At 38.1% G+C, this 72089-nt stretch overlaps 3 protein-coding genes and 1 long non-coding RNA gene across 9 annotated transcripts; 2 read left to right on the forward strand and 2 right to left on the reverse strand.

Moving 5' to 3' along the window:
* Positions 1-18359: 18359 nt before the first annotated feature.
* On the forward strand, positions 18360-18998 carry LOC121982896 (dCTP pyrophosphatase 1-like). Its single transcript, XM_042535912.1, has 2 exons — positions 18360-18503; positions 18583-18998. Exons 1-2 carry the CDS (start codon positions 18390-18392, stop codon positions 18856-18858), a joined length of 390 nt encoding a protein of 129 aa, XP_042391846.1. The 5' UTR covers positions 18360-18389; the 3' UTR covers positions 18859-18998.
* An 11098-nt stretch (positions 18999-30096) lies between these two features.
* LOC121980577 lies at positions 30097-35219 on the forward strand. 3 transcript variants are annotated; one of them, XM_042532672.1, is made up of 3 exons: positions 30097-30309; positions 30836-33193; positions 34735-35219. In XM_042532672.1, the coding sequence occupies exons 2-3, from the start codon at positions 30955-30957 to the stop codon at positions 34749-34751; spliced, it is 2256 nt and encodes a 751-aa protein (XP_042388606.1). In that variant the 5' UTR covers positions 30097-30309; positions 30836-30954; the 3' UTR covers positions 34752-35219. The 3 variants fall into 3 exon arrangements, with proteins under 3 accessions (XP_042388606.1, XP_042388605.1, XP_042388607.1); XM_042532671.1 differs by having other exon boundaries at positions 30097-30283; XM_042532673.1 differs by having other exon boundaries at positions 30097-30283; positions 30937-33193.
* LOC121980578 lies at positions 33845-39583 on the reverse strand. Of its 4 annotated transcripts, none has more exons than XR_006111597.1 (7): positions 39454-39583; positions 39094-39376; positions 38913-39001; positions 37910-37965; positions 37744-37829; positions 36534-36741; positions 33845-36385 (listed from the first exon to the last, which is right to left on the reverse strand). It is a non-coding gene; the product is annotated as an uncharacterized LOC121980578 (long non-coding RNA). The 4 variants fall into 4 exon arrangements; XR_006111598.1 differs by having other exon boundaries at positions 33845-36228; positions 36323-36385; positions 37910-39001; XR_006111596.1 differs by having other exon boundaries at positions 37910-39001.
* Positions 39584-40562: 979 nt separating this feature from the next.
* Positions 40563-43529, reverse strand: LOC121980579 (membrane-anchored ubiquitin-fold protein 4-like). The gene is made up of 4 exons (XM_042532675.1): positions 43309-43529; positions 43067-43210; positions 41627-41797; positions 40563-41054 (listed from the first exon to the last, which is right to left on the reverse strand). The coding sequence occupies exons 2-4, from the start codon at positions 43194-43196 to the stop codon at positions 40996-40998; spliced, it is 360 nt and encodes a 119-aa protein (XP_042388609.1). The 5' UTR covers positions 43197-43210; positions 43309-43529; the 3' UTR covers positions 40563-40995.
* Positions 43530-72089: the final 28560 nt, after the last annotated feature.

Consider the following 72089-nt stretch of genomic DNA (forward strand, 5'->3'; position numbering starts at 1 on the left):
GTGTTTGTGGGTTATCCTAGAGGAACGAAAGGTGGTTTATTTTATAGTCCTAAAGACCAGAAGGTCATTGTTAGCACCAATGCCCAGTTTTTAGAAGAAGACTATATAATGGACCATAAGCCCAAAAGTAAAATTGTTCTAGAAGAAATGAGAGAGGACACATCTACTTCAGTACCAACAGTACAAGATGAAGTACCACAAGAGACTACAACACGTGTCACACATGATACACAACCATAGACAGTACCTCGTCGTAGTGGGAGGGTTGTGAGACAACCTGAGAGATTCATGTTTTTAGGAGAGTCTTCGAACTTGATCCCGGGTAAACATGAACCTGATCCTCGGACATATGATGAAGCACTCCAAGATATAGATGCAGTATCTTGGCAAAAGACAATGAATTCTGAAATAGAGTCTATGTATTCTAATAAGGTCTGGGAGCTTGTAGAACCACCTGATGGTGTAAAAGTCGTTGGATGCAAGTGGATCTATAAAAGGAAAAGAGGGATAGACGGAAAGGTAGAAACCTTCAAGGCAAGGCTTGTTGCGAAAGGGTATACTCAGAAAGAGGGAATCGATTATGAGGAGATTTTTTCGCCGGTAGCTATGTTAAAGTCTATCCGGATACTCTTATCCATTGCTGCTCATATGGATTATGAGATTTGGCAAATGGATGTCAAGACAGCTTTCCTTAACGGAAGTCTTGAAGAAAACATCCATATGAAGCAACCAGAAGGGTTCATTGAAAAAGGCAAAGAGCATCTAGTGTGCAAGCTCAATCGGTTAATTTATGGACTGAAGCAAGTTTCAAGATCTTGGAACATCCGGTTTAATGAAGTAATTTAGTCATATGGATTTATTCAGTGTCCGGATGAGTCTTGGGTATACAAGAAGTGTAACGAAAATGTGGTGGTATTTCTTGTACTATACGTAGATGATATTTTGCTAATTGGCAATAATGTCAAGGTATTATCAGACGTAAGGGTATGGTTGTCCAAACAATTTGATATGAAGGACTTAGGAGAATATGCACACATTCTTGGGATCAAAGTTATAAGGGATCGCAAGAAAAGAATGTTGTGCCTATCTCAAGCTTTATATATAGATACAATCCTTGTTCGTTTTAGTATGCAGAACTCCAAGAAAGGTTTCTTACCTTTTAGGCATGGAGTAGCCTTATCTAAAGAGATGTCTTCGAATACATCAAAGGAGATAGAGGATATGAAGGCAGTTCCTTATGCTTCGGTTGTAGGAAGCCTTATGTATGCAATGCTGTGTATGAGACCTGATATCTGTTTTGCCATGGGCATGGTTAGAAGATATCAGAGTAACCCTGGACAAGGACATTGGACTGCTGTAAAACATATATTGAAGTACCTGAGAAGGACTAGAGATTATATGCTAGTTTACCAAGCAGACGATTTGCTACCAGCGGGTTACACGGATTCGGATTTCCAATCAGATAGGGACAACAATAAGTCTACATCAGGCTATGTGTTTACTTTAGGAGGTGGAGCTATTGCATGGAGAAGTGTTAAGTAGAAATGCTTTTCAGACTCAACCATGGAAGCTGAGTATGTGGCAACCTCTAAGGCAGCCAAAGGAGCTGTATGGCTCAGGAACTTTTTAATGGACTTAGATGTGATTCCTGGTTTGCCCAAAATCATCACAATTTATTGTGATAATAGTGGTGCAGTTGCAAACTCGAAGGAACCACGAGCCCATAAGGCGAGTAAACATATAGAGCGCAAGTACCACCTGATATGAGACTCGTCAAGCGAGGAGAAGTTATCGTCGCCAAGATTGCATCAGCAGATAACCTGGCAGATCCTTTCACTAAGGCCCTTCTGGCGAAAGCTTTTGATCGGCATGTGGAGGGGATGAGAATCAGATGTATGGCAGCAGATATGCCAGCTTAGTCTTTTAGTATAAGTGGGAGATTGTTAGAGTGTATACTAAAAGCCTAGCTTTTGTAAACATTTTTTTTTAATAAAAGAATCACATTGGTCAAATGTCTATATTTATTTGTTGAATATAGTTGTTCAATTAATTTATAAAGTAGATAACATGGTGTGTGGTGTCACACACAGAAGATCATGTTATCAGCTCTTTATAAATTATAAATAGACTCACGACTAAGATGGAAAGGAATAAACCATTAGTATAGTCGTAGTGTAATTAGGTATTAGTTTATCTTGACTAATAAATTACACTAGTACACTCTAAGTGTATTGAGTAGGACCATTTTAGGTAAGTTTTTTTTATACTGACTTAATAAAAGAACTAGACCTTAGTTATTATGGAAATGTGTACTCTTAATCCTAATATAATAACAAGCATATATATTTAGTATATATTTCTTTAACTTATCAAAAGGTGAGATTTAGCTTGATAAATCAATAGCCCCGATAAGTTGGGATATGATATTACTTATAGTGTGTATTGTTGATTATAGAAGGAAACTGTGTCCTAGTAATCTAGGTTGAGAATGTCCCCAAGAGGATCTCATAAGGATTGCCATGTTAAACCCTGCAGGTGGACTTAGTCCGACATGACAATGAAGTTGAGTGGTACTACTCTTGAAGCTAGATATTAATTAAGTGAGTTGCCAGTAACTTACTTAATTAGTGGGCATTCGTTATCTTAAACACAGGGAGACTAACACACTCATGATAAATCCCATAAATGTAATTTGGGATTGGTGCGGTAGTGCAACAATAACTCTCTAGTGGAATGAGTTATTGTTGATGAACTTGAGTTGTGTGTTCGGGGCGAACACGAGATACTCAAGCTCATCAGAAGGCCAAAACCAATTTCTCCTCTAGGTCCCTATTGTAGCCTCATTAGTACCTTATAAACCACTCATTAAAAGCCCTTCTTGGTGTCCAAGAAATGAGACTGACCCATTGCTTGGTGACCAAGCAATGGTCGACCACCATCTCATTAAGAGGGCCGACCCTCTTGCTTGGTGACCGAGCAAGTAGGGGACGGCCAAAATAAAATCAAATAAGAGGGGTGTTTTGAATTTTTAAAATCTTCTCTTTGTAAAAAACTATAAGTTTTAAAAGAGAGATTTTAATTTTTAAAACTTTCCTTATTTGAATTAGGCCGCATGGTTTAATAGAGAGTTTTAAAAGTTTTAAAACTTTCCTTTTTTTAACCATCCTCATGGTTTTAGAAAAAAAGAAGAGAAGTTTTAAAAATTAAAATTTTCTATTCATGTTTAAAAAGGAAATTTTTGAAGAGAAGTTTTAAATTTTAAAACATGGTTCTAATTTTTTAAAACTTTCCTTTTTAACATCCACTTTAGGAAAGAGAGCTTGTAAAATTTTATAAGAGGATTTCTTCTTGTAAAATTTTCTAAAAAAAAAATTTCCTTACTCTTTAAGGGGGCCGACCACCCTTGCTTGGTGCCCAAGCAAGGGGGTCGGCCAAATAAAAATAAAAAAAAAAAATCATCATCCAATGATTTGGTGATTGATTCAATCAAGAGGAAAGAAAAGGAAAAATAAAAAGGGAAAAGGAAAAACAAGAGGAAGATTTTAATTTTTGTAAAAATTCTTCCCTTATTTGCCTTGGACAAGTAATATAAAAGAAGGGGTGAGGAGGCCTCATGAGATACAACTCTTATTCTCTTGCTTTGTGGTTCTCTTGGTGTGGCCGACCTCTCTCTTCTCCCTTTCCCTTTGCTCTCTTTTCTTTTGTGGTGGTGGTGTCCAAAAATTAGAAGAAGAAGAAGAAGGCTTTGGGTGGTGTTCATCTTGGAGGATCGTCGCCCACACGACGTCCAAGGCGAGGCGAGGAATACGGAAGAAGATCTCGAGGTCATTAGCTTGCAAGAATAGGTATAATTAGCAATTATTTTCCGTATCATGCTAGTTATTTTTCTTTGTATGAATTCCAAACATAAGAGGCATTAGATCTAGTTTTTCGAAATAGTAATTCGTGTTTGTGTTTTTCTTTATTTTCCGAATTTGTGATTCGATTGTTCCTTTTAGTTAGACCTAGAGTTATATAAGAAAATTAAATATTAGCTTTCCTTAAAAGGCTTTGTCTAAACGGTGGTGGAAGCTCCCATACCCAAGAAGGCCATGTGCCTCGTCATGCAATCCTAGAAGTCAATTTTGGAAATTAATATTTAATTGAATTTATAATATAGGTGGATTTGGATCAATAGTGTTAAGTTCCGCTTGCGATCCGAATCTAAATCATTAAGAACAGATAAGTTAAATTTGGAATCAATGATGTTAAGTTCCGTCTGCGATTCCTAATTTAACTTCTAAAGAACACAATAGGTTGTTTAGGAAAGGTTCAACACTTGTACAAAATTTTTGTACAGTGGAACCGGTACGATCTTCCTAGAACCAACCAACAAGTGTCAGACCAGTTAAGTCCTACACACTTGGTAGAAAGGTTAGATCACAACACCTTTAGCTTTAATCCATTTGTCATTCATCAAAATTTAGGTTTGATCATTAGTGCCAACTGCACAAACAATATTCACCACCATAGTCTGATCTTACAGCCTTAATCTTCTTGTCAAATTGATTTGCAACTTCAATTTTAAAGGTTTTGAACATGTCTAGGGATTGTGACTTCTCATGAATAAGGTACAAGTATCCGTATCGGGAATAGTCATCTATAAAGTTTATTAAGTATTCTTTTTTGTTCTAAGAAGTTTTAGGGAATTATCCACATCTATTCATATGTATGAGTTCTAAGACATCATTATTCTGTCTTGAACCTTTATTACTTTTGTTAGTCATTTTTTCCTTGGTACACTCAATGTAGATTCCAAAATTTGACATATCAAGGGAAGTGAGAATTCTTAGTGACATTAATCTTTCTAGACATTATTTAGATATGTGCCCTAAATGCTTATCATCCTATGCCATAACACGGATGAATTCTCATTCATCACACTACGCTTCACACCTATATTAAGCATCATAATATTATTTATATGAGTTTTGGTGTCCAATATGTATAGTTTGTCAATTAAGGAATCAATATCACACAAAATAGAATTTTAAAAAATATTAAACTTTCCATTTCCAAATGAATAAGTGTGTCCAAATTTGTTGAAACATAAAATAGAAATTAAGTTTCGTCTAAATGATGACACTACAAATGTATTTTTTAAATTCAAAAATACATTATTTCCTAAATAAACTGTTGGCTAACTCCTTAATGAAGGTTTTAGCATCTTCTTTCTCAATAATCCAACCTTTAAGTGATTTCAGAATGAACATCTTCATGATCATTAGAGTCATGTGATTTGATTGCTCTTACTTGTCATAGATCATCTTTTGATCCACAGTGGAATCACTAATTAAAGGTATAGGACGATCAAACCTAAATGCAAAGTCTAGATCCATATAACCTAAAAGTACTATTATATTCTCTTTTCATTGTCTAAAGTTCATGCTAGTAAGAATGTAGATATTGTTCATTTGCTACATAACTCACCTTCCTTTGGGCCGACAATTATGTGCATAATACTTTATTCATGGGTTTCCTTAGTTAGCTTATATTTTTTTAACACCACTTACAACACTTCTAATCATCCATATATTGTCTCTTTCTTTGGGTTAACATACTATGTGCATAACTTAAAAGCTAAACTTGACTTGTGAGCTTCCTTTAATATATATCCAGCATAAGAATGATTTTCCTTTAGGTCAATCCACCTTAGCATGGATATACATCCCTCTATCTAATACTCCTAGCCTCCTCAATAGTTTTCACTTTAGCGATGTATAGTTTTGACTAAGTAGTAAAAGAAAGAAGAATACAACAAAGAATGACTATTGAAAACTGAGCTAAATTTAGTTATCAATCTATTGATGATTAACACATTGCTCAATCGATTGCTAACAAGCCGCAATCAATTGATACACCTTATGTCCCATTTCCAGGGCATGTCAATCAATTGACCACTAATGGAAATCGATTGGTACACAATATTTGAGTTCCCTGATCGATTTTGAAGATTACTATTCGTAAGTTCGATTGACCCAATCCATTGGTGAACACCAATTGATCCACCAATTGATTTAGAAACCTTCTGTGGACAAACAAATAAATCATAATTGGTCAATGATTTTTGGCAATTGATTGCTATTATATAATCGATCAACCCAATCGATTCTATAACTTTCTGTATCTGACCTAGGGTTCTCCAATTGATTGGCTCCTCATGGTAGTTGATTGGTGAACACCAATCGATCACCCAATCTATTCCAGACCCTTCTATGCATAACCCAGGTTTTGCAATTGATTAGTTCTTGTGACAATTGATTGGTGAACACCAATTGATCGCCCAATCGACTTTGGAACATTCTATACCAAAATTCGCACTTAATCACCAATCGATTGATATTAGAAAACTTGATTTTTTTTTTTATATGTGATTTTTCAACTCAAAAATCCTAAAATCACATTGTTAATTGTGTTCATCATAGATAATGAGAAAACTTGATTCATAGGTTAAATCCTAACCTATCTATACTACATTCAACAGATATACATTAATTTCTCTCATACATATGGAATTGAATATAAAAAATGATATATATTTCTAAATCATTAAAAATAATCCTTGTCTTAAAAATTGATAATATGCTAATCCTAAGCTCTGATACCAATTGAAAGGAATAGCGATACATCGAAAACAAACCATATGATGTATCTACAACATGATCTAGCTATCATCAAGCTTTAAGGCAATATTGAAAACTGAAATAATGGCTAATAATTGGCAAACCTGAATCTATCACAAGAGCCATTGATTTCACTTATCACCAGAGATCCTACAAGCATGGAGTGGTCTTCTACATGAATGGACGACAATCTGTATTCCTTCTCAATGGGGAAGAGAGGAGGAAGATGAAGAAGCTCTATTTAATCTCAAATTCAAAGATCATGCCCTAATCAATGAGCTTCTTCCCTTATATATCAATCTCACCCTATAGGGACCATCCACATAAAGCTTATACATCATTAACAACCCATTAATATTAATAAATTGGGTTAATAGATCTATACATTAAATCCACATACAATATCATAAACCCCCTTCATGTAGAAAGCATTAGATCACTTAATTAGGGTTTAGTTTAATTAATGATAATTAGTTGTATGTGTGTTAATCAAGTGTAAGCTCACACTATGCAGATTTAAGCCCACTAATGTGGACTTAATCCTTCATTTTTGGTTTTCCATTCTATAAATTCCTAGTGGCATAGTGGGCAAGATATACTCCATTTATAGATCATTTATTTAGATGTCGAAACAACCTCCTATCTCATGGGCCACTATGTGTCTTACGAAAAAAGAAGGGGGATATGATTTGTGTTCTTTGAACTCAGCATTATTTACTTGGATCTTGTGGAACATCCAACAGAAGAATGACACCCTTTAGGTACAATGGATCCACCACACATATTTGGGCCAAGTTGGCCTATGGACATGAAACATGAAGACATTAAACTCTCCCCTTGTCAAGCATCTACTCTAGGTTTGGGACACCATCTTGAGTAGATCAAATTTGTTGGATCCCGTGGGTGTTTTGATGTGATCAACCAAGTTAGGTTAGGTCCTGCTTGTTATTTGATCCCTGTGTCTAAGTGTACAGGAACTTAGGAGCGCAGGAAGTCGAGCGGAAGACGCAACTAGCGAGAAGGACGACATGGGAAGGGAGCCGACGGGCTCAGTGCGTCCGAAGGACGAAAGAGCTGTGGAAGAGTACACCGATGGATGAGAAGAATGAGCACAGTGTTCGAGGGGCGAGAACTGGGTCGGAAGTCTGCTCGAGGAGAAAGCCAGAAATTGGGGTCGGGTGAGCCCTATTTCAGTTGGCCGAAATCACCCAAGCGATCGGAGCTTCGAAAGAAGAGGAAAAAGAGAAGTTGAAAGCTATTTATACCATGCAGGTTGAAGGCAGTATTTATACCATGCAGGTTGAAGGCACCCTCAACATCATTGAGGGTGCCCTCAACATTGAAGGCGCCTCCATCACCTTGAAGGAGCCTCAGACTAGTCTGAGGCACCTTCAAGGGCATTAGAGGCGCCTCAGACCCAATCTTCGTGACCGTTTGCAACCGGATAGAGCTTTATCCGGTCAAGCTGCTTGGAGGCGCCTTCAACACTCGGGATAAGATTTCCAGGAACTATATAAAGGCCCCTGGAGCTAGGAAATTAATCAATCAACTCTGTAACAACTTCCTAGCAACTTGTAAAAGCTTTTAGTGTGTAAAAGGCTTCTCCACATTCAGAGAAGGAGACTTTTCTAGTGCGCTTTCCAACCGCCTTGGATTAACAACCTTTTTAGTTGTAACCAAGTCAAAATCGCCGAGTCTTCTTTCTTTTCTATTATTCTGCTTTACTTTATTTTCTTATTATTGTTGCTATAATTTTAGAGTTGAAAGTTTGAGGAGGGTATTCTTATTTTGCAGGCAATTCACCCCTCCCCTCTTGTCGACCCCGCTGCACCAACAAAATATAGTAGAGCAGCTGGTTACTTATCTATTTTGACACATGGTATATGGAGGACAAGCGAGGCACTTTGTGGGAGTATGATTTCTTCAAACCACGAGCACAACAAACATGGGTTTCTATAGTTTAGCATCTACGCATAATGTTAAACACAACTGCGTGCTCTAGTTGCTAACTCATGAGCAACTATAGACTAAAGATCTGTTGGACAATCTATTGCCGAAGATAGAGGGAAAGTTTAGTTGAATTGAAATTACATAAAATTAATTTTAATTTATCTGTTGAGAAGACTTGAGCAGATAATTTCAAGTTGTCGGCCTTGAAAGTTAGGCCAAGCTACTAGGTTGTATGGAAGATGGTTGCATACTACATAGTTTGAATGCAGAGTGGAAGCTTCTGAGTGCAGATTGTCAAGTGTAGACTCTCGAGGGGATGCCGAGTTAGGAGATGCCAAGAGGAGTTAGGAAGTTGAGTCATCGAGTTGGGAGATGACGAGAGGATTCAGGAAGCTGAGTCGCTGAGTCAGAAGATAGAGTTGCTGATCCGAAGATGTTGAGGCCTACTTTCAAGCAGTTTCCATGAAATAGATTTGCCCCACCTCCGATTGTACTTCGAGGGTTCTCTCGGGACGTCTGTTTCCCAAGATACAATGATAGAACCACACATACAACCAAGCACTGATTTTTCATGGTAAACTGAGAATGCACCTAAGTACTATCACGAGTAATTCAGGCGAGTAAATGCACGACTAAGAGGAAAGAATTAGGAAACAAAGGTGGAGGAATTCTTTTGTTATTACTTTCGCTTCTTTTTTTTGTTTAAGATCTAGCCTCCTTGTATAAGAGGGCTCACCCTGGCTGTAATGAATGACCGAGTTATGACCATTCAATGTTGGATTTAATGTCGGTCATTATTGTTGAGATGTAACAAAATCACCATTAATGGATTAATGGCAGTTATTATTGCCAAGACGTTAAATAATTATCATTAGTTAGTTTAATATTTTAGTTACATTGTTGAGGAGGTAGCAAAAAGAGATTCAGGTGACAAACTATTGATTCATTCACTTGCGCAAATTTACCTCGATCAGTCCAACATTCGACACGTGCAGATCGTGCTCACCCACGTATTAACTTGGTTCAGTGCAAATTCAGGCCTTGAATTTACACCCCCCCCCCCTCTGCACTCACACATAAGAGAGAGTATCTCCCCATGCATATGTTCACAACATCAATGCATGTGCCATAATCTAAACTAAAAATAAAGCTAAGAGACTCCTAATGTAGGACTAAAAACCTATGCACAATATAGTCTTTTCTTCTCCACCTCTTTATTCCATTCACATTTTCAATAATCCCTCACATAAATGGAAAACATGGTATGTGATAGTATTAAGTAGTTGAGACCAGTATATGATAAGTAGGTTTTACCTTTTGAACCTTTTCTTGTGATGATCTTGTTTGCTTACTAGCTAACAATAGATACAATATCCTTGAATTATTTTGCTGTCTGTATAAGCATTGACATATCTTACCCATGACTCTCCCTGATACAACTCAATTCTCATGAGTGTATCTGTTCTTATCCATGAACACGCCACGCTTGTTCTGTGAGAAACTCTAAGAATTGTACATCCAATTCTCTTTGAAGTGACCCCACTCCACTTCTTTTTCACATAAATAATCTTTTAAGAGTATTTCACATTACTTTACTTGATCATTAAAAGTCGTGTGCTTAACCTCCATCCTTTACTGATCTATTAGGTCGCTCCCCTATAATGAGTAACTTTGTCGATGCAATTAGGTCGTCCCTTTGAACCTAGTTCTTGATCTGCATAGGTTGGATTTCCTTTACACCAACATTTATCTTCGACATCAAGCTCAATCCTCATAATGAACTTACAACTAACTCTCTGTTTAACCCTTTAGTTAACGGATATGATAAGTTATCCTTTGACTTCACATAGTCAATAGTGATAACTCTCGTTGAGAGTAGTTATTGAATGGTATTATGTCTACGACGTATATGTGCAGACTTACCATTATACAGATCACTTTGTATCCGACTAATTGCTGATTGACTATTGCATTATATACAAATTGTTGGCACTTATTCGGCTATCCAGGAACATCTTTTAAGAATTATTATATTCATTCAGCCTCTTCACCATATTTGTCAAAAGTTACAAACTATGATTCCACCATGGATCTAGTTATCATGGTTTACTTAGAAGATTTTCATGAAATGCACTTTCCAGAGTCAACACATATTCACTTATAGACTTAGAATCTTTTATGTCCAATATCCAACTCGCATAGCTGTATCCTTCGATTATAGCAGAATATCTCATATAATACAATCCATAATCATGAGTATACTTTAAGTACCTTAGTACTCTTGTTATTCCTTTCTAGTGCTCAACACCGGGATTACTTGTATATCTACTCAGTTTACTTACTATGTAAACTAAATTTGGTTGTGCATAATTAATTAGATATATCAAACTTCCAATTAATCCAGAGTACTCTATCTGAGATATACTTTTTCCTCAATTCTTCGATAGATATTAACTCGTATCTATCATTATTTGTGTTAATGCAATATCACCCTTGGTGAATTTCTCAAGAATCTTATTCACGTAATGAGACTGACTAAGAATAAGTCCTTTTATTATTCTAAAAATTTTAATTCTTAGAATCACATCAGCTAGGTTCATGTCTTTCATGTCAAATCTTGAGTTTAACATATTCTTAGTGGATTTGATTATCTTATCATTACTTCCAATAATAAGTATGTCATCTACATGTAGGCACAAGATGACATAGTTATTCTATGTGGCTTTCATTAGACATATTTATCACAATTATTGATTTTCAATCCATATTCCTTCATGACATTGTCAAATTTCTTATGCCACTACTTTGGTGCTTATATCAAGTCATATAATGATTTCACCAATTTATAAACCTTATTTTTTTATCCTGCACAGAAAATGCTTCATGTTATTCTATATAGATTTTCTCTTCTAAATTCCCATATAGAAAGGGTGTATTTACATCCATTTGATGTATTTCTAATTGTTATAGAGCGACAATAGCCAACAAAACTCTAATAGAAGTTATTCTCGACACCGGAGAATATGTATCAAATTAATCAAGATCTTCTCATTGTCAATATCCATTAATTACTAATATGGACTTGTACTTATTAATTTTGCCATCTGATTTCATTTTCTTCTTGAAGATCCACTTGCAACCTACTTGTTTACTTTTCAGAGGATGATCCATAAGTTCCCAAGTATGATTTTGCAAGATAGAGTCTGTCTTAGATATAATTACCTCTTTCAAGTGAGGTCCATCAGATGAACTTATTGCTTTTGATAACTTTGGGGCTCACTTTCCAATATGAAAGTGATAAAATATGTTCTGTAGGATTTTTCAACCCGAGGTCTTTTACTTTGTCTGAGCTCAACCTCAACTGGTTCATCAACTTCTTATTACTCTTGTGTTTCTAATACCCATTTTGAGGGACTTGCTTCCTTTTGGGTTTTATACGGAAATACATTCTTAAAGAATGATACATTTCTCGATTCTATTATTGAATTTTTATGGACAACCGACATTTGTGACTCAAACACCAAAAATTGATATGCACTGCTGTTACGTACATATCAAATACATATGCAATCAATAGTTTTTAGTCCTATCTTAATACTTTTCAGATTTGACACTAAAACTTTGGCAAGACACCCCTATATTCATAAATATTTATAAGACGATTGCCTTTCATTCCATAACTTATAAAGACTCTTATCTATTTTCTTTCACAACACCTTATTTAAAAGGTAAGTAACTATTAACACAACTTTCCCCACATGCACTCTGACAGTCTAAAGCTCAGTAGAAGAGTATTCATCATATCTTTAAAAATGCAATTCGTGTTGGTCCAATTTTCCTAGGTCATGATTGACCACGTTGACTAAGCTTGAATTGTCTTAAATTTGAGTTTTGATGTTTGAGTTTTGATATTTGACAATGTATGGAGATTACAGGTGCAATCATATATTTGAGGAAATTGTTGGAGCAATTTGTCTGGTCAATGTTTGACCAGTTTGGTGTGAAAAAGAGTCAAGTAGGTCAAGGTTGATCGGATACTTGACTGGGAAGTCTTAGTGAGTGAAGCTAGGCAGTTGAAAAGTCCTAGTGAGTGAAGCCAGGCAGATGAGAAGTCCTAATGAGTGAAGCTAGGCAAATGGAAAGTCCTAGTAAATGAAGCTAGGCGGTTAGAAAGTCCTGGTGAGTAAAGCCAGGCAGATGGAAAGTCCTTATGAGTGAAGCCAGACAATTTGAAAGTCCTGGTGAGTGAAGCTAGGTAGTTTGAAAGTCTTAGTGAGTGAAGCTAGACAGTAAGAAAATCTTGGTGAGTGAAGCCAGACATATGGAAATTCAGGTGGGTCTAGGGTGACCAAAAACCTAGTATTTGGAAGTCGAAGTGGGTCATGGAGGACTAGACACTTGGCATGAGACGGTAAGTCCAAGTAGCTCAAGGTTGACCAGACACTTGGCACGGCTAGAAAGGTCCAAATAGGTCAAAGGATTGACCAGATGCTTGGTAACAAAGTCCCAACAGGTAAAGGTTGACCAGATGCTAGGCATGAGTGAGTCCCAACAGGTCATGATTGACCAAATGTTGGGTTTGGGATCCTAGAATTGAGTTAGTCAAGTTAGGGTTGGCCAATTGATCAGCCGATCGATTGAATCAGAGCATGATCGATCAGTTGATCGATTGGGACAGCTTCACAAGCAAGGATATCCCAATCAATCAGCCAATTGATTGGGGCTAGGCCAATCGATCAGGCGATCGATTGGAAGTTACTCACGAAGATCACAGTGTGCTCCCCAATTGATCAGCCGATTGATTGGAATACTCTAATCGATCAGTCAATCGATTGGGGCTTATTTTCTTGCAAGTTCGCTAGGCAGATGGAATCGATCGGTCAATCAATTCCAAATTTATCTACGAGAGCACAGAGGCACTCTAAATCGATCGGTAGATCGATCAAAGTATCCCCAATCAATTGACCAATCGATTGGGATATGACCGTTGCGCAGGTTATGAGCTTTGGATGACTAGGATCACTAGGATCTGACATGACAATCGATTGGGAGCATGCCTAATCGATTGAGAGCTCTTGATCGTGAAGTATAAAGGCGACAGCGAGGTTCAAACTCCATAGTGCATACACAAGTTCTTCTCCGCTTCTTCTCCAATTCTTGCTGCCGGTTCTTGAAGATTCTTGGAGTAAAGTGTTGCTGCCTTTCTAAGTATCAAGAGACATTTCCAAATAAGAAGAGAGTATCTATGTTGTAAATCTTGTAAGGTTTTTCTTGTATTTCTTCTTGTTTATATTGAGAGTCTTGTACGAGGTTTCTCCACCTCTGGTTGTTTCAAGAAGGAGTTATTTTCTTAGTGGAGAGTACACTCAGTGTATGAATCCTTGGATTAGTCGCCTCTTCTTGAGGTGGATACCAATTAAATCTACGTGTTAGCATTAGAGAGCTTGGCTTTGATTATATCTGTTGCAAATCAATATCTACAAAGCAAGCGAACGAGCGCGAGAAGCTATTCACCCCCTAGCTCTGAAGTGACCCAACAATTCTTTTACTCAACAATTTCATTTTGTTGAGGTTTATAAGAAACTGTTATTTCATGTCTGATCTCATATTCAATACACAACTCAACGAACAATGATACATATTCACCGGCTCGGTCACTTCAAACCACTTTAATCTTCTTATTAAGTTGATTTTCTATCTCATTCTTATATAAAACAAATTTCTCTATTGCTTCATCCTTACTTTTGAGAAGATACACATAACAGTATTTTATGTTATCATCTACAAAAGTGATGAATTACTTATTCTCACCACGTGTCAGTTTATCTTTTAGGTCACACACATCAGTGTGATTAAGCCGAGTGATTTGCTGCTTCTTTCAACATGTTGAAAGGATGACTTTGTCATTTTGCTTCAACACAAATTTAACATTTGTATTTCGAATCAAGGTGGAATGTTGGTTTGCTTTGTATGTTAATTAATCTACGTAACACATCGTAGTTAACATGTCCTAATCTACCATGCCACAAATACAAAGGCTCATTCATATAAATTGATGACTTTGTAGTTTTATTAACCTTAGGTATAATTATCAATACACTGAGCTTAAACAGCCTATTAGTTACATAATTCTTTCCTAAAAATATTTCATTTTTGGATAGAACAACTTTGTCTGACTCAAAAATAATACAGAAGTCATGCTTACTTAACAATAATCTAGATACTAGATTCTTTCAAATTTTCAGAACATACAACACACTGTTGAGAGTTAATTTCTTGCTCGAGATTAGCTTCAGCACCACTTTTCCTTGGCCCATAATGTCCAAGGTTGCTTAATTTCCCATGAACAGTTTCACTCCATGTTTGATTAAATTATGGAGCAACTCCTTGTTGCAGTTTGATATCGATATCAATCCATCATTGCCATGTGTTTGAACTCACTAGGTTCAGTTCAGAGACCACAACACAGAGGCCATCAATTTCTGGTCTCTCGTTTAGGTTGGCCTGTTTCTTCTTCTTCAGCTTTCTGCATTTCAAAGATTTATGACTACCTCTATCACCATTGAAGCACTTCCTAGAGAATTTTTTCTTGTTTATCCCTCCTCTAGGTCCCATCTTGGAAGACTTGAAATTCTTCCACTTAGAGTTTTGACCATACTCGACCACGTTGACTTTTACAGTAGTATGAGAGAATAGATTCTCCCGGAACTCTTGTTGTCTTCCTCAATTCGAAGTCTAACAATGAGTTCTTCCAAGTTTATCTCCTTTCGTTTGTGCTTCAGGTAGTTCTTGAAGTCCTTCTAGCTAAGAGGCAGATTCTCAATGATTGCTACCACCTAGAAGGTTTTACTTAGCACCATGCCTTCTGAGTGATTCTCATGCAGAATCACCAGAAGCTCCTAAACTCGGCTGATCATCATCTTTGAGTCAACCATCTTGTAGTTTAGGAATCAACCCACAATGAATTTCTTAGCCCCTGCATCCTCTGTCTTGTACTTCTTGTCCAAGGACCTCCACAGCTCCTTAGCCATTTTCTTCATACTATACACAATGTATAGCGAGTCGGTATAGCTGTTGAGGATGTAGTTTCGACATAGGTATTCAGAATGAGTCTATGCCTCTACTGCATTAATTGTCTAAATATCAGCATCCTTAGGAAGCTTGGGTGTGTCCTCGATCAAGTACCTAGTCAAATTGAGTCTGGTCAAGTAGAAGAGCATTTTCTGCTGTCATCTCTTGAAGTTCAACCTAGTGAACTTTGCTGGCCTTTCCTCGTGGTTGATTGAAACATTTTCAATCGGGGCGGAGAAGACCTTCACATGTTAAGCCTATTGCATCTCAACTATTTTCATGGTTATCTCAACAGAATAGAGTTTGTTTCAAGATTATTAGATAATCTGTAGTCGAAGATAGAGGAGAAGTTAGCAGAATTGAAATTTACACAAGATCAATTCCAATTTATATATTGAGATTATCTGAGTAGATAATCTCAAGCTGTAGGCCTTGAAAGTCAAACTGAGCTAGTAAGTTGTCTGAAAAATGTATGTCTACTGCCCAGTCTGAGTGCAGAGTGGAGACTCCCTAGTGTAAACTATTAACTGCAGACTCCCAAGTGGACGCCGAGTCGAGAGATGTCAAATGGAGTTGAGAAGTCAAGTTGCTAAGTTGGGAGATACCGAGAGAACTCGAGAAGCTGAGTCGCTAAGTCGGAAGATGGAGTTGCCGATCAAAAGATGCTGAGACATGCTTTTATGAAGTTTCCTTAAAACAGATTCACCCTACCTCCGGATGTACTTTAAGATTCTCTCGGGTCACCACACACACAACCAAACACTGGTTGTTTATAGCGAACTGAGAATGCACCAGAGTGTTATCACAAATAGTTCAGCTGAGCAGATGTATGACTGAGAGGAAAGAATTAGGGAATGAAGGTAAAGGAATTCTTTTGTTATTGCTTTTGCTTTTTTCTTTTCTCAAGATCTAGCCTCTTTATATAGGAGAGTTCACCTCTGGTTGCAATGAATAACCGAATTATAACAATTCAATACTAGATTTAATGTTGATCAGTATTGTTGAGACATTACAGAATTAGCATTAATGAATTTAATGTCAAACTTACGGAATTATCATTAATGGATTTAATATGAGTCATTATTGTCGAGTCATTACTGAATCGTCATTAATGGGTTTAATGTTTTTATTACACTTGAACAGGTAGTAAAAAGAGATTTAAGTGATAAAACGTTGGTTCATTCACTTAGGCAAATTTTACCTACATTGGTTCATTATTCGACGAGTGCAGATCATGCTTGTCCAGAAATCAACTTAGTTTACTATAAATCCAGATCCTAGATTTACATCACTGCATATCCACTTATACAAAAGAGTCTCTCCCAATATATATATATTCATAACATTAATGTACACATCATAATCTAAACTAATAATAAAACTAAAAAACTCATAATATAAAACTAAAAATTTATATATACTAGAGTGTTTTTTTTCCGGTTCCTTATTTGATTCACATTTTCAACCAGATTGCCTCCAGCCTGTCCGGTGTAACACATATCCGTCGCGTCACACGAGAGACGAGAGACGAGAGACGAGAGACGAGAGACGAGAGACGAGAGACGAGAGACGAGAGCATATTTTTGTTTTTTTTTTTCCAATGTATTATCAACAAGGGGATTATAGGCCACACACTTGAATAGACATGCGACACGAGATGAGTATGACGAGGAGAATGTTGACCGTCTTCATAGGAGAGGGTGTTGACTGTCTATCTCATATGGCAATAGCATATAGCATTGGATATGCTCATATAGGTCCAAATGTATTTAGATTTAAGACATCCTAATTCCTAATTAGTACATTTCTCTCGGGGCATTAATATAATTTACTAATTATAAAAAGCTACGTGGTCCAATATAATCAAGTATTAAAAAAAATTAATGAAATTTTATAAATATTTAACTATTCGGAACAATTCATAATAAAGAAAATACTATTATTAAATTATTTTTTCGATTTATAATTTAATTTATAATTAATTTGAAATTATATTAAAATTTTATTTCGATTTGCCCATGAGTAAAAAACTGAAATTAAAATTTTAATTTAGTTCTTCTTTTTGAATATAATAATGAACTCTTACATGGAATTTGATTTTTTTTTTCTCCTTATATTTTTGTTTGTAATAAAGTTCCTCGTATTTGCAGTTTAGATTTGTTATTATTTAAATATGTTAAATATATAAAATTTTATCATGAATCAATCGACCTTACTTAAATCTAATACATCTGATAAAAAAAAAAATCCAATTAAGCCATTTTTTTAAAAATTCTAGTCTAAATTAATAGTGATGTATTTATGTGTACAATAAAAATAAGACATATTTTAAATTCAATTACGTTTTTTATAATAATAATAATAATAATAATAATAATAATAATAATAATTTCCTATATTAGGTCATTTTTATTTAAATGCAAAGAAATCATTTCTTAAAATTTTTACATACCATAATTCGCTTGCATGTTTCCATTTTATTTTTAAATCCATTAATCAACCTTCTTAATTTTCATTTATTTCTTGGCATCATTTAATTACATAAACTAAGAGTTGTTTAAAATAACAATATTACTTAAAATTTATAAAATTATTATAATTAAAGACTTTCCTATTATCAACATTCATCCATCCCTATAAAACTTGCAAAGCGAAACCACTCCTGAACTTAACCACAGCCAGCCAAAGGAATTCTGTCCCTCAGCCATGGCGGAAGGGGGAAGTGTAACCCTGGAGGAGTTAAGGAAGAAATTGGAAGATTTTGGGAGGGTGAGAAACTGGGAACAGCACCACACACCGAGAAATCTCGTCCTCGCTTTGGTAACCTACCATTAATATAATGCTCGTATCATTTTAATTAGCTAGCTAGCTTCTCTGTTTAATTATGATCTTTTTGTAGGTTGGGGAGGTTGGAGAGCTGGCAGAGATCTTTCAATGGAAAGGTGAGGTGGCGAGGGGAATCCCAGACTGGGAGGAAGAGGAGAAGCAGCACCTGGGGGAGGAGCTCTCCGATGTGCTGCTCTACCTCGTGAGGTTATCAGACATGTGTGGAGTGGACCTGGGCAAAGCTGCCCTCAGGAAGATCAAACTCAATGGCATCAAGTACCCTGCTCCCGTTAGCGATGTCGAAAGCCATGAGGGTTCCAACAGCGGAGTGAAGGAGGAGCAGGTCTGAAATTGATGGAGTCTTTTGATTATGAATCTGTTGTATGAGTAGCTAGCCATGCATGAGTATCTGAAGAATAAGATGTATGATGGAACAACGTCTGTGTTCTGTTTCAGAAATGTCTTAGCTACTTTATATAAGGTTCAAGATTGGGCTACATTGTGTGAATTCACATCAAACAGTAAGTCACCTCTCTCTACCTTCAACTTCGAGTGGCATCCTTCTCCTTCCTTGTTATAGATGAAGCTCTCACCATTAGATTTGTGAGTGGATTCTAGTGACTATTGTGGTGATCACTAGAAAAAAAGAGTAATTATTCTCATTATTAATTAAAATAATCTATAGTAATTAAGTTACATTAAAAACATTCCTAATCTTTTTTTTGTTATTTTATCTTGCAAATGCAAGTTGTTTCACTGTCATATATATTTTTTTTATAGCCTAAAGGGTAAAGCACAATGATCACACAAGATTCCACAGGCTCCTTTTCATCTCAATCACCTTTTCTTTTTCTTATTAATGTTATCTTCATAAATGTTCTCTTTTTATCGAATAAATCCCGGATATTTGTTATGAGAACTCAAAATATATGTGTTTCGATGGATTCTTCTTGGTCCGCCCTACTGTTCTCCACGTAGATTTTGTCTGATAGAGCTAGTTACCTTGCTATATATCCTTTTCATATATACGGTGAGTCATAGTAGAAGGTGCCGATGGTGGCTGACAAACTCCTTTGATACTTAAGTTAGCATATATTGAAGAAGCGGAAGCATAGATGATTTAGAGCATCCACGTCAATTTTTTTAAATATAAAATTTATCTTAAATTTTATATTTTAGATAAAAAAAATTTTTACATCAGCTATCCTACCTATCTATTTCTAAATTTAGATTTCATAAATAGTACTTCTCTAGAGAATGAAATTCATTTCTTAAATATTAAAATATCATAAAATATCATAATAAAAGGACTGGATTGGATTGGATAATGAAAAATAGATATTACACAAGAAGAGAGAGAAAATAATATAAAAAATAGAAAATAATTAAAAAAATAAAGATGATAGAAATTTTAGGATAGTTGATATAATGTGTAATAAAAATGATTATTTAAATTTAATAAAGTGAATAGTTTATCGTAATTTTTAGAGATATTATAGAAAAATTGATGTTGATGCTCATAGAATACGTTACAATGAGTACTTCCTTATCTCCCGTCCCTATTTATACTAGAATTCTAGCTCACCCATTACAATCACCCACTTCGTCCCCTACCTCCATTGACTACCCATGTAATTACTCATGTCCTCCTTCCATTAACTACCCACGTCGTCCTTCCATTAATTGCCCATGTTGCCATGCTTCCATTAATTGTCAATGCGACCAAAACTATCCTTCCATGGCTCCATAACCATTCGCCCATTAAGACAACTATTACCACTTACGAGTGAAACTGTTTAGGCATCCACCCAGCAAGGAGGGATGTGTTAGGGATACTTATAAAGGGCACATGACAGGGATGTGCAGCGGGAATATTTCCAGATAGGGATGTGTAAGTACCCCGTGTTCGTTTTGATGTAATCATCCAAGTTAAGTTAGCTTTATAAAAATGTAGATCCGCTACATTAACAACCCCCCTAGTGTCGGCCCCACGGATATGGAGGGAGGTATATGCAGGTACACCGGCATCAAGCGTATGGTGGGGTAAACCCCAGGTCGTCAATTCTTGAGAATCGACCCCTGGCCATTACGCTAGAGATGTCATGCGCCCACCGTCTGTGCTACGCCCTAGGGCTTAAGTTAGGCTTTATAGATGTGATGTCTTGTATCTAAGCGTACAAGAACTTAGGAACACAAGAAGTCAAGTGGAAGACACAGCGAGCGAGAAGAATGACATGGGAAAGGAGTCGATAGGTTCAGTGCATTTGAGAGACAAGAAGTTGCGGAAGAGTACACTAGTGGATGAGAAGAACGCGCACGACGCATCCGAGTGACGCGAAGTCAGGAGGAAGTTTGCTCAAGGAGAAGACCGAAATTGAGTTTGGGTGAGAGCTCTGGACGTCCGGAGTATTACCCAAGCGACTGGATGAGAAAACAATCAATTATAAGTTGGTCGTTTCCAAGCACTCGGATCGAGTAGGATCAGCATGGAGTCCACTTTAGCAAACTCTAGGTACTCGGATTGGGTCCAGACACCCGGGAAGTCTAAAACCATTAGAGAAGGCCATTGCATAGTGAATCAACTCGACTGAGTCCAAGCGCTCAGACAGAGTCCAAGTGCCCGGGAAGTGCCATATTAGTAAACAGCTAGATTCGAATAGTAGGCTATAAATAAAGCCCTATTACTCGAAGTTCAGTACAACACACTGTATTTCATTTTCTGTAGTTCATTATGACCTTTTAACATTTGTAAGAGGATACTCCACATTCTTCAAAGAAAATCTTAGTGGAGCTTTCATTATCTTGGATTAGCAACCTCCCTGATTTAAACCAAGTAAATTCAGAGTCCTTTCTTACTTTTTTTTATGTTAATTACTTTTTATTTAATTAACATGTGTTTGTTCTTGCTAAGTTAGAAGCAAGAGAAGTTCTAATTTTGATTGTAGGCTATTCACCCCTCTAGCAGGCTAACCTAGACTTACAATTGGTATCAGAACAAGGTTTGCCTTAGAAGGACTAACCACCTACTAAAGCAACAAGACGATGGTCGAACATTCATACACTAAAGTTTAAAAGAGATTTTGATATTTTATTTACAATGAAATATAGTTTTGTAGCACCCAGAGATCAGCATGGAGAAGAAAAAGAAGAACATCTCTGGGGCAAAAAGGAGCAGGTTGACTTTGTCACCAACGATAATGCAAAGTTTTATTTGTTGAGCGTTTTATTGGCCCAAGAAGTAAATCAAATTGACACCAACAACTTAGCTAAAGAACTCTGGGAGATATTCCTGGAGCTGCACGAAGGGACCTCGGAGGATAAACTAGCAAGATGGGATTTGCTCCGAAATTGACTAACCAACCTCCAGATGGAAGAAGGAGAAAAGGTGGCTCAACTGTACATAAAGATCAAGGAACTAATCACTAATTCAACAACCTTGAAGAAATGATAACAAATCGGGATTCATTGAGGGATGCCTTAAATGCATTTCCGAGAACATCGACATGGACATTTATAGTAGATCTCTACTATATCTCCAAGGACCTCAAGGAAAGTACATTAGAAAATTTATTTTCAACTTTCAAACTTCATGAGTCTCGATGTGCAAGTCTTAAAGATATAGAAAAGTCAAACAACAACAACACCCTAAAATAAAAAAACATCAAGCCAAATTCAGAATCATCGCTCGACAAAAAATAAGAAGTGTATATGATAGGGAAATTTAAAAAGTTGTTTAAATCTAATAGTTTTGATAAGTCACAGGCTAAGAAGATTCTGCAGAACAAAAGAAAAGTATGATGCTACAACTATGATGATGAAGGATACATCAAAGATAACTGTTCAAAACTGAAGAGCAAAGAAAAAGATAAAGACAAATGATCGAAAAAGTCCAAACATAGGAATCTCAAAGCAATGTGGGACGAGTCATCATCAGAAGAGTTCTAGCTTGAGGAGTATGTTGGACTAGCACAAATGTCGATTCACCAAGAAGAGAACATCGATGAAGGAGAAGCTACTTCAGAAGAAAACAACAATGAAGGAGGAAAGTCAAACTATGAGTCCGACATGGTAAGTAAGATATGTTTTTTACCTCCTAACCAAATGTATGATGCAATAAAGATGTTATCTAGATTTTTATGCAAATTACAAACCAAGTATGTGAATTAAAAAAAGGATAACATTGACTTAAAAATTAACTTAAGCTAATGTATACCCATTAGCACACTTTAATAAAATTCCAACTAAAAATGTAAAATTAAAAGATTAAATAGAATTATTAGAAAAGAATTTTGGATGTTTAAATTTATTTTTTTTTTTACGAATTTCAAATTTTACAAATTATGGAACACTTAGTTGATATTTACAAAATCATAGAGGTCAAATTGTAAAGTGTCTAGAAATTATATTCCTAAAAATATTTAATTAATCTAGTAAACAATAATTTATTTTGGATCCTAAAATATGTTCTAATCTATTGAGTTAATTTTTATATGCATGTTTGAATTTTTTTTTATAGTTGAATTTTTTTCATTGGCTAAATTAATTGCTTCATATACTTTATCTTCGAATTAAATTATTGTTTAATTTTTTTGTAAAAATTAAATTTTTTATGTATCATTAGAAAAAATTTAAGAAATTTTTGACGGTTCAATAATTTTCTATAAATTTTTTAATGAAAATTGTATTTTTAAAATTTAAAATTTTCAAGGATTGATTTGTCTAAAAACTTAATTTTTCTATATATAAACATCATATTTTCATAGTTAGAAAAATTATTAAGATTTTTTGTAGTTAAAATCTATTTTTAAGTATTTAAATTTGAAAATGACTATTTCTATTCGAAGATATTTATCTGGTTAAAATAAAAATAATTTTTTTCATGATAAGAATACTTTTGTTTAACATTGACAAATAAATTCAGGATTTTTTCAAAAATTAAAAATAAGTTTTCAAATTATTTTTTACAAAAATGAGGATTAATTGTTAAAAATTAATATCTTTGAAAAATAATTTTAGTAAAAATACATATTCTTTAATATTCTATTTACAACCCTAGAATTTTTTTTTTCATTTTTTCTAAAACTTTTTTTCTTAATTTTTTTAATATGATCAAAGGGGGAGAAAATTAGAGAGGATAAGTTGAGGAGGAGTTTGCAACTTTGTTTTTTTTTGCAAACATGTATTTTATTGTAAAATTTAATGTTATAATTTTTTCAATTTAACTATCATTTTTTGTTTGTTGACCCTAACTTAACTTGGGTTGATACACATTAAAAAGGGAAAGATTGTAAGTACCCCGGGCTAGTTTTGATGTGATCAACTGAGTTAAGTTAGGCTTTGTAGATTTGATACCTTGTGTCTAAGTATGTAGAGACTTAGGAACATAAGAAGTCGAGTGGAAGATGTAGCGAGCGATAAGGATGACATAAGAAGGGAGTTGACTGGCTCGGTATTCCGAGGGACGATGAACTGTAAAAGAGTACACTTGTAGATAAGAAGAATGCACGCGACACATCTGATGGACGAGAAGCTAGGAGGAAGTTTGCTCGAGGAGAAAGTCGGAGTTGGATTCAGGTGAGATCAACACTGAACGATCTGAGTATTAGCCAAGTGACGAGATAAGAAAATGGTTAACTGCGAGTATGACCTATGTTAAGTTAGAGTTAATCAAAATATAAAATATTATTGCAATCAAGTACAAGTAAAATATTGCAAGTAAGTATAAGTAAAATATTTAAATTATCTCCCTCTTAAAACTCTAAATTTTTCTCCTCCTTTGATCACATAAAAAAAATAGAGCCAAGTGAAAAAATCTAAAAATTTTACCAAGAGTGATTGAAACAGCGATCAAGGTAAAAAAAAAAATTACAATAATTAGTTTTCAAATATTCAAATTTCTAAAATTTAAAAACAGGATTTGTCAAAAATAATAAGAAAAGTATTTTTGATTTTAAAAAAAAATAATTTTTTTTATCAACATTAACAAGAAATATTCATATTATGATAAAAAATAAAAAACATAATTTATTTTAAAAGAAATAATTCATTTTATACACAAACATGTATTTTTCTAGAATAAATATTAAAATATATTTTGATATTGAAAAATCTTACTATTTTTTATGAGTATGTAAAATTGAATGTATATTTGAAAAAAATTAAAATTTTTCAAAATTAAAATTTTAAGAATTTTAATATTAAAAATTAATGTTTTGGTAAAAAATTCATAGGAAATTTTGAAAATATTTATTCTAATAGAATATCTACTGCCTTATTATTATAAAAATTTTGAATAAAAAACTCTAAGAAAAAGTTTGCACGAAAAAATATTTTTCTGTGTAAAGAAATTTTAACCTAGCAATTCAATTAAATTAGAGAAAATTTAATGTTGACACAATTTTGGAACCCAATATAGGTTCCTACATACTAGATTAATAAGATATTTTTTAGGAATATATTTTTATGATACTTTTGCAATTTAACCTTTGTGATATCTAAAATACTAGTTAAACCTTTCAAAAGTTCTAAAATTTTGAATATTTGAACATGAATGATCCTCTTTCAATTTTTCTATTTGATCCTTCACCTTTCATTTTCAACCTTCAATTTATCAAAATTTTCTAATAAGCATGATTTTGCTAAGGTAACTCTTAATTTTAAATTCTCCATTTTTAATTGTGCATTTTTTGTTTCTAGTTTACATAAACTTCTAGAAAGCATCTTGATAAATTTATACAATTTATCGAAAGATAGAGAATGTACTTCACTTATCGAGTCGGTCCCGAGTTAGTCTCATTATTCAACACTTCCCCTTTATCGCTGCTTTCTTCTGAAGTATCTCCTCCTTCGTTGATGCTTATCTCTGAGGTACTATCGTCGTCTTTCTAGTGATCCGCTATTAGTGTTAGTCTGGGATACGCTTCCAGTTCGAACTCTGATGATGACTCATCCCACGTTGCTCTGAGGTTCTTGTGTTTGGTTTTATTTGGCCCTTTATTCTTCTCTTTTGTCTTGTTCTTTAGTTTTGAGCAATTGTCTTTTACGTGATCTTCTTCATTATAATTGTAGCATCTGATTTTCCTTTTTCCTCGACGAAGCTTCATTGCTTATTTCTTACCAAAGTTATTATACTTTAAAATTTTTAAAAACTTCCTTACCATTAAAGCTGCTTCGTCTAGTGATGTGTTAGAATCCAGTTCATTTTTATGGTTAGTTTTCAGGGCCAAGTTTTGAGCTATCTTTCCTTCTTTATTTCTTAAACCTGTACATCTCGACTCGTGAAGTTCAAAAGTTGAAAATAAATTCTTTAAACTACTTACCTTGAAGTCCTTGGAGATGTAGAAAGAGTCTCCACTATGGATGTCCACTCGGGTGTTCTTGAGAAAGAATTTAATGCATATCTTAGCGAGTCTCGGTTTATTACCATTTCTCCGAGATTCGTGAGTCCAGTGATCAACTCCTTGATTCTTACTTGTAGATGAGCTACCTATTATTCCTTTTCCATTAAAAGGTTACTGATTTGATTCTATAGTAGTTTTTGTCTTGCAATTTAACTCTAAGAATTTCTCCCAGAGTTCTTTTACTGATCCGTAGACATCGATTCTGTTCACTTCTTGAGACAGTAACACACTTAGTAGGTAGAATTCTAATTTGCTATTGGCTACAAAGTCATTTTGCTCTTTCTTGGTCCAAAGATATCCTTCTTTTTCTTCTCCTTGTTGATCTTTGAGTACTACAAAATCGTATTTTATTATCAAAAGAATTTTGAAATTGATTTTGAAAAATACCTCCATTCGACATTTCCAGAGTGCAAACTACCCTTCGAACTTTGGCAGGTAGATGCTTGGTTCGGCCAGTGTCTCCTTGCTTTAGCAGGCGGTTAGTCCTTCTAGAGAGGTTCGAGCTCTGATACCATTTATTGGTCCCGGTACAACCAGTAAAAGGGGGAATTGCCCTGAAATGAGAGTTAAAACTTTCGTTTGCTTCTCGAAGTTAGCAAAGACAACATAGGTTAGTTGAACAAAAATTAATTAACATAAAAGAAAAAGAAGAGACAAGATTTACTTGGTTACAACCAGAAAGATTGCTAGTCCAAGATTTTGAAAGTTCCACTAAAAATCTCTTTCTGGCGGAGTAGTTTCTTACAATAATTATGTACAAAAAATAGAAAGAAGTAAACAATAGAAGTAAATGTTGATAGGACCTTTGTGTACGGCTAGAGGGGAGGTGAATAGCCTTTCTTCAATTTTGACCTACAATTTGTTAGCGGAAGCACAAAAGAAGTAATGAAATAGAAAAGCAATAAGAAGGCAAAGCTAACTCCTCAGTTTACTTGGTCTCCACCTCCTTGAGGTGACTAATCTAAGGCGCACACACACCCAATCAAGCTTCACTATGATCTTCTCCTTTTCGATCCAAGAACGAAGGTGGAGAAACCTTTACAAGATGATCTCTTCCTCTCACAAGATTAAAGATGAGCTTAGGAAGAAGAGATTGAAAGTTTGGAGGCTTGAGGATCACTTAGAGAGCTTAACAGTATTTTTGTATCAGAAGATGTTTTCTCTGCAAGCTCTCATGCCTTATATACATGTTGCTGAAAACCCCGATACCAGTCGACTGATGAATCCATCAGTCGACTGGTAGCACCTAACGGCTACTGTTTCCACCAAATCTGTTGGGATTCTATGCGTCATCAGCCTAACGGTATTATACCAATCTACTGGTAAAAGTACCAATCGACTGGTATCTGCAGGCTGGGGGAACAGAATGTCTCTATTCACTCCCATTAACTAATCAGTTGACTAGACCAGTTGGCTGTCATAACCATCAGTCGACTGGTCCTAATTACACACCCCCACTCATCCTTTCTAGAGTTGTCCTTGAAGCCTTCTTCCTCAACTTTCGTCCCTCAGATGCACTCAAGCTCACAGTTCTTCTTCATGCCATCTTTCACGTTGCCTTGAAGTCTGCTTCCCTCAGCTTCACTCCGTTGCTCCTTGTTCGCGGTCCCTCGGATGCACTATCCTTCACCAATCTTCAAGGACCTGAACGATAAGATGATACTTTCCAAGCTTGTGTGTTTCACCAAGTCCTGCATGACTTAAGTACATATTAAAACCAATATGAAACCTAATTTAAACTCTTTGACACACACATCAAAATAATGATCGTACCAATCAATCCTAGGTTGATTGCACCAACAAATGTTTCATTTTCAAGTGTTGTATTGAACTTCTAAGACTAGAGCTTTATTTATAGTCCACTGTCGAAATAGACGTTTTGATGACGGGGCACTTCCGGTTCCCTAGACCCGATCCGAGGCCCCTTGTGGTGCAAATTTATTCGCTTCACAACGGCTTGGAGATAAAACTTTATCCTTGCCTGAGCGCTTCGATTGGTTCGGGCGCTTGGAGTGTTGCTGACGTAGATCCAAGACCTATCCAAGCTACAATGGCTCGAAGAGGCACCCTACGCTAACCCAGGGGTGGTCCTGGCGCTCTGACAGGTCTGGGCACTTGGAGTCCAAATGCTTGGATAAGTCAACTTCAAGTTGATTTGTTCGGCTTCTTCTTCGGTCACTTGGGTGATTCTCCGACCATCTAGAGTTGAGCTCACCCGAACTCAACTTTGACGTTCTCTCCTCCCGCAGTCTTCCACTCCAGCTTCTCGTCCCTCGGAAGTGTCGCGTCAGTCCTTCTCATCTGTCGGTGTACTCTTCTGCAGCTTCTCGTCCTTCGGATGCACTAAGCCGGTCGACTTACTTCCCATGCTATCATTTTTCATCTGTTGCGTCTTCCACTTGACTTCTTATATTTCTAAGTCCTTACATACTTAGACACAAGATATGAAAACATAATATACCTAATTTGACCTGATTCACCACATCAAAACCAGCTCGAGATACTTACATTGAGTTCAAAGAAGAAAACAATTGCAACTTTATTGAGTATATATATAGTGAGTGAGCATGATCAATTGATGATTGAAAAAGTACCTTTGGATATATTTTTTTACCTAGGATCAAATGTAATATTTTGGAGTTAAAATCTATGACATTATCTTCAGCAGAAGTAGAATATATAGCTACAATAGATATAATTTGTGAGCGAATTTAGATGAGAAGAATTTTTAAAGATTTAAAATTCAAGTTAGATAAGCCAACAATAATTCATTGTGACAATATGTATGTAATTGAATGACAAAGAATTCAGTCTTTCGAGCACAATCCAAGCATATTAAAATATGACATCACTTCATTAGAGATTTATTTAATCAAGAAAAAATATACATGGAATTTATTAAGACAGTTGATCAGCCGACAAACATTGACAAAAGCCGTTACAATTGATAAGTTAAACAAATTCAAGAAGCAACTCAAGATAACAAATTAAGAGGAAATATTGAATAAGATTAATTGATCATATTTGGAAATCTAGAACTGCATGGTCAAAGTATGGAAAAAAAGTACTGCATTGGAAACTTAGCAAGAGTTATTAAAGATCTGTTTGGAAACTTACCATGAACATGTCAAGCAGTTGAGAGGGAAGTGAGCAAGTAAAAGAAATATTGAGAGAGATCGTCAAAGAGTGTGCCGTAGTAACTTCTATTCCAATCAAAAATCTCTTTTCTTCAAATTTCTAGCTAGGCTTCCGCACCCAACAATTACAGCTTCCTTCCAATGGAAACCAAAGGGTTATGCAGTAATTAGGAGATGGATTAACAAGTAGCAGAAACATGACTATTCAGTTTCAATTTAGTGAAGTCGTTGCTTAGTCTTGCTTTGCATGCGTACTTTGGACTGCTTTAAATTTCTCGAACAGTATCATTCAGAGATGGTGCTAGAATTCATATATATCTATGCAGATCTAGTGTTCAGCATCAGCTGCATTACTTTCAGCAGCTTTCCCTCTGAAACACTCAACAAAAATAGGCGTTAGACACTATCATATTGGTCGATGTTTGTGTTGTTATCTTAGTATATAGTAAACACAGCACTTAGCCATGCACAAGGTCACATGGCATGCACTGCTATTTCACCAGCAAAATTATGAACTCGGCATCGCCGTGCCAACCTACTTTCCAAAAGGATGACAACTCTCAGCTATCATCAATAATAATAATAAAAATAATAATAAATCAATAAATATAATTTCTCTTATGATAGAAAATGATGTTTAGGGTGAGAAAGAGTGAGCAAGCAGTGATGTGGATCCACTGAGAAGCCTCCAACTTGAGGAAATGGATCCAAATGCCTTTGAGGGGTTCTTGTGAGTATAGAAGATTAAGTTTTAGTCATTTTAATTATTAAAAGGTTTAGCAAATGGATTAAGTGATTCTTGAAGCTTGATTTCATCTTTTTTAATTCACGTCCATGTATATACATGATAGTATATAATATGTACATGAAATACAGCTGCTACACAAGGCTAATATAATAAGTGTATTGTGTGTGTGAAGTTTTGCGTAATTATTATGTGTTTTTTTAATAATTAACTAAAAGAATAAATCACACTGTGGTAAATGTTTAACCCTGGTTAGGGTTAGAAGAATAGAATAAATAATAAAGTTAGGTTAGAGTTATGCAGGGCTTGTGAACTTTTTTCCTTTTTCTGTATTTTTCCTGCATTAAGTATTTTGGTATTTAGGAAATATTGTTTTGACTAAAGGAGCTCAAACTTCCCCTTAATTTTTTTGAAGAATTTGGGAGGAAATTTTGGCGTCCGCTCGGATCTATCTATCAATTCCTTCAATTACGTGGATCTTCTCTCAAATTGGTGATCTCTCCTTCCTTTAATTTCGGGTCTCGTCTTCGGCTTGATCCTCTGTTTTATTTTCCGTTTTTTTTTTGACTAGCAAATTTGCTCTGTAATGGCGATCAGGACACCTAGGGTTTCTAGGTTCGAAACTGGATGGAAATTCGTTTCCACTGTTTGCTAATTCGTGCTCGAGAAGCACTGCTAATCTTTGAATCTTCACTTGTTAGTGTTTCGGCTGCTCATCTATTTCTTTCGAGGAAGCCTCAGGATCTGGGAAATTTTTAGTTTTTAACCAGACACTCAGTAAAAAGAGTTTTTTTTTTTTTTAAACTTCAGTTTGCTTGTTTAATCAGTAATAATGCTAGTTCGTTTTAGCTTTGATGTGCTTAGCTGAAATGTGCTTGAGCTGTCTTCCTGAGGTTTCTGTTACTGGATCTAGTGTTCTATGGTTCGGAATATGTGCTACCTATTCTTTTTTGTTTGTTTGTTGTTGTTTGTACAGTTTGTTTTAGAAATCTCTCTCTCTCTTTTTTTTTTCTTTTTCATTGATAATGTTCGATCGTTTTGCAGGAGAAGATGATTTTTCATGTTGGCGTTGGTACATGTGTACTAAGAATTTTACATTGTGTTTTGAATTTTTCTTTTTTTAATCAAGATCATTCGTAGAGTAGGTGTAGAAAGATCGTGGTATGGATTGTAATAGAGAGGAGGCCCTTAAGGCAAAAGAAATTGCAGAAAAGAAATTCAGTGCTAATGACATCAACGGTGCAAAAAAGTCAGCTTTGAAGGCGCAAAGCCTCTTTCCATCACTTGAAGGCATACACCAACTGATTTCCACTATGGATGTTTATCTTGCAGCAGAAAAGAAGATTCATGGAGAGAACGACTGGTATGCAATTCTATCTGCAAATGCCTCAACAGACGAAGAGACACTGAAGAAACATTACAAGAATTTGTCACTACAGCTCCACCCTGACAAAAACAAGTCTATAGGGGCTGAAGGTGCTTTCAAACTAATTTCACAAGCTTGGAGTGTGTTGTCTGATAAGGACAAGAAAATGACATTTGATCAGATGAGAAATGACAATGGCTTTTGTAACAAATCTTCTCGACTGCATGGTGGTAATTCTGTCAAAAATACAGCAAATGGTTTGTACTCATTTTCCAACACCACAACATCTAGCAAAAGGGCTCGCAAGAGCAAAACTGCTGCCCCTCAAGCTCATCCTGTTAATCTGAACACATTTTGGACATCATGCAGTAGATGCAGGATGCAGTATGAATACCTCAGGATATACCTTAATCACAATCTCCTCTGTCCAAATTGTCACCAAGCCTTCATGGCGATTGAAATTGGAATTCCTGGTAATGCAGCAGATTCTTCTCTTCATTGGCCAACCAAGCAGCACCAGCAAAACTCAAACCATAACTACACTGGTAAGAATGGATATAGTTCTGAATCCAGTACCTCCACATTTCACAGGACAGGAACATTGGAATTCCAGCATGCTGCAAATTTTGAGTCTTATAATCATCAAAACTTTCATTGGAGCACTTTCACAGGATCAAGTGTGACTACTGGTACAACAGATTCTTCATTTCACACTGCTTACGGAAACCACAAGAAATATGAAAAGATGAGAAGAAAGTATGAGAAGGCACAAGCAGCAGCTCGAAGGGAAGAGTCTGTCCGGACAGATGTACATGTCCACAAGAGCTCAGCTAATGGTTCTGGAAGTTATGCTACTGGCCAAGAGCAGCCTATTTTTAATGTTGGCCGACCAGAAAAGAAGAGAAACAAGCCTGATGAAAGCATTAATTATCATCCAAGAGGTGCAACAGAAAATTTTCCCGCTTGTATTGATCAAAAAATTAGTTCTGCTTTTAACCTTCCTAGATCTAAAATCGTTGCTAGACATGATTCTTTCAGGGAGTTCCCAGTAGTTAATATCCGGGATATATTGATAGAGAAGACTAAGATGGCAGTTTGTATCAAGTTAAAAGAATGGAAGTTATCTAAAACAAAAACGTTGAAAGGAAAGAACCAATTAAAGCAGAAAACTGGTCAAGAAACAGCCGAAGCACACAAAAATAAAGGTGGGCAAACACTTCTATATAATTCTGGTATGAAGGAAACAACCAACGACCATGATGCAAACTTATGTGAGAAAATCCCTAGACCTGTATCAATTGATGTACCTGATCCTGATTTCTATGACTTTGATAAGGATCGCTTGGAAAGGACTTTTGAAGGAGACCAGGTGTGGGCTACATATGACAGTGAAGATGGCATGCCTCGGCTATATGCCATGGTTCAGAAAGTTCTGTCTCGTAGACCATTCAGAATTCGCATGAGTTTTCTTACTTCTAAGTCCAACCATGAACTAGGGCCAATTAGATGGGTAGCCTCTGGATATGCAAAGACATGCGGAGATTTCAGGGTAGGTAGATATCGTATAAGTGACACAGTTAATATATTCTCCCATAGAGTTAGATGGGAGAAGGGGCCCAGAGGAGTAATTAGAATTCTTCCCTGTAAAGGTGAAATCTGGGCCTTATACAAAAATTGGTCTGTAGATTGGAATGAGCTCACACCGGATGATGTAATATACAAATATGACATGGTGGAAGTACTTGATGAGTATCAAGAAGAATATGGTGTTACTGTCATGCCTTTGGTGAAAGTTGCTGGTTTCAAAGCAGTGTTCCATAGACATATGGATCCAATCAAGGTTAAGCGGATAGCAAGAGAAGAAATGTTCCGTTTCTCACATCAGGTTCCTTCTTATTTGCTAACAGGTGAAGAAGCTCATAATGCTTTGAAGGGCTGCCTTGAATTGGACCCTGCAGCAACACCTGTTGAACTTCTTCAGGTTATTACTGAAGTAATGGAAGATGTGAGTATGGAATTGAATGAACAACAATCAGGTAAGTGATTCTGAATCTGTGACGATCAACCTTCAGAATCAAAACTTTTCTGCTTGTCGTGGAAAGAATAGAAAAAAATGTGTGACTCAAACATAGTGGTTGTTTTCTAAAGACTGAAGCCTCATTGATCTTTTAAGCTCCTCATTATCTCTTTTTTATGATTGCTTGGACTAGGAATGTCAGGGTAGATGAGTTGCTCACAAATCTTGCTTGACAATGGCTATTGGTATATCTAATCATTAACTTTTTCTCCATTTGGAGTTTTCTTGTGATAGCTCTTGATTTCAGGCTGACAGTGTTCTAATGTTAAAACTTAATTTCACCATTGAAAGGCAAGCATATTATTTGCTGCTTTAACATAACAATATCAGCTAATTGATTGCTTGTGAAAATCCTAGGAGACCTTCTCCGTCTGTCTCTAATGTTAAAATTTAATTTCACCCTTGAAGGCCAAGCATATTATTTCTTCAAAATTTGATTGATGTTTAACATAACAGTATCAGCTAATTGATTGCTTGTGACAATCTTAAGATACCTGCTCCATCTGGTTCCTTATATCTTCACACATTCCATATTTCCATGCATTTCTTTCAGACGCACTTTAATTTTTCACCTTAGCCAGCAATTTTTAACATTAACTTTATTTACTCATTGTGAAGGATGAAACACTGAGCTGTATTTTTTTTTTTCTTTCAGTAACATCTGCACATAAACAAATCCGAATTCAACATAACATCTAAAAACAGTTCATGGTTGATGCATGTGGAAAGCATTCTTAAAGTAATCCAAGTGCAAATTCTTTGTTTTTTCTTAATGCCCAATCATAGTTGGTTGTACTAATTTTTCTCAATGATTGACAACGAATATACTTCACCTTGTAATGATCCACTATGAAAAGTTAGACTTGGATCATCCTGCCATTTCCATGTGATCTGTTTTATTTTCAAATAGAAGGTGTCCTTCCTCAAGGTGCAATGACCTCCTTTAATCTCATAGCTATTAGAACAATAGTTTGTATTTCTTTTGTTTTGTTATAGATGGCCATTGTTCTGATTTCCTAGTTAAGAAAGTAAGTGGGCATTGTTCTCAGAAAAGTATTCTTTTTCACTGTGTATTACTATGTTCGAATAGCAGTCATATCTTCAGCACTTAGGCTACTAGTCTCTGCACTCTTTCAAGATCAATAATCTACTCTTAGTTCATGAAAGATTGCTGTACTATCCATAGACATAGTGCAGAAATTACACACTTCCTAATTTATTAATGATATACATTGGCACCATAATAACTTGCCACACTTGCATCTTTTCAAGCTAAAAGTAGTAGCTACACTCTCAAAAGCATGGAGTAGAAAGCATATTAATACCATCCAACATCTTAAGCATATACTAGTGAAACTGCATCTTCCACACAAAGCTAGCTTCTAGCACTCTGCTGCTGCAAACAAAGCTGAAATAACTACTAACATCATCACTGATGCTTTTCTTGCTGACTTCATCGCCTTGCGCCTGATGGCGGCTCATGCAGTTTCTCTGCTGCAGTATCACCAAGAGGCTGAACCTGTGCAACTCCATGGACAGGCTCCATTTGGTTTGGCCCTGAAGGAACAGACCTCTCCATTGGAATCACATACTGGTTGTCACCATGCTGCTGTGCAACTAGAGTAGCAGAAGCAATCTGCACACGCTTATAGGCACTCTTCAGTGCAGTGCTTGTTTGGCTGCCCTTCTCAACTCTGATTCCCATTCCATTGCCTGCAGAGACGGCCAGAATAACTGCTACGGTGCAAAGTAGTAGACTCTTCGCCATTTCTCAAGTTTCCGATGCTCTGGAGTGGGTGAGTCTCTGAGCTTTTTGTAGGCTCTTGATGTGGGAGGAAATGATAGCATAATCGACACATGAGTGCTTCCGAGAAATATAAAAAATAAAAATTAGCAAGTCATGTGTTTGTTTAGCTTATTTAAACTTAGCTACATTGTTCGTCATCTACTTTAATTAGGTACAGACCACTATTCTAGTTTGTGAAGCTCTGTTGCTTCTTCTAATTAATTAGGTTTGGTGGCACTTTGCCTGTCACTTGGTTTAGTTTTCGTCTAATTATTGATCATTGCTGTTCTCAGTCTGTAGATGTCAGAACAAGCAATTAGTCCTGGTGTAAACAATTTATACTGTGGTCGAACAGCTTAGAACATATTACCACTCACTTCGTGTCATGTTCAGAGGACTTTAAAATGTTAATGGCTGCAATTCTTTTTGACCAAGAAAAGCATGCTAAATGTTGGCGTTGAGTTTGATTAATACGTTACGCAATTTAGTGAGGTGACACATGATCATCCTTTTTTTCCTTTTTCCCAGGTTTGTTAATTGTACTAAATACATTGTAATGAGAATGAGTTGAGTTGGCTCAGAAGCTATAATTCAATCAATTTGCCTCCTCGATTTAGCTGACTCAATACCCACTTATAGTCCAAGTTACACAAATTCTTAGACGCAAACTTTGGATGAGAATTGGTGCTTGAAAATTCACCATTTATATAATCTATCTGCTTTCTACCCAATCATCCACACCCCTTAAAGGTTGCAACCAGTTAAACAAAGGTGAAATGCTCCAACAACCATCAAATCTAGCAGTCAAGAATCAATAAAGAATTGTTCACTAATTATCACTGGAAGGATGAATGAGCTTTATTGAGACAGTGCTCAACGTACCATTATCATCCTTAGAAAAGTGAGGACACGCATTCTTAAAGCTCAAATCCAATTGGGTACCTGCATAGCGTTTCTTATAATTGAATGTAATGTGGAGCACCCACTCGAGAACAAATCAAATTAAAGATTGAATAAGAAATCTTTGAACTCGGCAAGTGCCCGGAAAATCACTAAACTTAGCAGGATCATTAGCTTTGATTTAAAATTACATCCCCCATGATGAGTTGTCTCCTTACATGAAGCTTCCTTTCACTCTCTTAGTGGAACACATGGAGAAGCCCCTCGCTTGGTCCCGCGAAAGCTAGGCTTCACCTTAGCAATAATATCTACAGAAGCGAAAAAGACATGTAGTGGTGAAAGATTTGGTGTCTTCGCCCTCTCAACTCGTTGGGCAGATGTGCCAATAAAATCTTAGATTACCTATTTGGCCCGGAATGCCAGTTTAATGGAAATGTTTCTCTTCTTATTTCTGCAAACTAAAACCTGGAATCGAGGCAGCAAGCAATCGATTCAGTATTCAGATGTTCATCGGGACAGAATGAAAACTAGAAAATTGGAGAGACTAATGGCAGATGATCCTTCTAGTCAGACCAAAAAAAAAAAAATCTTGTTTAGACCACTGGAAGCTCACCACTGTCACTGATGGCAACCCTCTTCTTTGGCCGATCTCCACAGTCGTCTCTTGAGACTCAATCAACTTCACCATGTCCATACCATCAAGAACTTCACCACGGTCTGTCGAAGTTTGTTTTCTTTTCCCCAGAATAGCAATGATGTTGAACGTTCAAATACTTAGCTCAGTGGTGCATTAAGTCTTCTAGAGTAATCACATTTAAAAACTGAATTTTCAGGGCGGACAAAAATAACAGTCAGAAATCTAGTTCAGGGAAATAGTTTTATGAAACTGTAATACATCAAGGAAAAAATGTTTTAAAGAATCCATTGATATTATATATGCTAAAGGGGCTAATTCCAAGATAAGCAGAAGGTCAAAAAAACAATGCACCAGAACAAGAAAGACTACTAACACGAAGGTTAAAACTTATTGGCTTTTATCAGCAAGGAATAGGCTGCATTGAATGCTCTTGCGTATAAGATGTCGCAGTGGGTTCTTACAGTAAGACAGTCATGTTATAATTTTGGGGCAATCAGTAAACAAATCTAGAGTGACTGTATCTAGGAGAACAATGACACTGTGTGACAAATGGTACAGCAATCTATTGCATCATACTAAGAGGCATTGTTTCTTGTGAGTTGATGAAGGTTAACCATGATAATTACACTATTACCACGCCAACAGGATAAATAAAACACAGGCCGGTGAGGATTCTCCTCTAGACAGATTGATGTATAAGAGGTTAGGAAAATTAAACTACCTTACCTCTATTTCAAGAAGCCTCACTCATCCAAAGAACCAAACCCCTAATGTATTGTAATGATATTGAAGGCAGAAAAAACTTAAAAGAGGGGAAAACAACATTTTGTCGTCAATCTATTGGCTCCCCTCTCAATAACTTTATCCCAAGCTAATGCTCCAACATCCAGCAGACAAGTAACGATATTTTCCTAGGACAATAGGTAAGTTATAAAATCCATATTAAATTCAATTCAGAATAAGATAAAACACAGTATAACTTAACAAACATCTCAGTGGAATTATTAATATTTTTTTCAGTTAATGAGATATCATCACATAAATAAATCAGTATGATATTGCCAGATACCTTTCAAAGTGTCCAGAAGGGGGAAAAAACACCATTCTAACTGAAATAGTTTATTGCATGGAAAATTTGCAAAATACTAGAAGCAAATTTCAGAAATCAATACAAGCATAACTTTACCTTCACAGTGCAAATGAAGAACTGACTTCCGTTAGTGTTAGGTTCTGCATTTGCCATACTAACCACTCCTGGTCACACATGAACCACTGGCAACTCAGAGTAAATATAAGCATCTTTTTATCCATATAATACAGTTATAATAAATGCCTCATAATGTTCAGCTTACACTTTGACGTTTTCATCTTTAAATGTGCGGCCATAAATACTTTTACCACCAGTCCCCTGAAATTCAACAATAAAATTTTCTAATAAACAATTTACCTTGTGTACATCGACATAAAAATTAACATGCAAAAGTGACTCTTTACGGCTAACCCATTTTTTTCAAGAAGACTTGTAATAGATCTCTATCAGAAAGTTGTGATAAAGAAATGGTTCAGTCTGCTAAATGATTTCCATGTAAAATTGATCTTTCTTTCATCGGAATTGATATTGCTCTGCAAACTTAAAAATGCCCACACAGTATTTAACAATAAAGACATCGATAACCAACTAAATAGAAAATACTAGCTTCATTATTGAGGAACTTGTTAGGTACTTCCTAAGTAAATCATATACCAAAGTGCTATCATTTAAGTATATAAGAAGACTCCAAGATTATGTGCTACTGAGCATTAACACCACAGTTGAACAGGATGATACATGAGCCAGGAGGTATACATGATGACTTTTCTGCTGTATAAATTCATTGAACCAATTTATTCACTAACTTCAGTTAATGTAGTATTTAACATCCCTATGAGTTTCTCAAGAGAGACGTTATAAAAAAGACATCATATATTACTGTAGTTATACCATCTACTATCAATGACTTAATCTAAGTTCACTTATGTAAACATGTCGGATCATGTAACTTGTACAAGACTGGCAAACATATTATTATTTATCCTTGAGATTGTTCTTACAAGTTCCTGGATATTTATTATATATCCTTACATAAGCTTTGTATGCTCGGTATGACTTGTTGAAGTTCTTTCAATAATATGATATGAACAAATATTATTTAATACTGCTGCACCGTTTTTTGGTCAAGAAAGTTTTCCATTTCAAATTTTCAATCCGTTTGTGTGATATATTCTTTCTTTATAACCGACCTTAAAGTATTAAACTCATGAGACTACTTTCACTATTTACACATCCACTCTCAAATCAGCAGCAGCAGCACCTACATTTCCTTCGTCGAAGTCTCCTCCTTGAATCATGAAACCCTTGATCACGTGATGAAACGAAGATCCCTTGTACCCGAAGCCCTTCTCACCTGATCAATGCGCAACAGCAAAATGCATTCACTGCCAAACGAAGCAAATAAAAAGGAAAAAAAGAAAAGATATTTCAGAGGATGAAGGCAACCTGTGCAAAGAGCACGAAAGTTTGGCTTCAAAAATTCAAAATGTTAAGAACCAGAGCAGGGAAATCTCTTTATCCATCGAAATCGTCAAACCCTCAGCTCCGCGCGAGGCGAAATCGTGCAGCGGGCTTTTCATGGGAAACCGGGCGCTGATCGGAGACCGAAGGAAGACGAAAATTCCGGTCTCGGACAGGATTTCAGGCCCACGAAGACGTTGGAAGGACTCAGAAGTGGATGCCGGGAAGAGATGCATTGAACACCAGCAACTTTTGGGCGTACGCCCGCCTGGCACAGAGAGAGAGAGAGATTGTAACGAGCGGAGGGTAAGGAAGAAGCAGAGGGAAAGGGATAGATTCGATTACGATGGAGGTCAACGAAGCCGCCATCGGCGAGGAACTAGGGAAGATGGCGAAGGTGCCGTGGGTTTCAAGCAGCTCGAACCAGCGCCTGAAGAGATGACAAGGAAGGCGGCAGAAGAGCAGCTAAAAGATTGGGCTTTCCCGATGCTATATATATATATATATATATGTGCCAATAATGGGCCTATAATGGGCTCAATTACTAAGTTTATTAGAATATGGATTGGATTAATTTGCAAACGAAGAAAAAGGAGCAATGTTCCTTTTTTATATAAAAATTTAAAATTTTATATCAATACTATTAGGAGAGGCGATTTAATCTTATTATTTGGGAACAATATTGGGCAAATGGATCAAACAAAAAATATTTAATTTGTATTTTAAATTATCAAATACAAGCCGAACTCAAACATATTTAATAATTTTTTTCAAATTAAATTTAAACCCATAATATTTTATTTGATTGTTCATGAATAATCAAATTCTAATTATTTGTATATAATTTTAATTTAAATATATTCAAATTAAAATTCAAATAATTCAAGTTGAATTCGAATTTAAATCATTTTAAATTATAATTCAAATATACTCAAATCAAGTTCAAACCATTCAAATCGAACTTAAATTTTATTTTGAATTAAGCACGAGTCAAAATTATTTATATCTTCAAACTTTGAATATCATATATATTTATCAGACACAAACTCAAATATTAATATATTTTATATTATTCAACTTAATATTTTTTGAACTCGAACTCAAATATCAATATTTTTATATTATTTGACTTAATTTAATTCATTTACACTCCTACGTGTAGCAATGCAAGAATACAATGGAGATTGTTTTTTTTTAAACCTAAAAATTAGGAAAAATAATGAAGGGTCTATTGCATGAAAAAAAAATAATTAATGAAAAAAGTAAAATATAATTATTTTATTTGCATTTAGGTTGATTATTTAACTAATGTTTATGGCATGAAAATTATCAAAACATTGATTATTACTCTCTTGACATTTTTTATTTTAAGTTTAGAATTTTCTTAGCATTGATTAAATCAAGAAGGGTATTTTGCAGTTACCGACTGTACTAACCTGCAGGGGGCTGTTTGGTTCTGTTTTAGATATTTAGATAGATAGACAGTACAACTGAGACAGCATCAATATTATCATATTAATTTACAATTAACATAAACAAATTATGCAGACTAAAAGAGTGAGACTATTTCTGACTCAAACTCATGACCTCTAAATTATAAGACAATAACTTTACTGTTAATTATACAAGACGTTTAAAAAAATTGTAGTGCATAAGTGAAGGTATTCTCTGCTACTAGGCATTCTCTTCCCATACCAGGAACCAGATTCAATACTATCAACAAAGGATATCACCAACTCAGCACACGAATTTCGGTAAAACCACAAACAGGAAGACGTCTCTGGTAATGAAACAACTCAATATGTCAGCCGATTTTCACTTACTGCCATCAAACAACATGGCAGATCCCACTCGCTGACGGAGAGAACAATCGCCTAGTCAATCACTCTACAATATAGAGCAAGAGCAAGAGCAAGTCATCTTTGGCAACTCTTCGACCTTCTTTTCTGGGGGTGTTACAAAAAGTGAATAAGAGGAAACATTTTTGAAAATAAGAAGAAAAATAGTGAGAAAGTTATATTTAAAGATTGCTAGCAAGTAATTAGGAGGAAATATATCATTACTCTACCAATACACGCTGTAATTAAACATCATACTACTAGCTCGCGGGCATTCATTTTTCCTTAATGTTTACCAGTGATTTTTCGTGATGGTATCTATCAACATATTGTTGGCTAAGGTTAATAGAAGTAAGCCTACCAATTCTTTTCTGTTAATATAATACAATTTTGTTCTGCAAGTAGATGGTCCTATATTATTGCAACTTAACCAAAGTAGTGTCGCATGCTCACTATCAATTGAGATCAGGATGTAAACAAGAGCACATGCATTGGAATTTAGGTAACCAACCGACTAACAATGACAAATCGAGATAAGACGCAGTAGTAAGATTTTCAGATCACAGTAGACTAGATTCAGCCCACTTTTTCTCAGTTTAAAGATACTAAATGCATCAAAAGAATTGGACTGCCCATAGTGTGCAACAGATATAAGGCCCACATTAACATTTCCAGATTACCTGTTTTTGTTTTAGTCAATGTAGGTTGCACAATGACATGCATCGTAATAACTCCTTCTGAGAACTCACCAAAAGGTGATCGACACTGGCCAATCGTTGTTCCATTCTCTAATACTTTGCCAGCATTTATCAGTTTGACATCATTTGCAACTTTTGGTACCATTTTCTTGTCTACAAAAAACAACGCAAGGCTAACTTATACAATCGTGCTATGCAACAAGAAGAGGCTAACATGTAAAACCAACAAAAGAAGGAAAACAACATGTAGATGAAGAAACATAATTTGGTGAGCATGTATAAGGAACAAAAATGGACACATGGTTTAAAAATAAAGAAAGAAAGAAAGAAATACACTCCCTCCCAGTGATCATCTGAAATAAACCACTACAAAATTTTCAAATACTTGCATGTAAGTCATACAGTGCCACTTTTGTTTTGATTATATTTAGGTTAAAGCATCTTATATGATGTGTTTGCTTCTTTGGTAACACCAAAAAAGCTCACTTTATAAGATACGGTCATTTCCGTTAAGGAGAAAATCTTTCTTAGTAAATGACTTAATAACAAAGTAAAACAACCAGTAGTAGCAGGAGATTTCTTCTGCCTAGCAAGGAAAGATCAACACCAATGACTACAATGTCAAAAGAACAAATGGGCATCCAACAAACTGTACGACGATAATCTGCAGCAAGGTTCTATCATGAGACATCTGGAATGACATCCCACTATATTCCTTACCCACAATCGACACTAACTAATATCTAGAAGAGAAAAGTCATTATCAAGAATATCCATTACGGTCCTAGATTCAACACCATTTGCTGCCATTTGAAGGGGCAAGCTTCGAGGTATACTGCTTAAAAAGCTTCAAACTAGGTGATACAGAGCCGTGCAAAAAACTAACAAGGGAATAAGATGCAATAACAAGTAAAATTAGCAAAGTTAACTAGGACCTAGTCTTAGTCATTTGTGTTGAGATTTCACAACTTCATGGTGTTTGAAACAACGTTCTAATGCCTGAATTCCAAGATCATATGAGTTCTGTGGCAGGGTTCAGGGTTGATCGCTCATACAAATTTGAGAAACCAATTGAAATTTTACTAATAAGAAAGGTCATTCTTATGGCTTACAACTAGTTGCCTGGTAGACAAGTAACAATGTTAAACAAAGTTATAGTCCACTTTGATCCACAACGTTATATGGAGCACTATGAATCAAAAAAAAAAAAAAAAAAAAAAAAATAGTTGTCAAAGCTGAAATTTTGTAGAGAGAGCGAGCACCGAATCTACCAAAATAAGGATTTTGACATCCAAAGATTTAAGAACTAAGAACGAAAATGGAAACAAAAGGCTTCCTCTCATCGTAAATTATAAAGAAAGAAGAAGAAAACGCACATATTAATTTGATAAGAATGGAAGACAAGGAAAGCGAGACTCGTACCTCGCGGCCACTCGGAGATTATCCTTTCTTTGAGCATGGCGACAGTCGAAGAAGAAGAGTAGCGAACAGGGCCGATGTCTGACCCATCATATAGCCGGAACTTGAGCTCGACCAGATCTTCTTCCGGCATTTACTCTCTCCGATCTAACACCCACAAGAAGAAACCGTCCAAGACATCGACTATAAAAACCCATCGACCAAAGACGAACTCCACAAAATCAAGCGACGAGGAGAAAACAAACCTTTCGCGGCGGAATCGAGCAAGGACAGTGAGAGACCGTTGAGCCAAAGCAAATGGACGGGGACAAATCCGACTTTGTAAGAGAGATCTCGCAAGGAGGCAAGGAGCTCGATCGCTAGGGTTAGGGTTCCAACTGAAGCATTCGATCCGAAGATTAGGCAAAGGAAAAGATACAACAGGAGAAGACGATGGAATCATTTCAACTTTCCAAAATAATAAATTCGAATATTTATTGTTCCAACCATGATGATGATATCCGATAATTGCTGGTTATAATATTTTTTTTAATAGATATTTTGTCATTTATTCAAAAACAAGTGGACCGAGAATCAGTTAATAACAATTTTTTTTTTGGAATCTTTAACGTTGAAGTTATAATAAAATTTATAATTGATTTCGATGGATAAAGATTTATTGTATAATTCTAAAATTGTATATTATAATTATTCTTATCATATTAATAAGTTTGTAATTATTTTTTTTGCGCCAAACCTTCTTCTTTAATATACCAAAAATATGAGGGCTGATTACCATTTTTTCAAAAAAAAATTTATCTCAAATAGGTTCTTTTTGCATATATTTATATATTATTCCCGGTAAGTGATTCAACGATGTCAATACCTTTCAATAATATATTATAATAATAATTAAATTAATTATGACGGTCATAATATATGCACAAATAAGATTATTGGATTATGACGCCAGCTACGGTACAGTAAAGAAATATTAAATTATCATCCAGATACATGGTGATCCCCAATTAAAAATATAATTATAAAACTTTTAACTATAAAATATTATACTGCTGGGCCCTTTATTATAAATGCTTCTCAATTTATCCTATTATTAAGTCATGGAGAACTTTTATTTTTATAGTATAGATCAAGCATCCTGATTTAATGTTATTTGATTTAAATTTTATTAATGATTATAATTATTACAAATACTACTACAACTGTACGAATAGTGAACTAGTATTTATGATTATAACTATTGTAATTTACAACAACGGTACGGATGGTGAATAACTTATAGTAGTTGATAAATGATATTACAGTAATTTTAAAAAAAAATATTATTACAGTAATTTACAAAAAAAAAAAAAAAAATGTATATTGCATTTATCAAAAGACGTAAGGTACTTTTATTTATATCAAATGATGTAGATAAAAAAATTCATTTTCTATATTACCCCTCTGATAATATGTCAATCTCCTCTTTTCAATCATCATTTTTTAAACATCCAAGCCACAAATTAAATTGAAAATTATTTTATAGTTCGGATGCACGTCCTCTCACTATCTCTCTCCCTCCATCCCTCTAGCTTGGTCTTATAAACACGAAAGAAATATGAACTTCTTTCACTTGTCATCCTTCTCGTGCTAGTTGGCGGGATTGCAAAAGACCAGTTAGGGTTTAGGGAGATTGGCGTAAGAGTTACAAGAGGAATCCAAAGGACAACAGCAGTTAAAAACGTCAGCGTTCAAGGACAAACTTCTAGCAAGAGTGAAATTAGTAGAAGAATACAGTTAAAAATTTAGCGATGTATGTATAGATTTATTACTGTAAATAGGGTAGTGATGTAAAAAAAATTACAGTTTGGTTATAAAGGGTGATGAAAAATATCATGTTTATAGTTTCATTGGATGTGTGGGGAATAAATATTCAACAACACATGCAATATGATGTAATCCAATACTTAATCGATTTACAAGGTGCTTCAGTATGATGCTAGATTTTAGCTAGACCTTGCTCATGCATGTTAGGTTAATATGGTGTTATCAAGACATTGGGTCTGATATGCGATCATATTAGTTCCACTTCTGCCTTGATCAAAAGTTATGTTTGATACCATATCTATCTTCTCTCCTCGCTCAACCCTTCATAGTGATTGGGAGTTTGCATAAATCTAATTACCCTTGTTCCATCAACATGTGTTGACCAAAAGCCACTTATGGACCTAAACTTGTTTGATTACACCCATTTAACGTATTGTTATTTTCTGTGGTTGTAAAGAGTTAAATTATGCTAACCATTTTTTATTTAGGTCTCTCATTATCTCAGTGGTGGTCCAAGTTTTTAAGAACTTTTTGCTTCAATATGAGCCTGATATTGGATGATATCAGGCCCACGCTAGGCCTGATATCATCCCATATCAGGCCCAGCTTGGGCATGATATATGATCATATTAGGTCCAACATGATCTTTTGTTAAAACTTTGCTTTTACATCATATAGATCTTTTCCTTGCTAAACCCTTCCTAACGATTGGAAATATGCAAAATTACAAAAACCTTAGGCCCATATCAGTTGGATTGTGTCACAACCACTGATAAATTATGAAAATCTAATAAGTACATCATATACTTGGTCTTTGATAAATTTGTATGTACAACAACACTTGATTATGTAGTTACAAATTTTCTAAATTAGTTTGTAATTTATTTATCAGGGACGATCATATAACTGAAGAAATTCTCTCTGAGATATGGAATACGCTTGATACAAATTTTAGCATTGAACATGGAGGTAATGTAGGAGAATTAGCCAGAAAAAATATTCCATCGTCTTCGGAACATAGTGGTGTGCCTAACACAAATCGAAATACAAGCAGTAATTTCACATTTGATCTAAATGAGGAAGCAAGTATTCAAGAAGATGAGGTTTTGAATCCTTGTACAACATTTGGTTATTACTTTGAGCCTATTTGGAATGAGGAGAAAGGGTATTATACTCGAATTGTAGAGGAATTACAATGTAATATAGATGTACAAGAATTCTTAGCTGATGATATGCAAATTGAACAATATGAAATTTCTCCAGAGCAGTACAGTGACTTAGAGGAGGAGTTCCCAATAGCTGATGATCCATATATTCTAAATTATCGATTGCTCCAAAGGCCAATTGAAGAGGCAACAAATGAGCATGAATTTTGTGTTGGACAAGTTTTTCCGTCTCGACAAGAGTTCAAGAATGCACGTGTGAAACATGCTATGGTTAAACATATGAGATATAACCCAGTTGACACTCAAAAAAATAAAGTAAAAGTCATCTGCTTCAATCAACGATGTACATGGAGAGTAGTTGGCCGAGGGGATGTAAAGTTCATTGTTACGAAATATATAAAGGAACACCAATGTGACACAATTAGGGAAAGTTCTAATCATCAAGCATGCTCTTCCTCCTTTGTAGCGTCTTTTGTTGAAGAGCAATTTCTTGCTAATGAATAGTACAAGCCAAGTATGATTATATCAGATATAAAAGCTAGGTTTGGAGTGACCATATCATACAGAAAAACATACATAACTCGAGAGAAAGTGATGAAGAAAGTCGTTAGAGATTTTGACCAAGCATATAGAGATCTTCCACTATATCTGCGTGAGTTAAGAGTTAGGGATCCTGAAACATATGTGGCACTACACAGGAATGGGGATAATAAGTTACAACGCTGTTTTTGGGGTTTTGGAGCATGTAGAAGAGTATTAGGTCTTATCTACGTAAATTGATTGGAATTGATGCCACACATCTAAGAGGGAATATTCGAGTGTGTTGTTGATGGCTATAGCAATTGATGCTAATGATAATGTCTTCCCAGTAGCCTTTGGAATCCCTGAAGTTGAATGTAGATCTGCATGGGAGTGGTTTTTGGATCATATGAAAAGATTCTTTGTTGTCGATGCAGAGTCAATGAGCATAGTATCAGATAGACATCGCGACATTATAACAGCAGTTAGAAAAGTCTACCCTACCACCCATCATGCTTTCTGTTGCCACCACATGTCTTGCAATATGGTAACAGATACTGGGAGTAGGTCAGGTTTAGACTTGTTTTGGGCAGCAGCTCGAAAAAACACAACACTCTAATATGATCTCATAGTGCAGTCCATGCTTGAAAAACATCCAGATGCTCATAAGTGGCTTTAGAACATTGACCCTAAAAGATAGGCTAATTCACACTTTAGTGGCAGAAGGTACATAATGCTAACCACCAATTATGTAGAGAGTTTAAATGCTTTGTTCAAGGAGACACGTGAACTTCCCATAAACAGGTTAATTGATAATACCATAAGAAAGGTAGATCAATGGTTCTATACCCGTAGGGAGGAAGTCTCGAAATGGTATGTTGCTTTGACACCTCATGCTACCAAAGAAATGGATTCAAGGATGGAGAAAGCCAGACGATATAAAGTCCACCCCTAATCTCTATCTGAAATGGAAGTAGAGATATGTAGTGCTTCATTCATTGTTGATTTGGAGAGAAAATATTGTAACTACGGGGAGTTTCAAATTTCAGGATTGCCTTGCTCACATGCAATTGCCGTCATCATTAATCGGAACATGGATACACTCCCATATTGTGAGCATTATTTTCATTTACAGAATTGGAATGCGACATACATGGATCGTATTTACCCTTGTTGAAGCAAGGAATTTTGGCCTAGGGGAGTAAACAACATTATAGTTCTATGTCCCCGTAGCCTTGTGCAGCTGGGTAGGTGAAAGAAGGCACGGATCGAGTCGAAACACAACGGGAAGGTTAAAATCAAATGCAGCCGGTGCAAACAACTGGGCCATAATCAGAGGACCTGTAGAATGCCGCCAGACCCTGGGTATTGACTTACTTGTAAATTGGAGGAGTTGGTTCATATATTTTGTATGCAGTACATTCATAGAATTGTAAGAAAAATAGTTGTGCAAAGTGATGTTGTTGTTATATCTTTGATTGTAGTATATATTTTATAATACAGTGTTATCTATTGTATGAGAAATGTAAACCATTCCAGCAAGGCAGAACTAATACTTCACACCATATATCCATTTTGTAAAATAAAAACGTGCTAGCAGTTGTGAATACTCAGAAAAAATAGGTTTGATCTATCTCTGCATTTCAATTCAACAAGTAGGGGTTGTTAATTTCAAAGTTATGCCAATCTATTTTAAACTATAAATAAGTTGAAACTTAGACAAAATGATTGTTGTGATGCTTGAAAAATAAAATTGGACACCGATTGTCGTTCATTGAAAAAAAATAGGTGCACTATTCCGTGCCAACTGGCACGGAGTAAGAACTTCTTATCCAGGGTGTATAACTAAGGTTTGACTGTTAGTTAGAGTCCTAGAGCCAATCATATGATGATTGTTGTATGGATTCGTTGTATCATATTCTTGTATATAAATAAAGGCATTTCTTTATGGTTATTATACTTACTTGTATTGGTGCCAAAGTATAATAGCGTCCTTGAGTAGAAGGTTCTTATTTATATCAATCGATTGGTTGAATCGATAGTGAGATGATATAGAGAACATTACTCTTAATCATTCCTAGTCAAGTATTAACATTCAGGGATAATGTTAATACGACGAGACTAGCATATAGGTCAACTCGATGACTTGATCTCACAAGTCATGGATATAGAAATATCAAGTTGACACATGGGTATGCATTAGAGAATGTATACTGAATGACCCGTCATGAGAAAGTATCATGGATCGTTATATGAGTGTCATATACTTTCTCATGTGACTATTAGTATGACTATTAGTCCTTGGACCTGAAGTCACCATGGTTCCCTACATAAGGAGTTACATACTTTGGCTTTGTCAAACGTCACCCGTAACTGGGTGGACTATAAAGGCGATTACTGGGTATGTAACAAATTATGCGGAGGGATGTGAGTGATGTAGATGGGATCTATTCCTCCTATATGACGGGAGTGACATCATTATTCTTGATAAAGTGAGATCACTAAGTGCATAGCCATGCCCAAATGAGTCAATATGAGATATTGAGCTCATTTGATTAGAGTGAGTCTATTTGGAGTTCAAGATATAGATTGATTAGAGGATGACACGGTCTATGCCTCAAATTGATCAATCTAGATGTCAAGGATAGAAGGACATTATCAAATATTGTGAGAGTCACAATTAGTAGTCACAAGGTGATGTTGGATCTTAACATTCTTGTAACTTGGGTAGTAATGATGTGTTGCTAGATACCGCTCATTACTTATGTTTCTAAATGGGTTTAAGAGCATTGACAACGTTACAAGAACCTATAAGGTCACATACAAAGGGAAATTAGATGGAGAATAAGTTCATATGATGAACCAAGAGGATTAGGTTCATGTGATGAACCAAATTAGATTAAGAGTAATCCAAATTAAACCAATTGAGTTGGACTCAATTTGATTCATGTGTCTAATGAGTCTAATTTAGATTATGACTCATTGAATCAATTTAATTTAATGAATAGAGATTCATTAAATCAAATTGGCTTGAATCAATGGTTAGATTTGATCAACCATGGGAGAATTTAAGTTAAGTTTGACTTAACTTGAGAGGTAAGATGAAGAGTCAAGTTTGACTTGACCTTGACTTGACCAAATGCCATGTCATTGTGACTTGGCATAGGGCTGGCCAATGATGATGTGCCACATCATCAAGGCAACTTCAAGTGAGTGCCACCTTATAAGGAAAACCAAGAGCCATGACTCTTGGTATTCCTTTAGTGGCCGACAACTTAAATAAATGAATTAGCATTTGTGTGCTAATTCAAGGCAATTGATTTCTTCTTCTTCCTCCTCTCTTCTTTCTTGCTCTCCCTTTCCTCCATTGCCGTGACCTTCTAAGGGTGCTAGCACACTCTTAGTTGTGTTTTTCTCCACCTATTGTTCGTGTGGATACACATAGAGGAGTGTACATTTGACACTCTAGAGATCCGGCAACTCTTCTGGACGAGCGGGATTTGCGAAGGGCTTCGCTTCAAAGGTATAAACCCTTCTTGTAGATCTAGTGTAGATCTAGGATTAGGAAACATGTACATGAATTTATTTTAATCTTCGCACGGATCCGGTGGCAAGACTTCGGGGTTTCCACAACGAAAAAAGCGATTTTTGCGGCCCGAAAGTCCCAACAGTGGTATCAGAGCCACGTGCAAAGCATGTACTTGTTTCATTTTGTATTTTTATGAAAAATATCAGATCTGTAAGTTTCTGTAAATTTGCTATTTTTATGTATTTTATGAGTATTTTTCTCATAGAGGCGAAGCAACAAGTGTTTGGACACTTGTAGGCTTTGACTACCGAGAAACACCTTCCGAAACGGCAAGGTCTCATCCAAAATGTTTTGGGACAGCGGCTTAAGGCACTGTTAGATCGTCGTGAGACACTCATGAGGCTCATTTCACGAGAAGGGGTGCTACCCCTAACCCCGCAAGGGGCATTGTCCCGCGATCGCGCCCGAAAACCGCTAAACGGGGCCGTCGGAAAGTTGTAACTCATAAAATTGTAAAAAAAAATAGTAATAAAATTATAGAAATTTATGGAAATTACATAATTTATAATTATGTATAATTTTGTTATGGCTATGGCCCAAAGAACCCAATTTGATTGGAAATATGTGTTGTAATTCATAATATGGCCTACGTGTCATTTTTGTGTGATTGTGCGTGTTGTATTTGATACGCGACTTGCGCGTCGTGCCTTTCTAATTTAATTATTGTTGTAAATAGATTTTAGACTCGAATGTAACTCAAGTTTCTAATTTATAATGTACAAAAATGAAGCGGTGGAAGGTCCACTCGAGACGGAGTTACGAGGAGGGTGCGAGCAACACATAGCGGTCAAAGGGAGGAGCTTGAAGAAGCTGTTGACCCTAGGTTGACCGTCCGATCTTCTCATGGGCTTGAGAAGATCGTAGTAGGGTCATGACCTAATCAAAATTTAATTAATTGTTTGTGTGTATGTGATGCATGCTAGAGTAGAGTAATTAATTAGTGCCTTAATGATTAAATTAGATCTTAATCGCGTATATGGTACATCTTAACGATTGGATTAGATCTTAATCGTGTATATGATACACATTAACGATTAGATTAGATCTTAATCGCATCAACTCGAAATGCCTACCACGTTTTGATACCCATCACTACCTCGATCACATGTTGTTGTTGAATCTGCCAAAGCAGAGCAACACATATTATCTTGGTAGGGTGCAGAGGGACAATCTTGGTCCCGCCTATCAAAGCTTGGGTGAGTACAAACTCAATTAGATTGAGTAAAACTAGTTAACTCAATTGGATCAGGTTTAACTATAGGCATTTTTCAATGATTGGAAGATAGGTCAAAATCACATTTATATTAACTCTTGGGCAATTTAGCCAAAGCTAACTCAAGTTTTAATATACATGCGGATCTTGATTCTATAAACAAGAGTTGCATAGAGATATAATTGGTAATTAGTTACCTACCGATCATACTAAGTCTTGGGCGATTTATCCAAAGTTAACTCAAGGTGTAGTATGATGTGGATCTTGTCCCGCAAGAATTATAGCTAGTTGGTTAGAATCTAGTGAGTGTGGTTTGACCACATCCATGACTCGATTCTACAAAAGCTCTATAATTCAGTGGGAGCATCGTTTAATTAAGGTCTAATTAAATGATTAGTGGAATATGATATTTATTTTCTACATTTTTATATTGTAGATTGTCATGTCGACAAACACGAACACCTTCTCTCTGCGTTCTGTCCTTGATAAGGACAAGCTTAATGGAGCTAATTTCCTGGACTAGTATAGGAATCTGAGAATAGTTCTCATTCAAGAAAGAAAACTGTACGTCCTGGAGCAGCTCATTCCCGAGGCACCTCCTGCCACTGCCACGCGAGCTGACAGAGATGCTTATAAGAAGCATCAAGATGACGCATTAGATGTGTCATGTCTCATGCTCGCAACCATGAACTCTGAGCTTCAGAAGCAACACGAGTTGATGGGTGCTTATGATATGGTTGAACATCTTCGTCAACTATATCAAGGACAAGCAAGGCATGAGAGATTCGAGATCTCTAAGGCACTATTTCAGTGCAAGATGCAAGACGGGACTCCCGTAGGCCCATATGTACTCAAGATGATTGGGTACATAGAGAACCTACAGAGGTTGGGATTCCCACTTGGCCAAGAGCTGGCCACTGACTTGATCTTGCAATCCTTGCCAGAAAGCTACAGTCAATTTGTCATGAATTACAACATGAATGAAATTGACAAGCCACTACCTGAGTTTTTGAGTATGTTGAGAACTGTTGAGCTCAACCTTAAGAAGGTTAAGCCCAACTCCATTTTGATGGTGCAAAGGCACAAAGGCAAGGGCAAGCCTAAAGGTAAGGGAAATTCCCAAGCCAAGGGCAAAGGCAAGACATTGAAACCCAAAGGAGGGGTCGCCAAGGATGCTACCTGCTTCCACTGCGGTCAGACAGGGCACTGGAAGAGGAACTGCAAAGTTTACCTGGAAGATCTTAAGAAGAAGAGAAGTGAGACTTCTACTTCAGGTATATATGTTATAGAAGTTAATCTCTCTATTTCTCCATCATGGGTATTAGATACTGGATGTACTTCTCACATTTATACTAATGTGCAGGCGTTGAGAAATAGCAGGGCATTGACGAAGGGCGAGGTGGACCTACGAGTAAGCAATGGAGCACGGGTTGCTGCTGTTGCTGTAGGGACTTACTATCTATCTCTGCCCTCTGGGCTTGTACTAGAATTAGATGAATGTTGTTATGTGTCTGCTCTTACTAAGAACATTATATCAGTTTCTTGTTTGGACAAGAAAGGTTTTTCGTTTATAATAAAGAACAAATGTTGCTCAGTTTATTTAAATGATATATTCTATTGTAGTGCATCTCTGATGAACAGACTCTATATTATAGACTTAGAGAACCCCATCTATAACACAAATACCAAAAGGTTCAAATCAAATGAAATGAACCAAGCCTATCTTTGGCATTGTTGCTTAGGTCATATAAATGACAAATGCTTATCCCAACTCCATAAAGATGGTTTGCTGGACTCATTTGATTTTGAATCATATGAGACATGCGAGTCATGCCTACTAGGCAAGATGACCAAGACTCCCTTTAGTGGACACAGCAAGAGAGCGACTGACTTGTTAGGACTTATACATAGTGATGTATGTGGCCCTTTCAATGTCGCCGCCAGAGGTGGTTATAGGTACTTCATTACATTTACTGATGATTTCAGTAGGTATGGTTATGTGTATTTGATGACACATAAGTCAGAATCCTTTGAAAAGTTCAAAGAATTTAAGAATGAAGTACAAAACCAGCTTGGCAAGAGTATTAAGATACTTCGATCAGATCGAGGTGGTGAATACCTTAGCCATGAGTTTCGTGACTATCTAGCTGAGTGTGGGATTCTATCCCAACTCACTTCTCCTGAAACACCACAGTGGAATGGTGTATCCAAAAGGAGGAATCGTACCCTATTAGATATGGTACGACTTATGATGAGTCACACAGATCTTCCTATATCTCTTTGGGGCTATGCTTTGGATACAGCAGCCTTCATACTCAACCGTGTTCCATCCAAGGCTGTGATAAAGACACCATATAGGATATGGACTGGGAGAGATGTCTAGGTGTCTTTTATGAGGATTTGGGATTGTGAGACTTACGTTCGACGTCAAGTCTCGGACAAACTGGGACCCAAATCTGATAAGTGCTATTTTATAGGATATCCCAAGGAAACAAAGGGATATTACTTCTACATTCCTAGTCAACACAAAGTAGTTGTGGCTAAGACTGGGTTTTTCTAAAAAGGGACTTTGTTTCTAAAAAAAGCTAGTGGGAGTACGTTCAATCTTAAATAAGTTCAGGATATGGACCATGGCACTGAAACCTTGATGGAAGTTGAACTGAAACCAAAAAGTGTTGTGGATGATGAGATTGTTCCACAAGGAGTTGAGGAACAACAACCAGTTTAAGTAGACCTACCTCTTCGCAGGTCTGATAGGGTACGTCGTCAGCCTGAGAGATACTCGTTTCTCTTGTCTGACCATGATGACGTTATGCTCGTTGAGAATGAGCCTACCTCCTATCAGGAAGCTGTGATGAGACCAGATTCTGAGAAATGGCTAGAGGCCATGAGATCCGAGATGGAATCCATGTACACCAACCAAGTATGGACTTTAGTTGATCCACCTGAAGGGGTCAAACCTATTGGGTGTAAGTGGGTCTTTAAAAGAAAGACTAACATGGATGGACTTCTATATAAGGGTCGTCTGGTAGCTAAAGGTTTCAAGCAAATTCATGGTATTGACTATGATGAAACTTTTTCTCCAGTAGCGATGTTTAAGTCCATTCGGATCTTGATAGAATGAGATCACTAAGTGCATGACCATGCCTAAATGAGCCAATATGAGATATTGAGCTCATTTGATTAGAGTGAGTCTACTTAAAGTTCAAGATATAGATTGATTAGAGGATGACACGGTCTATACCTCAAATTGATCAATCTAGATGTCAAGGATAGAAGGACATTGTTACATATTGTGAGAGTCACAATTAGTAGTCACAAGGTGATGTTGGATCTCAACATTCTTGTAACTTGGATGGTAATGATGTGTTGCTAGATACCACTCATTACTTATGCTTCTAAATGGGTTTAGGAGCATTGCCAACGTTACAAGAACCTATAGGGTCATCCACAAAGGGCAATTAGATGGAGAATAGGTTCATATGATGAACCAAGAGGATTAGGTTCATGTGATGAACCAAATTGGATTAAGAGTAATCCAAATTAAACTAATTGAGTTTGACTCAATTTGATTCATGTGTCCAATGAGTCTAATTTAGATTATGACTCATTGAAGTAATTTAATTTAATGAATAGAGATTCATTAAATTAAATTGGCTTGAATCAATGGTTAGATTTGATCAACCATGGGAGAATTTAAGTTAAGTTTGACTTGACTTGAGAGGGAAGATGAAGAGTCAAGTTTGACTTGACCTTGACTTGACCAAATGCTATGTCATTGTGACTTGGCATAGGGCCGGCCAATGATGATGTGCCACATCATCAAGGCAACTTCAAGTGAGTGCCACCTCATAAGGAAAACCAAGAGCCATGACTCTTGGTATTCCTTTAGTGGCCGACCACTTAAAGAAATGAATTAGCATTTGTGTGCTAATTCAAGGCAATTGATTTCTTCTTCTTCCTCCTCTCTTCTTTCTTGCTCTCCCTTTCCTCCATTGTCGTGACCTTCTAAGGGTGCTAGCACACTCTTAGTTGCGTTTTTCTCCACCTATTGTTCGTGCGGATACACATAGAGGAGTGTACATTTGACACTCTCGAGATCCGACAACCCTTCTGGACGAGCGGGATTTGTGAAGGGCTTCACTTCAAAGGTATAAACCCCTTTTTTTGTAGATCTAGGATTAGGAAACATGTACATGAATTTATTTTAATCTTCGCACGGATCTGGTGGCAAAACTTCGGGGTTCCCGCAACGCAAAAAGAGGTTTTTGCGGCTCGAAAGTCCCAACATTGACATCATATATACCATCTCCCCTCTCAAACCTTCATAGAGAATGTGATTTCAAGTAAATCCAAGTAGCATAGGGCCATCAGTGGGTTTTGGTCAAAACCCACTGATAGACCTAGACACCTCTGATTGGACTCATTTCAAGTTTGGTTTGATTTTGATATTGCAAGAACTCCAACGGTGCTATCTATTACCGTTGTACAACTCTCTATGGGTGGTAGCACGCTTCGACAAAAAATTTAGTCTCATATTGGGCCTGATATGGTACAATATCAGACCCAACGTGGGCCTGATATGATACCATATCAGGCCCAACGTGGGCCTGATATTAAAACTTAGACAAATTGATTGTTTTAAACTATAAATAAGTTAAAATTTAGACAAAATAATTGTTAGAATGCTTGAAAAATAAAATTAAACACCGGTTATCGTTCATTAAAAAAAAACAGGTGCACTGTTCCGTGCCAAATGGTACGGAGCAAGAACTTCTTATCCAGGGTGTATAACTAAGGTTTGACACCATATATACCATCTCCCCTCTCAAACCTTCATAGGGAACATGATTTCAAGTAAATTAAAATATCGTAGGGTCATCAGTGGGTTTTGGTCAAAACCCACTGATGGACTTAGACACCTCTGATTTGACTCATTTCAAGTCTGGTTAGATTCTGATATTGCAAGGACTCCAACAGTGCTATCCATTGCTGTTGTATAGCTCTCTATGTGTGGTAGGATATTTTGGAAAAAAATTCAACCTCATATTAGGCCTAATATGGTACAATATCAGGCCTAACGTGGGCCCGATATTAAAACATAGACAAATTGATTGTTTTAAACTATAAATAAGTTGAAACTTAGACAAAATGATTGTTGTGATGCTTCAAAAATAAAATTGGACATCGGTTGTCGTTCATTGAAAAAAAAGGTGCATTGTTCCGTGCCAAATGGCACGGAGCAAGAACTTCTTATCCAGGGTGTATAACTAAGGTTTGATACCATATATACCATCTCCCCTCTCAAATCTTCATAGGGAACGTGATTTCAAGTAAATCCAAGTAGCGTAGGTTCATCAGTGGCTTTTGGTCAAAACCCACTGATAAACCTAGACACCTCTTATTGGACCCATTTCAAGTCTGGTTAGATTCTATTATTGCAAGGACTCCAACGGTGCTATCCATTACTGTTGCACAACTCTCTAGGGGTGGTAGCACACTTTAAAATAATCAGCCTCATATTGGGCTTGATATGGTACTATATCAGGCCTAGCGTGCACCTGATATGGTAACCCTAGAGAGTTGTACAACAGTAATGGATAGCAACGTTCTCCTCATGATAGCAACAGTAATGGATAGCAATGTACACCTTTTAAGTTAGGAGAACTTACAACCACCTTTTTGTTTTTAAGTCAATTATTAGATAGAGTTTAAATCTATGTTACACTACTATTAGCTATATTTCACTCCCCGTGATATAGACTTAAATCCCATGGTAGCACGTTTTTAGTTTAATAGAAGGGAGATATAGTATCAATTTTTTTGAAACCTATCAGACACATGTTGGGCCTCATATGGTACCATATCAGGCCTAATATGAGGTTGATTTTTTTTTTCGAAGCGTTCTATCACCCCTAGAGAGTTGTACAACAGTAATGGATAGCACCGTTGGAGTCATTGTAATAACAGAATCTAACCAGACTTGAAATGGGTCCAATCAGAGGTGTCTAGGTCCATCAGTAGTTTTGACCAAAATCCACTGATGGCCCTATGCTACTTGGATTTACTTGAAATCATGTTCCCTATGAAGGTTTGAGAGGCGAGATGGTATATGATCTTGTCCGAGAGTCGAGTTGACGGGCGCTGGTGATGTGGCGCTCCTGTTGACCGTGCGTGGACCTCCAACGAGACTAGCCTGTAAACACAAAAGCGTCAGTGCCGAGCCAGGGAGTGGTTCCCCGGCAGTGGCCCTCCGACGCTCAAGTCAGATCTCCGGCGAAGGCAGTAAGTAAGCAAAGCAATGAAATGAAAGTGGCAGCGTAACTGTAGCTACAGTAGAATGCGCATACCTCCATCGAAGCCTTGGGGTCCTTATATAGGACTCCCGGGGAGCGCGCACATGCTTCCCGAGGTGCGCACGCTCCTCAAATCATACATGGAAAAAGTTGTGCCAGAAATGCATCTCTAACACCATACCGTAACAGTGCGAGCATATCTCTGACAAGACAAGGGAAGCTTCCACCGTACGATCTTCTGTCTGACCATGCTTTCTGTCGGTGGCACGGGTTCCCAGGAGGATATCGCAAGCTGCTCATTTTGTCCATCACTGGGCCGAGCGAGAGAGCCGCTCGACCGGACGTCTAGATGATATCATGGTTGGGCCGAGCGGGATGCCCACTCGGCCAATGGTCCGCTGGATGTCTATATGATATCATGGTTGGGCCGAGTGGGATGTTCGCTCGGCCAATGGTCCACTATCACGGCTCCAACCTGTCGAGCGAGGGAGCCATGCCTACTTAGTCGGGCTGTGCCCGCTAGTTAGCCTAGCGGGCGACCGCTCGACCTTCATTTCTCCATGCTTGAGCCTTTTGAGCGTCGAAAGCTCGGCACCTAGCCTAGCTGTAGCGAGGTAGCATTGGATACTCCTCGTCCGAATGGGCTGGTTAGTCGACCGTTTGGCCGACCACTCGCGGCGTTGACCGCTTTAGCTTTGACCTCCAGCATGGAGAGGACCCCCTCTAGGGCGGGCCCCACCTTACCACCAGATCACGTGCCTCCCCATTAAGTCTAGTCGAAGGAGGCTGCAAGTCCGACTGACTGAACAAGTGATCTGATGATCGATTGGTCGATCGGCTGGTATACTGGCTTGATCCCGATCAGTCAGTGTAGGACTGATCTTTGTGGGCCAATCAATGCTCTGAGAATTACCTCTTACGGGGCAAATCCGATCGACGGGATAAGTGACTGATTTGCCGATCGGCCAGTGTGCTGATTGGACCCCGATCGGGTTGTGTAGGACATCTCCTTTGGGCCACTCGGCACGTTAAGGGTTTGTACTTGGATAGATTCTCTTATTCTGCGCCTTCTTGGGTTGGCGCGAACTGCGCGGTCAATGCTGACGTCACCTGTATCTCCTTGGAATTCATGCAAATCACCCCATTAAAGCTGAGCACGCGCCCATCCTTGATAATGATGCTCATTAAATGCCCCCTGTGAGCGGACACCACGTGGCATTATCGCCGTCATCGCACGCTCGAGGTGACAGAGCTGATGTGACGTCTGGCGGTTTGAATTTGATGACTAGATCCGTGCGTTGGTTCCTGTGCCTTAGATCTGACAGCTCCGGTCAGATGAGCTAAGCTTTATAAAGCCGCCACTTCCTCCTCTACGCCCACTTCGCTGTCTTCTTCCCTGATTGCTGCTGGCGGTCTTTGTAGCGCTCAGTGCTCCGGCGATCACCGGTTTCCTTCGTCGACGACTGTATTCACTCCTCTCGTAAGCTTCTACTTTCCTGATCTTCTGTAGTCTTTTCTGCTTCTGCATCTTTCGCTTCCTTTGTGTTTTTCGGTCGTTTTCTCCGTCAAACCATACGCCTTGTTTTCCGGCCATGGCGAGCTCTTCTCAATCGTCCGACCCCGCTCCCGACCTATGGTACACCACCATGGAAACCTGGTTTGATGCGAGCGACGTGGCTAGCCTCATAAATGCCTTCAACATTCCCTCTGACCATGAAATTATCTTGGCTTCTTGGTCTGATCAGCCAAACGACTTGCCGATCGACACAATTTTCCTGTTCAGAGATTAATTCGTTGTCGGTCTCCGATTTCTGATCCACCCATTCATAACAGAAGTTTGCAATTATTTCCGTGTCCCTCTTGCCCAGCTCGTCCCCAACTCTTTTCGTCTGCTGTGTGTCGTGGTAGTGTTGTTCCGGGTGCACAACATTCTGTTAGGATCTTCGGATGGCTAGAGAGGGGGGGTGTGAATAGCCTCCACTAAAAACTCAATCAATTCCTCACAAAAGCTTGTTAGCACAGCGGAAATAAACAGAAATAAAACTGATGCAAGGAAAGAAGCACAACCCACAACTTACACAAGTATGTACGAGGTTCGGGGATAACTTGCCCCTACTCCTCGGCGTGTCCGTAAGGTGGACGATCCCTTGATCGTTCGGTAGATCACACCCCGGACAAATTCCGGCTAAATGTTTCTCCTTCTCGGTGGAGTAACCTCTCCACAAAGATCACAAAACAGATTTGAAAGTGAAACACAATTACTTACAGAGTTCAGTGGCTAAAGGATTGAACAGATGAACTTACAGCCACGAAGCACAAATGCAAAGACAGAAGGAATCAGCCAAGAGATCAACAACACACACAGCCTCTTGATCGACAGAGAGTTTTTCCAGAACCTTAGCAAGCCTCTCTTCTTCCTTCTTCTTATTCTGCTTCCTCACTGTCCCGAATCACTGTCACCTGTGTCGAATCACTGCAACCAACTCAGGCGTCGCCAATCACTCTTCCTTCTCATCTGGTTCTCTGAACTCACACCAATACCATCCATGGTCTTCACTGGTGTCTCTGAGCTCGAACCAATGAGCAAGAGTCCAATTGATTGTGGCCAGTGAACGTTGAAGCTCGAATTGCATCACTTGCAGTGAAATACAGCATAAAGGGCACTTGTTTTTATTCTTCTGATGGAGCTTCATTTGAAATTGACCAATGACACGATACCTGCAACCTATAACTTAGAAATCTCACAGCAGATGATTTGATCAGGTGAATCAGAAGTGAATCAGAAATATCAGAGAAGCAGCAGAAACAAACGACAAGTTGTGGATCGGTCAACAGACCGATCCATAGCTCTCTGGACCGATCAGGACTCATCTTGATCGGTCCGGGAAGAGTCTGATCGGTCTGTGGACCGATCCACCTATGGGTGGATCGGTCCACAGACCGATCCCCCCTCTCGCTTTGAGTCCCAGCGTTTCTGATTGCTTCTTTCTGATCGGTCTATAGACCGATCAGATAACCCAATGTACGTCAGAGTTCTTGATCGTCCCGGACCGTCGATAACTCACAGAGACTTTCACGTAGGGTCACCGATCGGTCACGAGACCGATCAGTGACTCATGACATCCGGATCGGTCCGTCGACCGATCCGGACAACAGATCACTAGATCGGTCAAGCAGACCGATCGATCCAATGTCTTGTGTTAGTTTTAGAGCCTCCCGGCCCTAAACCTAGCCTTCGGTCCGAGAACGAGCTACCAAGCCCTCTCCGACCTAGTCCAACGAGCTGCCGAGCCCTCTCCGACTTCGTCCGGTCAGAGCGAACTATCGAGCCCTCTCGACCTAGTCCGAGGAGGCAGCCGCCGAGCCCTCTCCGACTTCGTCCGGTCCAAAGAACGAGCTACCGAGCCCTCTCTGACCTAGTCCGGAGAACGAGCTGCCAAGCCCTCTCCGACTTCGTCCGGTCCAGAGAACGAGCTACCGAGCCCTCTCTGACCTAGTCCGAAGAACGAGCTACCGAGCCCTCTCCGACTTAGTCCGGTCCAGATAACGAGCTACCGAGCCCTCTCTGACCTAGTCCGAAGAACGAGCTACCGAGCCCTCTTCGACTTCGTCCGGTCCAGAGAACGAGCTACCGACCCCTCTCCAACTTTGCGTGCCAAGTATCCGTACTTGGACTTTTCCTCTCCTCATGATCAACCTTGATCATCAATCAGTCTGAGTTTAATTAATATCTGATACAAACTTAAATCAGTGTCAACATCAAAACAACAGCTAGGTCAGACTGTATCAACAATCTCCCCCTTTTTGTTGTTTGACAACACGATTTAAGTTTAGATCAGAAATATTCATATTTCCATATTTCACTAATTTTAGGGGAATCAAGATCCTCCCCCTAATACAGATACAACACCATGTAAGGATAGGGGAATCAAGGTCCTTCCCCTAAAACCAAACTTCCATTTATCTCTAAACTTAACTATTCTCTCCCCCTTTGTCAAACACCGAAAAGGTGCGAATTAGGCAAGAAAACTTTAAAAGACTCCCCCTTAACCCATACTGTCTGTTTCTTAATTCACCTAGAACACCCTCTAAGTGTATTATAAGTGAGTGATAAAGAAATAAGAGACATACAAGACATGGCATATGAATAATATATTAAAAACCAATAAGGAGTGAAACATAAAGAAAGAAAATAAACAGCATACATAGATGAAAAGAACAAGCATCCAGGCCAGACATAAAAATCCAACAAACAACATCAAAAAAACATAGACAGTCAAACTGACATCATAGAACAATGTATATCACTCAGCCTCCTCATCATGAGGAGCATCAGCATCATCAACAGGAGGAATGGGTCCCTGAGGTGGCATGCCGCTGCTCGAGGATGGATAGCCCGGGAAATCCTGCGGAGGTGGGTATCTGGTCATCCAATCCATAATCGCCTGATGTGTCACCAGCTACTGACTGCGTAAATCATCGTAGTGCTGGTCAATCCGGACGCGCAACCCGTGAAGCTCAGCAACCAGCAGCTCATCGTGCCGATCAAAGCGACTCTCCAGCTCGGCTATCTGCCAGCGCAGATCAGGATCGGCCTCTCCATCGTCAGCAGCAGGAGGAGCAGCAACAGGAGCAGCTGCAACCTGTCGTGGAGGTCCCCGTGGTAACTCACCTAGAGCTCTCCCATCCTTCCACCAAACATCCCCATTTTGTCCTATGATTCCAGACTTGGAAAATGCCCGCTTCCCAAGTCTGCAATCCTGTCTGACCATCTTGACTATTCTACCCTTAGAGACATCAATCTGAAGGGTCTCGAGTCAATCTGTAATTATATGCCCATAAGGCATATAAACAGTGTAGCCGCTCGGCTCACTATAGGAGATGATCGAAGAGTAGATGCTAGATACGATGTCAAAGTCGAGACGCCGACGCAATCCATAAAGCATCAGGCAATGATATGGTCGGATCTCAGACAATGGTTTAGATGTGATAGGCAGAAGGCAGTTTGTGACAATTTTAAAAAGAATGTAGTCTTGAGGAGATAATCTCAAGGCTGCAAAAGTAGGAAAGTCAACATCTAGCTCATCAAGGCCACCTGGTCTAGGATGTCTGAAGAAGTACTCATAAATATCGTCAGATGAGATATCAAAAGGTGGAGGTAAAGGATCTGGTAAATCAGGAAATATCGAAAAGACATTACCGGAACACTTTCGACAATCGAGATAGTCAAAGAAGGATGAGAAACTGAAATCAAGAGTCCGCTTAGCAACTCTTGTTTTATAACCTACATCATTAGTCTGATGAAGGTTGTTATAAAATTCAGAGACCAAGTCATAGTTGATATCCCGTTCTAAGTAGACAAGTGAGTCAAGTTTGTAGTAGGCAATGATTTCAGACACAGTTGGACAAAATTCGTCCATGAATTTACGATCTACAGACCTACAAGGGAGTAATTTAAAGGTTCTTTGTCTAAAGGCTTCCTCAAAATTGTGGTTCGGGAATCTCCCGGAAATAGATGGTTAAGGTCGGGAAGGAGCCTTAGACTTCGACTTCTCAGGTGATTTAGAGGTCCCCTCACCCACTGGTTTCTTTCTAAGAGTTAACAAAGTGATATAATGGGGCAAGTAAGTGAGCACCGGAGCCACCCGAAACAAAAACCACAGATATGGTGAGAAATGAGACCGAAATGCAAGTTCTAGAGAAGTAAGGAGTTACCTTGGTGCCATTGAAGTTTTGGCTAGAGCTTTGGCTAGGGTTCCTGCGTGCAAAGAGAAGAGAAGAGGTGAGGTGTTGGGAAGAGTCGGCTAGGGCTTCCGCGTGAAGAGGGAAAGAAAGGATCGGGAAGTTTTAAGGGTTTTCTGATGGGTGTACAGTTGATAAAATGATCGGACGGCTGTCCGATCAGAGGTATCAGGAGCCTCCTGATCGGTCCATGGACCGATCCAGGAACATCCTGATCGGTCTATAGACCGATCAGGAGACGATTAGTACTCGCTGATCGGTCCCTGGACCGATCAGGGAACTTCCTGATCGGTCGGTAGACCGATCAAAGAATGATCAGTCGCCACGTACCGGATTGATCTGATCGGCCTCCGGACCGATCAGGGAACTTCCTGATCGGTCTGTAGACCGATCAGAAAGTGATCAGTAGCGTGCCAGGTTGACCTGATCGGTCCGTAGACCGATCAGTGTCTGATACTTAGATCTCTCCAGTAATTTCAGTAACAGAAATTAGTAATTTCAGTAACTGAAATTCATAGAGATGTTCGATAGTTCGTGGAAATTTCTCTAGGAAAACTTCCAAGTTCAGAACCTAGAACCTGTAGGATCTACAAGCATAACGATTACCTAAAAATTATGATCTGAACTTGTTTATAGCCCTAAAGTTGCAGACATTTAGAAAACAAACAACTTAAGGCCTGAAAACTGAAATTTTTGACCTTTGTTATGTTCAGTTTCAAGTTTGTCAAAATATAACCAACTTGCTATCATTCTTTCAAGGACTTGTCCTAGTATCAATCAAAATCATGAAGGGCATCATTCAAATGTATCAAACAGTCCATCAACCAAAGTTTCATAATTTCTAGGTAAAAGTCCAACCAAGTTTCCTTGGTTGGAATATATGAGTAAGATCTAGGAACCAAATACACATGAATTATGTAATGGTCTTCCCCATACTCAATTTATGTCTCTTCAACCTAATTATTCAAGGGATGCATGATACATTTTGAATAATTCGGCTGATCCTAGCATCTCACCCCATTTCTAGCAAACAAAAATCATTTGTTAAACCTTATAGTTTGTGTGAGATGTTCCCAAGTTGCCCAAATTAATTTCTCTATTTCTCTTGTTGTTTTAATTGTCCTTATTGATCATGATGAAGTCCTAATGGCCTATTGAGCCAAACACATTCCCAATTCTCTCCTCAAATGACTAAATTCATTTTCCGGAAGAGGTTTGGTGAAAATATCGGCTAGGTTTGACTTTGACTCAACATAGGTGAGTGCAATGTCTCCCCTAGCTACGTGATCTCTAATGAAGTGGTGACGCACTTCAATATGTTTGGTCCTTGAATGGTGGACTGGGTTTTTTGTTAGGTTTATTGTGCTGATGTTGTCACACAACACTTGCACTCCCTTATACGAGAGCCCATAATCCTCTAGAGTGTGGATCATCCACAACAATTGTGATACACTCTCTCCCATGGCAATGTATTCAGCCTCGGTCGTGGAGAGAGCAACACAATGTTGCTTCTGACTTGACCAACTAACTAATGATGAACCTAAAAATTGGCAACCCCCACTAGTGCTTTTCCGATCCAATTTGCACCTAGCGTAATCGGAGTCGGTATAACCTATCAAGTCAAAAGACTCCGTGCGAGGGTACCATAGACCTACTCTAATTGTGCCCTTAAGGTATCTTAGAATTCTCTTAACTGCAATTAAATGAGATTCCTTGGCACAGACTTGATATCTAGCGCACATACCCACAACAAAGAGTATGTCCGGCCTGCTAGCTGTGAGATATAGAAGACTACCAATCATGCTTCTATATTGCGTTAGATCAACTGGTTTTCCACTCTCATCATTGTCAAGGCGAGTGTTTGTCGCCATTGGAGTGGATACTTCCTTAGAGTCACTCATTTTGAATTTCTTGAGCATCTCTTGAGTGTATTTTGTTTGATGGACATAAATGCCATCTCGAGTTTGTTTGATTTCAAGTCCAAGGAAGAATGTCAATTCTCCCACCAGACTCATCTCAAACTCACTTTCCATGTGAGTGATAAATTCATTCAAATAACCCTTGTTATTTGAGCCACAAATTATGTCATCGACATACACCTGGGCTACAAATATGTTTTCACCATCTCTACGCAGAAATAGTGTTGGGTCTATTTGACCTCTTACAAAACCCTTTTCTAATAAGTAAGTTGACAACCTTTCGTACCATGCTCGAGGTGCTTGTTTAAGCCCATAAAGAGCTTTCTTGAGCTTGTACACGTGGTTTGGAGGTTCGGTATTCACAAACCCCGGTGGTTGTTCAACATAGACCTCTTCTTTAATGAAACCATTTAAGAAGGCTGATTTAATGTCCATTTGATAGAGCTTGAAGCCTCTATGTGCAGCAAAAGCTAACATTAAGCGAATGGATTCTAATCGAGCCATGGGAGCATAAGTCTCATCATAATCGAGGCCTTCGACTTGACTATAGCCCTTGGCTACAAGTCTTGCCTTGTTTCTTACTACTTCTCCCTTTTGGTTTAACTTATTTTTGAAGACCCATTTGGTTCCAATAATAGTGGTCTTCTTAGGTCTAGGAACTAAGTCCCACACTTGGCTCCTTTCAAATTGACCTAACTCATCTTGCATAGCTATGATCCAATCAGGATCGTGCAATGCCTCATCAACTAATTTTGGTTCGATTTCTGAGATCAAGGCGACCTCATTAGACTCATTTCTAAAGAATGACCTAGTCCTAACCCCTTGTTGAATGTCTCCCACAATCTGGTCTTGGGGATGACTAGAGGCTATCCTAGATTGCCTTGGTGTAGGCAGTGCCTCATGAATGGTCTCACTAGACACAGGCAAGGGCTCAGTATCAGGTAAAGGATCAGACTGAGTCCTCTCTTGCCTTTGCTCATCGTCATCGGAGTCAACTTCGACTCTTTCTATGTTTTGATCATTTAAACTTAGATTTCTAAGTTCAAATTGAATTTCTCCTATATCCCTTGATTGATCATTTGATTTAGGGATTTCTTCAAATGCTACATCCGAGGACTCTTCAATCAACTTAGTCCTATTGTTGTAAACTCGATAAGCTTTGCTGGTGAGAGAGTACCCGACTAGTATCCCTTCGTCAGCCTTAGCCGTGAACTTTCCAAGATGATCCTTGGTGTTCAAGATAAACACCTTACAACCAAACACCCTAAGATGTTTAATTGTAGGGGGTTTCCCAAACCAAAGTTCATGGGGAGTCTTTCCTAAAAACCTATGTATCAAGACTCGGTTTTGCACATAGCAAGCGGTGTTTACCGCTTCAGCCCATAAGTAGCTCGGTAGTGAGTACTCATTGAGCATGCTTCGTGCTGCCTCTTGCAAGACTCGGTTCTTTCTCTCCACAACCCCATTTTGTTGTGGGGTCCTTGGAGTAGAGAACTCATGCTTATATCCTTTTTCTTGACAAAATTCTAAAAATCTATGGTTTTAAAATTCTCCACCATGATCACTTCTAATTGTTTTAATTGTTGTTGATTTTTCATTTTCAGTTCTTCTACAAAAAGAAACAAAAACATCTATGGTTTGATCCTTATTTTTCAAAAAGAAAGTCCATGTATATCTAGTAAAGTCATCAATGATCACTAAACAGTATCTACTTCCATTCAATGAAATAACATTACTACAATCAAACAAATCCATATGCAATAAATCTAAAGCAGTAGATGTACTTACAGCGCTTTTACCTTTATGAGCCGCTTTTGTTTGCTTACCCTTTTGACATGCATCATATAATTTTGTCTTTTGATACTTGATGCTTGGTAAGTCTCGCACTAATCCTTTGTTGGCCAGCTTTCGAATATTCTTCATGTTTACGTGAGCCAACCTTCTATGCCACAGCCATGATTCTTCTTCTTTTGACATGAGACACTTAGCAGAGGCATTAGTAGCACTTTTAAAGGATACTTGGTAAATGTTATCTACCCTTGTGCCTACTAGTACCGTGTCAAGTGTGTCAATGTGTTTGACCAGACATTGACTTGAATGAAACTCAATTGTGTAACCCGTATCACACAATTGGCTGACACTTAGGAGATTAAAAGTCATCCCCTTGACTAGAAGGACATTTTTGATTTGGAGACATTCGGATATTTGAATATCTCCAACTCCTATAACCTTAAGACTACCATTATTACCAAAGGATACATTACCTCTATTTTTGTTTTGAAGGGTAGTAAAGAGTGACTTGTCCCCGGTCATGTGCTTGGAGCATCCACTATCAACAAACCAAGTTGATAGATGCTCCCCCTTGACAAATGCCTACAAGACACGAAAGATAGATGTTTTAGGTACCCAAATCTTGGGACCTAATGCATCTACAATGAAAGACCTAGGAACCCATGCCTTGGTCACACCCTTCCTAGTCTCATGAATCCTAGAAGCATGTGATCTATGAAATTGGGTTCTAGACACTAAGGAAATGAAACTAGACTCCTTAGGTTGGTATCCTAATCCAGCCTTGTTGTAGACCGCCCTTTGGGCATTTAGAATCATATCTAAGGTCTTAGAGCTAGTTGAGAATTTCTCAAGCATTTTCTTGAGTTTCTCAACTTCACTCTTTAGGGCATTATTTTCATCCTCAAGAAGCTCTTGATGAAGGTCATCAACCTCATCTTCCCTAAGAGTCTTCAAGTGTTCTACTTCTTCTTTTAATAATTTGATTTCAGTTTTTGATTTCTTAAGCAGTGTAGATAAGTGAGCAATAGTCTTATAACATTTTTCTAAAAATGGAGAGGTTACCTCTTCATCATCCGAAGATGATGAAGCCGCGGCTGATGTATCACTTCCGGAGTCCGATTCCTCCCTTGCCATGAGTGCTAATTGACGAGTGCTTTTCTCCTTCTCTTCCTCCGATGAGCTTGAGGAGGATTCATCCCAAGAAGCTTTGAGAGCTTTCTTCTTCTTGGCCCTTTCTTCCTTCTTCTTGAGTTTTGGACACTCGCTCCGATAGTGTCCTTTCTTGCTACACTCATAACAAGTAACGTTAGTCTTATCAATATTTTGATCAATAAACTTACCTTTCCCTTTGTATCTCCGGCTCCTTCTCATGATTCTTCTCACGAAGTTGGCCATCTCGCTTGATGATGATCCTCCTTCATCATCGGACTCGGAGGAGGATGAGGATGTAGGAATTTCTTTCTCCTTCTTCTTTTCTTTCTTCCTCCTTCCATCCTTGCTCTTTTCTCCTGCAACTAAAGCAATGCCTTTCTCTTTTTGACCCTTGTTAGCAAGCTCATGAAGTTCCATTTCACAAAAGAATTCATCTAACTTAACAATTGAGAGGTCCTTGGAGACCTTGTAGGCATCTACCATAGATGACCACAAGGCATTCCTTGGAAAAGTTTTGAGAGCGTACCTTACGAGATCACGATTTTCTACGCATTCATCCACGAAATGAAGACCATTGATGATCTCCTTGAACCTTCCGTGTAGTTCACTTACCGTTTCGTTCTCCTTCATGGTGAGATTTTGTAGTTGGTTTAGGAACAAGCCTCTCTTGGCGATCCGAGAGTCTCGAGTTCCTTCTTGGAGCTCGATGAGCTTGTTCCACAAATCCTTTGCACTCGCGAATGGACCTACCTTGACAAGCTGATCTTTGGCTATTCCACATTGTAGTGTGACCACCGCCTTGGCATCGGCTTGTCCTTTGCGAGTTTGCTCGGCGGACCACCTTGACGACTCTAGTTCCTTACCTTCTTCATCCTTCGGAGGTGTGAAACCTTCCTTAACCGAGAACCACATGGAGATGTCGGTCTTGAGATAATACTCCATACGACTCTTCCAATATTGGAAATCCGCTCCATCGAAGTAGGGTGGGCGATTGGTACTAAAACCTTCCTTCATAGCCATCTTCTTGCTCTTTAGGGTGTTAATCTGGATGAAGAGCACCTTGCTCTGATACCACTTGTTAGGATCTTCGGATGGCTAGAGAGGGGGGGTGTGAATAGCCTCCACTAAAAACTCAATCAATTCCTCACAAAAGCTTGTTAGCACAGCGGAAATAAACAGAAATAAAACTGATGCAAGGAAAGAAGCACAACTCACAGCTTACACAAGTATGTACGAGGTTCGGGGATAACTTGCCCCTACTCCTCGGCGTGTCCGTAAGGTGGACGATCCCTTGATCGTTCGGTAGATCACACCCCGGACAAATTTCGGCTAAATGTTTCTCCTTCTCGGTGGAGTAACCTCTCCACAAAGATCACAAAACAGATTTGAAAGTGAAGCACAATTACTTATAGAGTTCAGTGGCTAAAGGATTGAATAGATGAACTTACAGCCACGAAGCACAAATGCAAAGACAGAAGGAATCAGCCAAGAGCTCAACAACACACACAGCCTCTTGATCGACAGAGAGTTTTTCCAGAACCTTAGCAAGCATCTCTTCTTCCTTCTTCTTATTCTGCTTCCTCACTGTCTCGAATCACTGTCACCTGTGTCGAATCACTGCAACCAACTCAGGCATCGCCAATCACTCTTCCTTCTCATCTGGTTCTCTGAACTCACACCAATACCATCCATGGTCTTCACTGGTGTCTCTGAGCTCGAACCAATGAGCAAGAGTCCCAACGATTGCGCCGGTGAACGTTGAAGCTCGAATTGCATCACTCATAAAGGGCACTTGTTTTTATTCTTCTGATGGAGCTTCATTTGAAATTGACCAATGGCACGATAGCTGCAACCTGTAACTTAGAAATCTCACAGCAGATGATTTGATCAGGTGAATCAGAAGTGAATCAGAAGTGAATCAGAAATATCAGAGAAGCAGCAGAAACAAACGACAAGCTGTGGATCGGTCAACAGACCGATCCATAGCTCTCTGGACTGATCAGGACTCATCCTGATCGGTCTGGGAAGTGTCTAATCGGTCTGTGGACCGATCAGACCATGGGTGGATCGGTCCACAGACCGATCCCCCCTCTCGCTTTGAGTCTCAACATTTCTGATCGCTTCTTCTGATCGGTGCAGTAGGCCGATCAGATAACCTGAGAATGTACGTGTAGTTCTTGATCGGTCCCCGGACCGTCGGATAACTCGAGACTTTACGTGGTCACCGATCGGTCACGAGCCGATCGGTGACTCATGTATCCGGATCGTGCGTCGGCCGATCCGACAACAGTATCACTAGATCGGTCAGCAGACCGATCCAATATCTTGTGTTAGTTTTAGAGCCTCCCGGCCCTAAACCCTAACGCCTTGGTCCGAGAACGAGCTACCAAGCCCTCTCGGACCTAGTCAGGAGAGCAGTGCCGAGCCCTCTCGGGCTTCGTCGGTCGAGAGAGAACTATCGAGCCCTCTCGGCCTGAGTCAGGAGGCAGTGCCGAGCCCTCTCCGAGTGGGTCGAGAGCGAGCTCTGGAGCCCTCTCGGCCTGGTCAGGAGGCAGTGCCGAGCCCTCTCCGACTTCGTCCGGTCTAGAGAACAAGCTACCGAGCCCTCTCTAACCTAGTCCGGAGAACGAGCTGCCGAGCCCTTTCCGACTTCATCCGGTCTAGATAACGAGCTACCGAGCCCTCTCTGACCTAGTCCGAAGAACGAGCTACCGAGCCCTCTTCGACTTCGTCCGGTCCAGAGAACGAGCTACCGAGCCCTCTCCGACTTTGCGTGCCAAGTATCCGTACTTGGACTTTTCCTCTCCTCATGATCAACCTTGATCTTCAATCAGTCTGAGTTTAATTAATATCTGATACAAACTTAAATCAGTGTCAACATCAAAATAACAGCCAGGTCAGACTGTATCAACACATTCCATTGACCCCTCAAGTCTTCCATTACTTTTATTATCCCAAACAATCCGAACTGGGTACCTATCTTTTCCAGTCTCGGATCGGCCTGGTCTTTTTTGACAAAATGCATACTTCCAATAAACACTGGGAGAAGTACTTCTTTTTCTTGAGACTCCCCGAGCGGCTGAGCTTCCGAACTAAATGGCAGGTCGGGGTTCCACCTCAGCCGTACTTGAAGAAGTACAAGACCCGGCCGAAATACCTCCATGCGGCTAACATGCTAGTCGGCCTAAAGTTTAACATCCACAAGCTACTTCCGGAGGGCGTTATGTACATGTTCGGGCTGAGTCCGATCCAAACGAAGCTCCCGAGCAGCCTAGGTAAGAAATTTCTTGACCTTCTTCCCTTGAGTCTAACTGATTCTTTCCTTCTTTTGCAACCGACATCATGATGCACTCCCGGGCGTCCGGTATTATGAAGGTCAAGCGGGTTGAGATAGAGGTAGCTGCGGCGAAAGAGATGGCGAGCCTCAGCCTGACCCTGGTCGGTTCTCATGAAGGCAAGAGCGAGGCGGTGCCAACTGAAGTAGAAGGTGCTACTGATCGAACACCCCACACTGAATCGACTATGGACCCACTTCATCCTGAGTCGCAGCCTGCCCCCCAAGTCGAGGGCTCGGGGTCTTCTGGTGAGTTTCTTTTACCTCAGTGCAAGAGACGCCGCACGACCACCCCATCCCGTTCGACTACCTCGGTGGTGCGCTCTCCCAAGTGGGGTGGCACCTCCTTTCCGGTCGTTCCTAAGACAGTCTAGGCCATTTCCTCCGATCGGACCCCCCTCGTTTGCCGATCTACCGCCCGAACTGATTGCAGTCCAACCACTCTCCTCTCTTCCTCCGGCTCGGAGGAGGGTCTTACGATCCGACATCCTTCCGGTCT

The sequence above is a fragment of the Zingiber officinale genome, chromosome 5A, assembly GCF_018446385.1.
Source record: "Zingiber officinale cultivar Zhangliang chromosome 5A, Zo_v1.1, whole genome shotgun sequence".
NCBI classification, from domain to species: domain Eukaryota; kingdom Viridiplantae; phylum Streptophyta; class Magnoliopsida; order Zingiberales; family Zingiberaceae; genus Zingiber; species Zingiber officinale.

Bases quoted from the DNA above. Each gene is read 5' to 3' on its own strand.
- LOC121980579 (XM_042532675.1), bottom strand. From the start codon at position 43,196: ATGCCGGAAGAAGATCTGGTCGAGCTCAAGTTCCGGCTATATGATGGG. The intron at 41,798-43,066 runs GTACGAGTCTCG...TGTTTTTTGTAG, and splicing joins AATCTCCGAGTGGCCGCGAG to ACAAGAAAATGGTACCAAAA. The intron at 41,055-41,626 runs GTAATCTGGAAA...TAACACCCCCAG, and splicing joins ATTGACTAAAACAAAAACAG to AAAAGAAGGTCGAAGAGTTG.
- LOC121982896 (XM_042535912.1), top strand. From the start codon at position 18,390: ATGGCGGAAGGGGGAAGTGTAACCCTGGAGGAGTTAAGGAAGAAATTG. The intron at 18,504-18,582 runs GTAACCTACCAT...ATCTTTTTGTAG, and splicing joins GAAATCTCGTCCTCGCTTTG to GTTGGGGAGGTTGGAGAGCT.
- LOC121980577 (XM_042532672.1), top strand. From the start codon at position 30,955: ATGGATTGTAATAGAGAGGAGGCCCTTAAGGCAAAAGAAATTGCAGAA.